This window comes from Pinus tabuliformis, chromosome 1_1 (genome assembly GCF_031772625.1).
Source record: "Pinus tabuliformis cultivar Carrire ecotype Pingquan chromosome 1_1, CPIR1, whole genome shotgun sequence".
Taxonomy (NCBI): Eukaryota; Viridiplantae; Streptophyta; class Pinopsida; order Pinales; family Pinaceae; genus Pinus; species Pinus tabuliformis.
The window spans coordinates 566,423,125-566,495,213 of NC_142297.1; the positions used below are offsets into that span (position 1 = coordinate 566,423,125).

Sequence of the window (72,089 nt, forward strand, 5' to 3'; positions counted from 1 at the left end):
TAGTTCCACTTGACATTTCTGGAATTATCTTGGGAAGTCCATATTTGTATGACAAGAAAGCAATGTTTCATCGATATGATCACAAATATCATTTGATTAAAGATGGGGTGAAGTATATTGTGAGAGCTCATCACAAGAAACTGAACATTTATTTAGTTAATGCAGGGCAAATGAAGAGGCTAGTGAATGCAAGTCAGAACTTAACATTGTTGATGATCAAACAAAGAGATGTTTTGAATCATACTTTTCATAAAGATGCTTATATTTGTAATGAGTTGTTTTAGAATGATAACAAGTTGCCTTTGAAAGAATATGAAAGACATTTGCAGCAGCCAACATTGGTGTTAAGTGATGCTGAAAACAAGGTGTCGGTGCAAGAAGTTGCAAAGGTCAAAGAGAAGAGGAGAAAGAAGCTTGGCAAAGAAGGCATGGGTTTTATAAATGTTCATTTCTGGTTTCCAAAAGGCACATTACAATGGCGAAGAAACTTGGGCAAGAGTCGACTCAAGTACAAGGCAAAAACAACAAAAAATCGCCATAGAGACAAAGTGCAAGGTGAGAAAGATTCCAAGTTTCCTTTGATTGTTGACCAAGGTAGGAACAAGATGTTTTCTGCAAAATTAGATTGTTGTTCTGCAAATTTAGAAATATTGCAGCATGACGGTGTCAAAGACAACAATAGATGGTCGTCGAAATCAAGGAAAATTTTGACTTTTTATGAAAAACTCCAAATGATGAAATTACGAAAATTTCAATGGATAAAGACTAGAAGGATGAGGGAACAGTCCCCTCATCAACATAATCAATGATCAAGATAGATTTTGGGGTCCAAAAGGCTTCTAGTGGGGAGGAATGGTTATGTGCTCAGTATTTCGCTCAAAATTCAAAATTCTCATATTGGCTCGAAAACTATGTGGTTTTGTTCGTCTTGTCAAGACGATCACAACGCAATTTGTTTCGTAAAAAATGGATTCTGGATGAAGGAGAAAAGGCCTTCTATTCATTTTCCTTAACAACTAAAAAAATTGCAGAATGGGACCAAATGATGACATGGCAGTCCAGTGAACAGTCCAGTTAGCAAGGGGAATATTTAGTTTTCGCCCAATGGGGTTAATGCACAATTGAAAGGAGGGCCGCCGCACGTGGTTTTACACTGCAGGTTGATGCCTACGGTAGGGTGGTGGGAGCCAGCCCCCACCCCATGTGACCTTAAACACGTGACCAAGGGCCAGCGCCAGCATTAAGCGCGATTAGTGCTATAATCAAGATTAGCAGTTAATTAATCCGTTGATTAAGTTGGCGGAATTTATGGCCGAGCCACCAAATCCAGAACTGCAACCAAACTTGGCAGACTTCACTGGAGTCTCTCTAGATTTAGCAGAGGTTTTCTCGGAAAAAATGGTTTTGCCATAACTGAGGAAATTCTCAGCCAAATTTCGAAAATGAATAGTCATTTTTGGCTAATTGGTAGGCTAGGAATTCATTGGAGCAGGTTTCAGAGCTAGAAGAGGTCATATACAGGTGTTTTTGGTCACTTGAATACTTTTGAAGCCTGGGGCCACCAGGTGTTAGAGGTCATTCCCAGAGCATCTGGTAACCAAATTGAGTAAAAAAATAGTCGTTTATGATAGATTTGAATGTTTTAAACTCATTGGGAAAATTTCCAAGAGAAATGGATGCATGTAACAACAATTTTAGCACTATTGAAGCTAATACAAAAGCCCACACTATGAAGTTGGACCAAGGAGATGTAGCCAAGGAGGGGTGAACTCCTTCAACAAAAAATTATGTATTGAGCTTTGTTATTTGTGCTTGCTGTGTTTTTATATTCTTCTGTTCAGCCATTTAAATCCATGCTTTTAAGTTCACGCAAAACACTAATTTTCACCAAGTTAGATGAATTGACAATCACATGCTCATGGATAAACTCTTCATGGATAAGAAAACCAAATCAAAGAAAAATTTATATCTGGAAATGATACTAGCACAACATTAACTAGCAATCAATTTCGATCAAACTCTGACCAACATCCCCAACAGTCTATGCCTCCTGTGCACTGTATATCTGAAGCCTACCACCCTGATTCTATGGACAATCTCTCCTATGGTGATCTTCGCCACAAGTCCAACACTCTATAAGCTTCCAACCTGCATCCCTATTCTGTTCCTCAAATCGAAATCCTTGTCCTCTGTTTGATGCATTGAACTTCTTAGATGGCACTACTATCTCTTTACTATCTATACCTTGAGGACTTGCTCACTTCTTGTCCCATTTTCCTTTGTTCTTTACATTACCTTTCTAGTCCACCTTAGTCTTAGATTTGCATTTCGATTGTTCATAGCAATGCTTTAGCTTTCGGATGGCCTCTTCGAATGATCTAGGCTCATTGAACTCAATCCTGTCTTTGAATGCAATCAACAATCCACTAATGAATCTCTGAATCTTGGCCTTCTCCTCCTTGAGGTAAGGCACATACCTCAGTAGCTCCAAGAACCTGCTAGTGTACTCCTCATCTGTCATCGATCCCATCTTTAGCTCATAGAACTCTTTTTCCCTGTCATCAAAGTATCTCTCTGATAGGTACTTCTTCTTGAATAGTCTCTCGAACTCACTCCAATTCAAGTCCTCCTCATGAATACATATGAAATTCTTCACGTCTTCCCACCAAATGTCTACTTTACCTTTGAGACTGAATGTAGCTATTCTGGCTTTCATGTTCTTTGAATAATCATGTAACTTGAAGAACTTCCTCATACCAAGCAACCATGCGTCTACATGTTGTGATTTTTTCATCTCTCCATCAGAGGTAGGTGGCTTCGCTTTCTTAAACTCGTACGACAAATATCCTCTGTCACTCCTGTAAGGATGATAATGATGACGATCATAGTGCCTATCTGAACTAGAACTAGAACTAGAATAGTGCCTGTGTCCATCCCCTCTCCTATCCGGAGTGTCCAATGACCTGCCATCTCCCACTGTGTCATCTCTATCTGACCTATGACCACCACGAGACCTACTACCATATGCCCCATTAGTTTCGTTCTCCTGCTCATGGATGACTCGAAGTGGTCCCTGTTGGTGCAAATCTGGAAAACTCTGAAGTATCACTACATTTACCTCTACTTGTTTCTCCTGTGCCTGTATGATTTTATCATTGTCTACCTTACAACTCCTTATTTCTGCCTTTAAGCTTCTCAATGTGTCTTCCAAATCAGAAGAGTTCCCAACACCATGCTACTCATCTGATCCATAGGGAGACTCTCGGGAACTGTAATCTACCATCTTGCTAGTCATATTTGATATTTCTTTCTACAAGGTATACGTGTCAGCTAAGCCAAATCACAATAAACTAGCGTACCTTAGTATATTTCGTAGAGGATATCTCGTCTGCAAGATCAACAAATCAACGTGATACATGTCTAACATAATCATGACAACATATAGAAACATAACACATAAGCATATAACCATGTGCCCATCATTCTAGCTAGAGTTCAGTCATCAATGCATGACCATATCAACTACACATACCATGACCTCATGCATGACAACAACCACCAAATCATTGTACACTTGACCACATGTGAACATTAACATGCATAAGAAATGCATAATCAACCACACACATAACGACACATTCAACAACAATACCATCAACTTTCCATGGCAACATCACTACAACCATGACTCATACCATACAAACGCAACAAGCATATGGTCTTGCAACACAAGAGACACACATGCAACCGACATGAATGCATGACCAAAACACAACCCATCCAGTCTGAGGGGTGAAAAAAGAGAGAGAGCTCCAAAATTGAATTGACAAAAGTTTGTGAACTAATCCTCAGAAGCCTTTTTATTAATGACGCCTCTATTTTCTTCATTTTCCATTATTTTCCTTCATTTTTCTCCTCACATGCAACTTGTGACCTTTCACCTCCTTTTTCTCCTAATTTCCATTATTTTCATAAATAAATGTGCTAAAATTCCATTTTGCCTTTTCCAAAGCATTAGTCATTGCCTTTGCCAATTTTCTTAGCCATATTAACCGAAATGAACATCCACACTAGGATGTATTGCTCAACATTAAGCTTGGAATAAGTGTCCCATCAATCGTGGTTATTATTTTTCCTTTATTAACTTTTATTACATGGAATTTTCACCAGGGATGTTATAGTTTGGATCCTATGAGGCATGATTTGCTCATTAATGAGCTTTCCTTCAATGTTAGTCTATGAGGCAGGGACATCCAATCCTCCTGGAGCCATACAATCCATCTTCAAGCCAACAGTGCGAAAAGAGTGTGCCGACTTCATACCACATGCACTAGGTAATACACCATGTCGTGGGAATTTATGATGCATCGAGAGGCGAAGGATAATTTATTCATGCAAATCGTCTTCTTGCCATGCATATGGTTGATTTTTCCAACTGTTTTACTCTGCTTCCTTCTCAAGGACTGCCACCTTAGTGGCCATCCACAATTTGCGCATGTCCATTATTATCTCCCCAACCGAAAAGAATTAACGTCGACGTTTGTGCGCTGCAATTGAAATCAATGTTAGTCGGTTTTCAATAGGCACCCCCATTGGGGAAGAAACTATGCTATATATCTAAACATAAAATTTTTGCTTTGGAAATTTAACATTTTCTCTTCCAACTTAGAGTTCCTCTATTGAAGCTCATTGGCCTTCATTTCAACTTGTTTAAACCAACATAGATCCATCTTAAATATGGATCTAACATGAGCTGAGAGGGATCTAATTTCTTCACGTGCAAATTTTTTTATGAGCAAACATTATTTAAATGTTTGCTTTTTTTTTTTTTTTTAGATTTTTAAATTTTTTTATTTTGGTCCACGTGAGAAAAAATTCAACTTTGATGATGGACGAACAGGGTTACACATCATACTGGGCTGTAGAATGAGCCTTCTTCTTCCTCTTCCTCACTTGTTAAGAAAACACTCTATTTCTCATCCATTTAGAACTATTTTCCCAACTCAAAAAACCATAAACAAAAATCCCCAAAACATCCAAAAAAGCTAAAATCATAGTGATCAATCACTGGTACGATTTTATTAAAACACTACATGAAAAAACGTTAATTTGAAACGTGTTTAAATTCACGTGTAATTACACCGAAGGTGTCCCTTTATGGAATTGGCTGGGAAAAACTATTCATCCCAACCAATCTTGGAGCTCTATTTTCGTCTTCCTGTCGAGTGAAAAATTGACACGTGGAAAGGGTTTTACGAACTTGCCAACAATTTTATGTTTAGTTTTTCACATTTATTTGGTGAGCGACTTCCACAATTATTCATCTACATTGCCCATGATTGGCGAGCGGTTTCCACAATTAGTCATCTCCATTGTCCGCTTCATGGACCACCAGTGGCTCGGGCAGTGCGGGCCATGAATTTCATTGTGGGAGTTCCTGTAACTTGAATTCTTTGGAAACCTTGCAATATTTTTCTGTGGTTTCAGGAATGTGCTCCTCAAGTTAGTAGAGATAATGCTCCATATTGTTTTTGGCTCTGATTGTGGCAGCGAAGCCCTCCCTGGGGTTATGCCAGAGTGGGAGTTCTCCATCCAGAACCCTACGATCGTCTTGAAGGAGATGGTTACGTCTTGCGGCACTAGCTTTGATTTTTTAATCCAGTCAAACCCAATGTCATGCCTCGTCATTCCATAATTATAATTCATGGAACAATTCAATAGCCATTGATTCTTCCATTAGTCGAAATTTCTAGATCTAGAGACCAAATAAGGAGTTGTGATTAGTAACTGTAGAGTTGTGTGAAATTGCATACTGGCTTAACTGAAGAGGCCCACGCTTATGGTAGATCTTCCCACTCTCACACGGCCACATGCTCGAAGAATCACAGTAAATTGAGAGGGTTTATCTCATTGATGTAACACAATCTTGACAATGAAAACAATCCTCCCAATGAAAATGATTAGTTCATATTAACGTCAATCATGAATGAGTAAATGAGAGAGATATATCAAATAGATAGATTCAGGGGGTATTATGCCTAACAAAATAGATAAATTAATGAGCAGATTATACACCTACAGTTTCGTACATTATATTAGCAAAGAAGTTGAAGGAGGCAGCAAGCGAGGTCATTTTTTGTCATCGCTGGAACCAATGATGCCAAATACATAATATGCATCGACAACTGCGATAAAGGTTGTGTAAGTGTAGAATATTTTTCCCTCACAGGAGCTGGTAGTGGAGGAAAGGCTATTTCAGATTTGTCGAGCCTGAGAGGCCATTTTTCTTCCTTTGGCTCATTCGATCCTCTAGCAAGATCCCAACCCTACAATCAATTTCATTTCCTACACTTCCAATTTCATTTTTCCAGTTCGTCTTGCATTCACATATTTGCTAGAGAAATTCTCAGCTCCCCCCAGCTTATAGACCACACTGAGGCACTCCTTGACAACAACCAAATCGCTGGTATGTAACATCCCAGTTATTAAATTCCATATTGGGCGAGCATTTATACATTCTCAGATCTTTGATGCCATGGGAGTCTAACCTCAGAAAGGACAGAGACTTTTTAAATATGGGGGTGTTGAAACCATAGAGAGTCGTGGTGGTTTCTTCAGAGATGAAGTTGTAAAGTTCTGGTGCCCTTAACTCTGGCACCACAATGAAGTTGGCCTGATGATACCCAGTTTCTCGGCTTCGAAATCGCTCGGGAATGTTATGCTACTCACCGAATTCTTGTAGGTGTGCGAGATGACATAGATGTCCTTGACACTTGCGTCGTAGAAGGTGGGAGTCCAGTAAGGTAGAGGGTCGGGAAATTTGGCATACAGAGCGAATCCTACGACTTCCATTACAAGACTGTAAGGGCCCTCAGATTCGTCCTTGTCTGAAACGCAGCTCACCATTTTCTTCACCCTCCTAATGTTCCCCACTAAGAGACTGTCGGTCGGGTGATCGAAACTCTACCACACCGTTTTATTATTTTAGTCATAGAGCACCAGGTTGCCGTTGTTCTGGAGTTTGATTCCCACAATGCCCTTGTTGGAAGTGTCTATGGATCAAACCACGCGGTCGTCTGCGTCGGAGAGGAGGAGGTTCTTATCAGTGGCGTAATTGGCATTCTCTCAGACGAGATCGTTCCTCTTAGCAATCCAAACAAACCTCATGGTTTCTGATTTTCCATAGTAGCTCATCTGAATGGCGACGCTGTAGGCATTGGGCGTGGTGTTGAAGAAACAATCTAATATTTGAGCATTGTATTTGACAATCTAATCTCCCAACTCCCCTGAGTTCACAAAAGAGAAGGCTCCATTCACACTATAAACTTTAAAGACCTTGAATTTTAGGCTTTAATATTTAAAGACTTTAAGTTTTAGCATTTAATGATAAAAATTTCAACCTTGATGGTAAATAAAAAAAATACATACTAAAATTTATAATAGGGAAAAATATAAGTGGTAAATAAAAGAATGGACAAATGCAATGTCTAACAAGGACAAATACAATGTCAAACAATTTTTATTATATGTAAATTGTTTGGTAGATTCTCTTTTCATTTTTTTCCCAACAAACCTGTTTTTCTATCTTGCATTTTCAATCTTTATTTATCTATATATATATATATATATATATATATATATATATATATATATATATATATATATATATATATATATCCTTTTCAAAATAATTTTTATTAGTATTATATTTTATTAATTTTTACTTTCTAAATTAAAATTAAGTTTGTTATTTTTTTAAATGTTTTTTAAAAAGAATAATAATAATAATAATAATAATAATAATAATAATTTAATTTTAAGATTATCGTTAAATTAGATATTAAATTGATATATGAGCATTTAAAGTTTATAAAGTTCTATATATTTTAATCCTCTTTGTATTTGAACCTATAACATTTTACCAAAGAAACACACTCTTAAATATTTTTTAAATATACTAAATTTCTCTCATTTATATTTATACTTTGTTAATATGAATTTGAAATTTATAATTTCTCTATTCCACATACAAAACAAATATATGTAAAATAAACAATTCAATAATATGAAAAATTTCCAAACTATAAATGCATATCATATACTTAGTAGATATTCCTTCATATCAAGAGTGATGAGTGTTTACTTATTATTTCAAATTAAAAATGGGGAAAATGTTTACTCACTCACTATTAAATAAAAGTAAAGCATCATAAAAAAATTATTAACAATATTAACATTAAAACGATGAAAAAATTATCACATCAATTAAATAACTCACTTTCATTTAAATTAAATATTTTCATTTAAAAGAATATATTATAATTATTTTATTTTTTAAATATAATTATTTTTTAAGTTATTTATAAAAGTTTCCCATTAATCAAATTCACTTTTAATTAGCATTATTTAAAAAAAATATAGATTTAAATCTTTATATTAATAAAAACTTAATAACCTTATGTTTTACAATTATATCACGTATTTAAATTACTAAGAAATAAGAAGTAAATATGCATCACTGTAATATGATATTGAAAATAAAACACTACACAATATGACATTGAAAATAAAATATAAATAAGCGGGATCATGCAACAAGTCGATTATAGAAATCATAATTTTTTTACAACAAAATAGTTCCTATTTTATTAAAAGATAATGAGTTATCTTCATCGTGGAACTAAGAAAGGTACATGGGTTTTACATAGGTTGATTCCGAGTCGTGTATTCTTGATGCTAGCATATTAATAAATATGATAAGATTTACAATAAATTATATAATTTTAAAGATTTCCTTTAGGTGCTTAGGGGATTTTTAGGTAGAATGATATAAAATGTTTATTTGAAAAATTAAATGGGCTTAATTTTGATTTTTTAAAACCAATTTACAGCTAGATCATAACTTAACCAATTTTTTTATACCACAGAAAATATCTAAATTTTTGGTCATGTTCCTATCGAAATGCTTCGACCATTCTTAAGATAACTCCCACACAAAATTGATTTAACTAATTATGATGAACTCCACCTTAAAGATAACTCCCACACAAAATTTCTTTAACTAATTATGATAAATTCCCACCTTAAATCAACCGAGGATTCTTAAGAGAACTCCTACAAAAAATTGCTTTAACTAATTATGATAAAGTCTCACCTTAAATCGTGTTCAACCTAAGAGGTTATTGGGTATTTTTTGGTTTAGGAATGACCATCCCTGACATAAAGACTTCTTAATTACAGTTAACTTACATGGTCACTAGTTATTCTGGGACCCGCACGTGCAAAGGCAAAAGTACTTCCGGAAATATGAGAAATAAAGAAAACAATCAATTATTTTAATGTCCATGATGCTAAAGATAGCCTATGGGACGTCACTAGTTATTCTGGGACTCGCACTAGCTGTGCAAAGACAAAAGTACTTTCGGAAATATGAGAAAGAAAGAAAACAATCAATTATTTTAACATCCATGAGATTAAAGATAGCATATGTGACAAACCCCTCACTGAATATATTATCCCAAGAGCTAGTTGCCAAAATATCTGCATAACTGTCTGTGTTGTCTTTAAAGGCCTCATATTCTAAAATGAAATGTTTTCTTGTTTCCACTTTCAGGAAGAGCAAAAAATACATACTCTTTCCTCCCAAGGTTCTTTTTTTGAAAGCCTTGTTTCACCACAGAGTTGATGAGAATTAGTCCTTAGCTAAGCAATAAGAATATTGGCCCCTATGTACGCTTTTTGTTGATGATTATTAGTGGGATTAAACTCTTCAATATAGTAATTTTTCTTTCTCCCTAGCTCCTTATCCCAAGTACGCTTGTGGAACTTATCCATAAATTGTGATTTTATGTTGTTTTAAATATATTTTTAATTATAAATAAATTTAATTTAAAAACATGTTCTATTATTTAGTCAAATTGTAATTTTATGTTTTTTAAAATGTTTTTTTTATGTATAAATAAATTCAACTCACTTATAACATTAAAATTATGTAAATTTAATAAATACAATTATTAAAGAAAAAAACAAAAACTAAAATGTAGAAGATTTAAAGAACAACGTTTCGGTTTAGATCTATTTTAACCACAAAATTACCAAGCATATGATCCATTCTCTTGATATGTGAATCTCTTTTAGAGTGCAAAACTTGAAAAAAAAGCATGCACTTCAAGAGATTTAATTCTCTTCAAAATGTATCTATATTGGTTCTATATATGCATATAGCATGTATAACTTTTCATTATTAAAACTGTATTTTTGAATGCATAAATGGAGACAATGTCTCCAAACTTTATTTGGACACTTGGATTGTGTAAACTACACCACATAAATTTGCAATTCCGACAAATCTTTGCTAAACAAAATTTAAATTTAAATTTAAATTTAAAAGTGGAATTAATGGCTCCCAATTAATTTAAATTTTTTAAAAAGAGATAGCTAAAATTCTAAAACAAACCTCCCTTCTTTAGTCTATTACAGAATATCTTGGAATTTGAAGGTCACTTGAGTGAAAGAAACTCTTTATTTAATCACATTATCAACACATACTGACTTAGTCATCTACTTTGTGTAATTACATTTTTTGTGGGCCAGTACCCACCAGGACCTATGGTAATGTTTCTCCTCATTGCCCTGCATGTTATAGCTTGGATATAATATGTACATAAGATTTTGACATAGTGGTATGATTGGGAAAAAATGATTTAGTGAGGAATGGTTGTTCAAGCATCAAACAACATTGGCACAATTGTGACGTTGAACAACATCTATCAAACAACATCGGCACAAGTGTGAGACTCTTGCAAGCCTAAACACGTTTCCTCCCCTCCATCCTCCATCCTTTAAATTGTTATCTTTTTTTTATTGCAACATTTTTGCAATAACATCATAGACATATTCTATTTCTTTAATGTATCTTTACACTTTTAAAAATAATTATTAATTTATGCTATAATTTAAAATAACATCATAGACATATTCTATTTCTTTAATGTATCTTTACACTTTTAAAAATAATTATTAATTTATGCTATAATTTAAAATGGTGTGACTTTGTATAATGTGTAAAACAATCTATAAATATAAATATTATTATGTAGACGAGAAAACTACACTATCACTAAAGCCATATTTTTCGGAGATACCTTTGAAAAAGAAAATCATCAATAAAAATCTGGAGATCACTAGAAGAAATCGAAATGATAAGTTGAATGCTTATGGGATTATTTAAAGATCGCTTTCAACAATGAGAAAAAAGGCAAAATATATATGGTAACTCAATGTCCATCATGACGTTCAGCGTTATTCATACTTTACATCCTCCTCGTCTTTTGAAGGTAAAATTTATTTGGAAATTTTCTATTAAATATATATATTTTTAAATTTTATAAAGGTGGTAAAAGGAATTTAGTTTAAATGGTATAGTTTTGTTCAAGTTTTTGAAAATATGTTGGTTTTTTTTGGTATTTATAGAATGTTGGTTTTATTTAGTGAAATAGTAGATTTTTGCAGTATTCATGAAATATTGGTTTTATTAGTAAATATATAAGTTTTATTAACAAATTTGCCGCATAGATCGTGGAAATCTCGTTAACTTTTCTCAAAAAAAAAAAACTAGTATCAAAAATTCTTGAAATTTGTTTTTGATGATAAAAATAAATTTTGCACAAACAAAAACTTTTGATGCATTAAAAATTTTTGAAACTTAATAACTATAACCAAAATTTCCCAAAATTTACATATTTTTTATTTAAATTTATAAACTCTCTCATTTCAATTTATAATTTAAAATAATTCATCAGTCAAGTCCATCAATATAATAATTGTCGCATGTCAAAAAATAATTAATATAGTATCGTGGTTAATATTTACCATTACTCTGAAAATTAAAATTAAACTGTATCACGGTATAAAAAAAAAATAAAAATAAACAAATAAATTTAAATTAAACTGATAGTCTTTAAAAGTCCGCAGCCTCGGCCTGGAGTATGCCGTAAAACTGCTTCTGCTTGGCTAAGAGCTCGTCTTCCTCGGACGTAAGGAAACAGGTTAACGGCCCAAGACCCAGAGGCATTTGGCAGGAGTGAAAGCCTGCTCCCTTACGGACCACCAGCGGGTTATTACAGGTGGCGTGGTTTTCCTTGATAACGGTGATGAGTCAAACCGATATTCGTGGATAGCAGCCAGAAATGGTTGTCCTCACTATTGGTTTGACAACTGAGTTTGATAGGTTTTGCCACCTTCGGGAAAAAAGTCCGCAGCCGACGACCCTAACTAAACCGTCCCACGTTACACGCACATGTAACCTACTCAAAAAATTCTTTAGCAAGTGGCCGACCAAGGTGGGGCCGGAAGTGCAGGCCTGCGTGACGTTCCGGACTCTAGCGTCTGACTGAGTGAAGGATGTTGGCTTAATCCCTTTCACTTTGGGGTAGATGAGGATTACAGAAACTTTTTAACTGTCGGCCACATGAATTTAATTATTATTCCAATTTAGCCATATCTCCGGGGTCCACTCTTAGCTGTGCTCAGACCGACTGACGGGATCGAAATCTTATCTTTTGGACTTTGGGCTCCTCTTTAAATCTCGGGATCCTTCCTCTAATCATCTTTTTCTTTTTGACTTTGGGGCACATGATAGTGATTTCACGCGGATGGCATCTAATAATCTTATCTTTTTCTTTGGTTGGTTTTCCCACTGACGGGATCAAAATCTTATCTTTTTGACCTGGGATGTTAACATTTGTTGTATCAGCGAGAGAAAAATTAATTGGCGACCATTTGTTGATCAGTGAGGAAGAGAACAGCATTTCCCTTGTCAATCTGACCCAGCGTTTTCCTTCATCTTTATCGTCGCTCGTCAATCTGCCATCTTATTTCTCTGTGGATCACTGCACTGCATTCATAATAATGGCTCTCACAGTCGCTTCCGCCTCCCCCTTCATCTGTAACATGATATTATCAGTAATGGCTCTCACAGTGGCTTTCGCCTTCCCCTCCATGTCTAATATCACATTAATTCTGTGTATCGTTGCATCCATAATAATAATGGCTCTCACACTCGCTTCCGCGTCCACTTCCAGCTCTGCATCTGCCCCTAGCAATTCCGCGTCCACTTCCAGCTCTGCATCTGCGCCTTGCAATTCCGCGTCCACTTCCAGCTCTGCATCTGCGCCTAGCAATTCCGCGTCCACTTCCAGCTCTGCATCTGCCCCTAGCAATTCCGCGTCCACTTCCAGCTCTGCATCTGCGCCTAGCAATTCCGCGTCCACTTCCAGCTCTGCATATGCGCCTAGCAATTCCGCGTCCACTTCCAGCTCTGCATCTGCCCCTACCAATTCCGCGTCCAATTCCAGCTCTGCATCTGCGCCTAGCAATTCCGCGTCCACTTCCAGCTCTGCATCTGCGCCTAGCAATTCCGCGTCCACTTCCAGCTCTGCATCTGCCCCTAGCAATTGCAGGTATGATGTTTTTTTAAATCATTACGGCGATGATGTTAAAAATACCTTCGCCAGCCATCTATACAGACGGCTTCATTCCCACGGAATGCAAGTGTTTCTCGACCAGCCGGAAATGGAGCGCGGAGAAAAAATAGTTCCTCAAATAGAAGGAGCTATAGCAACCGCATCCGTCCAAGTCGCTATTTTCTCCCCTGGATACGCAAAGTCAAGATGGTGTCTTGACGAACTCGTCAGCATGTTGAGGTCCATGGAGTCGGGTGCCGCCACCGTCATTCCAGTTTTTTTCAAAGTTGAACCTTCTGCAGTACGATGGACAGATGCCGGAGCAGAGGGGTTGTATGCTGAAGCAATTGCTCAGCATGAAGAGGACAAAAGATACACTCCGGAAAGAATTGCGCTTTGGAGGGACGTACTGAAGAGAGCTTCACACATAAGCGGTTACGAGCTGAAGAGATGTCAAGGGTTGGTACTATTCTCTCATTCTCTGTATTAGCATAACTGTACTAATAAACAAAGCAAAGCTTCAAATACTAATGCAGTTCTTACTCTCTTGCCAATAACCAGTGACGAAGGCAAGCTCGTCGACGAGGTAGTGCGACAGGTGCTGAAAAAGGCTAGACTGGCACCATTGCATGTAGCAACACATCCAATTGGATTGGATGAAGAGCTACAAGACTTTGAAAGGACGGTGTTATTGGAGAAGCAGCAAAACAGAGGGCCACCCATTATTTTGATTACGGGTTCTGGTGGGGTGGGGAAAACCACCCTGGTAAAAGAGTTTTTTAACAAATACAGATCAGATTACGAGCGGTGCTGTTTTTTGGCTGAGGTAAGGGACTCTGCAGTGAGAAACAATTTAACTTCCCTGCAAGGTCAACTCTGTAAGGACTTAAGTGGAGAGACTTTGGAAATGCGCAACATTCCTGAAGGTATAGGCAAGTTAGAGCATTATTGCTCCCGTTCTCAATCTCTTGTCATTTTAGATGACGTGGATAGTAATGACCAGTTGGATGCACTGTTATCACCCTTGAAGAACCGCCTTCCTTCTAGTAGTCTAATTTTAGTAACGTCTCGTGATAAGAGTGTTCTTAGTAAACATGCAGGGATAGAAGAGTGCCCCATTTACCATATGAAAGGCCTGGGTCCTGACCATTCTCAACAGCTTTTTTGCTGGCATTCCTTTAACCGCCCTCATCCTGCTGAGGGTTACGAAGAATTAGTTGGAAGGTTTTTGGATGTTTCCAACGGATTGCCATTATCTCTCAAAGTGATTGGGTCGCTACTTCGCTTTGAAAGCCCTGAGTTTTGGGAAGCCCGGCTGCGCAAACTAACCCAAGTGCTTCCCCTGGAAATACAAAATACACTTATGATTAGCTATGACAGTCTTGATGACCAGGAAAAGGAAATATTCATAGATAGTGCCTGTTTGTTTATTGGAATAAAGGCAGAGACAGCCATAAGAGTATGGTTCGGATCTGGCTGGGAAGGATCTTTGGGACTTCAGACTCTACAAAACAAATGTCTTGTGGAGGTAGACAGTAAAGGCTGTATAAAGCTGCACGACCACCTGAGAGATTTGGGCAGAAATTTGGCGGACAAAGGGCCTCTAGAGTGTGGGTCTCGTATGTGGTGCGCAACAGACAACTGTTTCCGTAATGTGCGGCCCCAATCAACTGTAGGTGTTTCAATCTCTAGGCATGATGTTGTGTACTCGAATTTTTTTTTTGTCTTGCTTTTAAGTTTTGTGTTCTCACATTGTTAGAGAATCGTGTCAGGGCATAGAAGTGTTCAAATCTACGGTTAGAGAATCGTGTCATTGCATACAGGTGTTGTTTCTAACTCACTTTGCTTTACCAATTTAGGTGCGAGGAATAAGCATGGTTCCACAATGGTCAGACGAGTCGTTCCAAAGTCTTGGAGAGTTGACCAATGACATCGATGCTGATGTGAACCGGTTGCAGCTGCTAAGTCTTGGAGAGTTGAGCAATGACATCGATGTTGATGTGAACGGGTTGCAGCTGCTCAGAGCTCCGGTTGATTGTTTGGAAAGCTTGTTCAAGAGGATGAGGCAGCCAAAACTTGTATGGCTTCGCTGTGAGATATATTCACATGTCTCCCTACCTAGGTGGAGTTTATTAAATAATTCAGAGTCCTCGCTACCCTCCTGGATCCCATTAAAGGATCTAAGAGTCTTAGAAGTGGTAGACCGGATAGCCTGGGACCGCTTTAACCAAGACCCGATACCGGTATTGGGAACTTTGTGGCCCGAAAATAAGGTACGTTTAGTTTTTTTTGGTGGTTTATTTCTGGGTTGTCTATTTTAATAGAAGTGTAATATGCTGCAGCAGCAAGTGTTTTGTTTTATTTTATTTTATTTTTATTTTTATCGGGTTTAAATAAGTTAAAAACTTCCAAAATTACATGTATTTAAAGTATGATACATAAGAATCATAAATTTTAATTTAAGATATTTTAATTTTTAATTTTTTTTTATTTTTATTTTGTTTAAATAAGTTAAAAACTTCCAAAATCATTTATATATAAAGTATGTTACATAAAAATCATAAATTTTAATTTAAGATATAAATTTTTTCTCAATTTAAAATATTATAGTTTTTCTTATGCTTAAATTGTTATATATTAATTTGTTATATATTAATTGTATAAAATATGTTACAAGATAATTATAAATTATAGTTTAAAGTATTTATTATATCTATGCTATATAGTAATCATAAACTTCAATTTAAGATAGTTTTGGGATTTATAACTCTTGTTATGGTTAAATTGTTATAAATTAATTATACATTATATTTTACATGGTAAAAGGTAGACTTAGGAATTTATAACTTTTCTAATCAATATTGAGTAATGATTGAATTGAGACTTTTGTAATCCATATCAAATTTTTGAGACAAGGTTTTCGGGGATAATCACATCAAAATTTATTTGTCTAGGCGTTTCGAACCACACTTGTTGAAATTGACAAATGAATTTTGATGCGCCGAAAACCTTGTCTCAAAAATATTGAGTAAATTAAAAATATGAAGTTTTTGATTCACTCATTAAGATTTAGATTAATTTAAATTGTTATAAAGACCTCCAAAAGCATGTAAAAGTGGAAACTTGTTCATTACCTTTGTATATATTATGAAAAGTTTAGGTTGAATGATGCTAGGTCTGAACTAGCTAAAATACTATAAGGGTGAAGCTTATTCATTACCTTTGTATATATTATGAAAAGTTTAGGTTGAATAATTCCAAGTCTAAACTAGCTAAAATACTATAAGGTGGAGCTTATTCATTACCTTTGTATATATTATGAAAAGTTTAGGTTGAATAATGCCATGCCTGAATTAGCTAAAATACTACAAGGGTGAGTCAAGTATGCACTTTGCAAAGATTTCATTGGTACAACTTCCAAGCTAGAGTTAGACTAATAGGGTCGAGACAAGTATGCACTTTGTAAAGATTTCATTGGCATAATTTCTAATTAAGTATGAAGATAATGTGATATATATATATAGAGAGAGATATATATAGCTATTTAATTTCTGTATGTAATTGATTACAATTTTATTTCATTTGAATTTGAATTGTTAAATATTTTTAAACCATTCAATAAGAGTGAAAATTTACTCCAATTTCATTAACGCAAAACCTTATTATGAAATAATAAATAGATTTTAAGTAATTGAAATAGATTTACAAATAAATATCCAAATTAACATTTATCTAATAATCTATTTGTTAACAAAAGTTCCTCCTTCTCAAGTAAGTAATTTTGGTAGAATCCACAAATATTAGGATTTTGATAATATAATTTTATCATTTTGCAAACTCTAAATAGATTCACTCATTTTCCTTATAAAACAAATATTTAGGATATTATATAATCAAAATCTATAACAATCCATAAAAAATTCCTACAAAATTTATAAATAAAGCCAAAAGAAAATTAGTATTCTTTTAAAAGCATCCTCCTCTTCCTCTTCACATCATTAAGTACTTCAAATCATTAATTAGTAATGCGACTAGGCTAAAAATAGATTCTTGAACCATGTCTATTGAGGGTGAGGCTTATTTATGAGGCTATCTAGTCATTAATACGCGGGGTAGTATATATCCACCCTTAGATTGGATAATGTACATGTTTTGATCTAACAGTGGGCATATGTTACCCCCACTTCCTCTTCAAATCATTAAGTAGTAATGAGACTAGACTAAAAATAGATTCTTAAACCATGTCTCTTGAAGGCGAGGCTTATTTATGAGACTATCAAGTCATTAATAAGTAGAGTAATATATATCCACCCCTAGATAGCTTATTTATGAGGTTATCAAGTTATTAATATACAGGATAGTATATAAATAGCTTATTTATAAGACTATCAAGTCATTAATATACAGGATAATATATATCCACCCTGAATAATATACATATTTTAATCCAAGGATGAACATATATTACCCCATATTTATAAGTCAAAAAAATTAGAAATATTAATTACCTCTCTTAAAAACATTGAATGAAAAAATACAATTGAAAATTTATTCATTACTATTTATTTGTAAGATAAAGGCTCGGAGAAGAAAATATGATCAACCGCGGGCAAGAAAATATGACCAACCGCTTATTCATTAAGATTTACAAGGTGTGGCATTATATATGGAAGTGAATGACGTACTGTTGAATAGACTCGGGAATATGGTATATTTTAAAAATATGTAGAGATAATTCATTTAATCAATTAATTAACTTATTGCGTTATATATATGTATTACAATTGAAATGCCACTGGGAGTTAAAATAATTAATTATTTTTTTTATTCTGAGAAATGCATATAAAATTAGGCATGTCATTGTCATTGTCAATTTATATATATATATATATATTTATTTATTTTTCATTGTTATTAGCCAATTTAAAAACTAGAATATATATATTAATTATTAAATATTTCAAAATTAAAGTCATACAGAATTTGACAAATTGATTGCAATATAACTTGTTTTAGGTAGGTATAAAAAGTATGTGGTTCGAGCATGTTAGGTTGATTGGCATCTATATTGTTTTTAGCTTGATAGTAGTAGGGTTTTGAATTTTAATCCAATTTTTTAATTATTATGGATATGTAGATAGTAAAGTAATTATTATGTGGATGTTAAAGATATGTTTGGATAATTATGTAATGTAATCAAGTAATATTTAGTGATAGATTGTTGAATAAAGGGTTAAAGAGTTGAGATTTATTTCAATTGTAATTATATAGTAATTGAATAGAGAGATTGATTGATTTTAATGACATCCATAAGTCTGAAAATCCCAAGGGACCAAGAGAATAACAACTCTAGCTCATCTTCATACTCCTTTCAATGTTGGATTTTTTTGGGATGGATTTTGACTAAAAGGATAGCAATCTGGTTGATCTGATCCTCATCAAATGGATGGCGTATGTTGTCTACCTTTAAACTGTTTTCATGCTAAATGCGTATATCCTTGTAGGTTGTACATTCCATCACAAAATGTCATTTCGTCTCCACCACACCATTATTGTAAAACATGCTAATCCTCTTTTCCCAAACTTCCTTGGGTATTGTCCACCTAAAAGCCTCACATCTCAAGTGATGTGATCCAACCTTAGCTTTGCACTAACAACCTTGCATTTCCTTTAATAGATGCCCCTAAATATGCCTTCTTACCATGGTCACAACTTGGGTTAATCTTTTTGATATGATGTGCTTTTTTATTCTCATTGTGTTGGGTCCATATGGCAGCCCTAAATTTTTCAAACACTAAATTTATCCATAAAAAGAAATAGGTTGTTTCACCTTGTTTGTTTGAAATTTTCTCTATAATTTTCTCTCATTTTTGCCGAGTTGTTGATTCTTTGCTCTATCATGCTCCCAAAAAGCTTTCCCTTGAGGGGGTTGACCATAATAGTGTAGTAGTTATAAGGGTTATTGATATCTCCATTCTTAAAGAGAAGAATGACCATATCGGTAGTCCATTGTCTCAGGAATATGTTTTGGATAACCTCATTGAAAATTCCTTTTATGTGAGTGGCAAGAAGATGGACACTGCATTTTGGAAAGACAACTTGAAGCCCATCTACGTCCTCTGCCTTGTTGCTTGCTAAATTCTTTATTCTTTGCTTGATATCATCCATTGTGAAGAGTTCCATTCATGTGTTTACTATGGGAGGAGTGTCTTTTCTCATGTACTTGCTCAAAGAAAAGCCTCACATATTCTAACCATTGAACATTTGTAATATTATTTTTAGTTTGCTTTATCCTTTGTTGTAGTTCTCTCCAAAATCCTAGGGGGTTATGCTTTCCAAGAGAGATTAACTCATTTCTTCTTGCACTTACATTTTTTGGGTTATACTAAGTTTTTGGTTTTTAGTTTTCTTTATTGAATGTTTTCTCTTTTAACGATTTCTTGGCTTCCTTGCATTCTTGATCATACCATGGATTTGATGGAAAAGTACTTGTAGCCCTCTTCTTGGTATGAGGCCTTTTGCATGCACTTAAGGCCTTGTGGATTGTTGGGATCAACAGATTACTATGAACATGACCAGTCACATCCTTGGTTGTTATGTCCACTATGCTATACTCTATAACCGAGCAACACTAAATATTTCCCTATTTTATTGATTCATGAGGACTTTACCTTTGGAAAGAGCTTTCTTTTGATTGCCAAGAATTTGATTATTATGTGGACTAGGAGGAGCAAAGTCTAGTTTAACAAATAGGGCTGCATGATCATATTTCATTTCAATAGGACAATCCCTAATGTCAAACAAGTAAATGTGTATTACTTAATCTACCACACTTTGACTATTGTAAGGTTTGCATGCAATACCGCCTTAAGTTGGGCCACCCCTTTCATTCCATTGCAAATAACCATGCCAAAAAAACTACATAGTCCTAGTAATTCTATTGGGCCACCCTTTCATTCCATTGCAAATAACCGTGCCAAACAAACTACATAGTCCCAGTAATTCTGCAGGAAAGAGTGCCACACCCCCATTTCCATCCTGTGAATCTCTTTCTCATGATTGACCTTCACCCTCTTCCAACCATAAGGTATTGTTTTCTTCTTTGTTTTTCATTGCTCAACTAAAGAGATTGGTTGTTAGTTGTTTTTGCATTAAAGTCACCCATTAACATTATTCATCCAAAAAAACTAAATAAAGAGATATCTCCTCTCAACCAAGGAAAATGGTTTTTTTGTTTGTTTGGAAAAATAACAAGCAAACATCCTAAAAGTAACCTCTTCTATTATTTATAATGTGTTGTTTGTTTAGGTCTTCTTTTTTCAATTTTTACAGTTCCAACCAAATGTATTGTTTGTTTGGGTCTTCTTTTTCCACTTTTACAATTCCAGTCAAATATATGATTTGTTTGGGTCTTCTTTTTCCACTTTTACAATTCCACACCATTTTTCATTTTTTAAAACCACTACCTATGTCTTTTGAGTATTTCCTTTCCTTTATTCCAAACTAAAATGTTTTTGTAATTCTCCAAATTTGGACCTTTACATTAATCATGATCATGTTTTTTATAAGAATGGTAGTATCTTTCCCCTTTGAGAAAACTAGTTAAAGAATTCATATTTGATATTCTCGACCTGTTTTTTATATTTATTAATTACAAAAGTTTTGAGATTCTCAACTTATTTATGTTTTTAAGATTTTTCATTTTACTTAAAAAAATATTTTCAAGTCCGGTTTGCTTTTGTGATAAAGGTCATGTCTATAAATATTTAATTTAATTAAATAAATTATTGGCTTATTTTTATTATTAAAATATTTTTATTTTTATTTTTCATTTTAATTCAATCTTTTTTTTTTCTAATTAAATAAATCACATTTTTATTTTTATTATTAAATTATTTTTTAAATAAATTAATTGCTTATTTTTGTTATTAAATTATTTTTTCTTTTTCTTTTTCTTTTTAATTCAATCTTTGCTTTTTTCTAATTAAATAAATCACATTTTTATTTTTATTATTAAATTATTTTTTTATTGCTTTATAATTTGTCTATGTTGCACAGGGATCTGTCTCCCTCAAAAATACTCATGTACCCTGCGTCCTCAGCTTCTGGGACTTTTGACTTTTGGACCCTTAGAAACACCCCCAAACTATTGGGGATTCCATTGGGGACTTGGGGACATGCTAACCCTCCCCAAGACGTTTTGGATAGATTTCGAAGTTGTTCCATTCATATTTCAGGGATGTTTTTGACAGATTTCAAGGGTTTTCTAGCCAGATTTCAGGGATGTTTTGGGAAGGTTTTATGGATAATCCAAGCACAAAGCTTCAATTTTGACAATCATGGACATTGATGATTGAACAATATGATTATTTTTCTCATTCATCTTTTTTGGAATGCATTGAATCTAAATTTTCTATACAAATTGCAGCTCAAAACATGGGTTTAACATGGTGAATGCATTAAAGCTAAATTTTTTGTGCAAGTTGCAGCTCAAAACATGGGTTTTGTATGATGGGTTTCATTTTGGATTTCTAGTGATTTTGATATTAGATTTTCAATGGTAAAATTACAAAACACACCCTTCATGTCAAGAAAATAGAAAATACAATGATCCTTGTGGTTATTTTTCTTGTTCTTTCTTAAGATCATCTCAGCTTTTACATATTGTATGTGGGTTTTGAAGTTCAGTGCTTCTTTCATCCCAAACTCAACCATTGTGAAAACAATCAGATAGCTGTGAATTGGATTGAGTACTAAATGTTTAAATAAATTCATATTCAATCCTCTTCTTAATCTGAAATATGAATTTAATACGATTAGAAAATCAAATTATTTTATTGTGGGGTTTTCAACACAACATAAAAGTTTGCAAAACCTATTGAAAAAGGAATGCCTTTTGTGTTTAATATAGTCATCATTAACAAGAAATATGAAGAAAAAGACCAATATAAAGGCAGTTCTCCTTGATAGATTGTTCATGGACCTTATTACAAATTGAAAGTAGTTACACTTAGCTTTCCTAAAACTTATGTCTAGTGGCTAATAATGGAATGTCACTCAACCCCTTTTCAAATTATTTGAGATTTTAATTTGCATAATACTACTCTTAAACAACGATATATATATAACCATCCCTAACCCTGTCTTTTGAAAATTTGGAGTGAGCTCTAACCATTTCGGGGACTTGTATCAGTCTCCCTGGCTTTTGAAAATTTGGAGTGAGCTCTAACCGTGTCGGGGACTCGTATCAGTCTCCCTGGAATTTATTATTATATTTATGATGAATATATATTTAAATCATATATTAATTTTTTTATAATTAACAATATTGATTTATAGTAAATTTATAATTTAATTAATTTTAATGATTTTAAAAATTTTGGTAATTTGAGATATATATAGGCTTTTTTTAATTATTTTTATCAATTTTTATTAGCTATATTAATTTTTAGTAGCAAGTTAAATAACCATTTTAATTTCAAGGTTTAGTTTCAGTTAAGGGGGTTGAGTATATATATTTAAATCATATAATGATTTTAAAAATCTTGGTAGTTTGAGATGTATATAAGATTTTTTTTAATTCTTTTTTATCCGTTTTTATTAGCTATATAATTTTCTGGTAGCAGTTTTACTGTTTAAATAATCATTTTAATTTCAAAGTTTATTGCAGGCACAACTTCCTCTTCAGTTGAGGGAGTTGAATATTAGTGCGGAACTTTGGCAGCTACCAGAGTCCATAGGGTTGTTGAAGTACCTGGAAAAAATTGAACTGCACAACTTCCAAGGAACACTGCCCAAGGGATTCTTTTATCTTCGTTCATTGAAATACTTAAAACTCAGGGCCCGAAACCGAAGCATGAACCATTTGCCAGAGTCTTTTGGGAACTTGAAAAGCCTCCTGCATCTTGACCTGTCTGAAAGCGAGTATTTGCAAATGCTGCCGTCTTCCCTTCGTAATTTAACTCAGCTCCAACATATGAACCTGTCTAGGTGCAAGGGTTTGCAAATGTTGCCGCCTTCCCTTGGAGATTTAAGGGAGCTCCAACATTTGGACCTGTCTTGGTGCGGGGGTTTGCAAATGTTGCCGCCTTCCCTTGGAGATTTAAGGGAGCTCCAACATATGGACCTGAAGGGGTGTGTGAATTTGAAAACGCTGCCAGAGTCCTTCATGAACTTAATTCGACTCAAATATCTCGATTTGAGTTACTGCTGCGCCTTGACTCTCTCTGGCGAAATATTTGGGAATATCGGCACGCTCATACGGTTGAATTTTAGTTATTGTCACAAACTTGAAGAATTGCCCCACCAAGTCACACATCAGCAGTACCTCAAAGAACTAATTTTGGATGGTTCCAATTTAAAAGAATTGCCGAGTACCATTGGAAACCTGGGCAACTTGGAAATACTGTCTCTCTCTCACACTCTGTTGCAAACCTTGCCGCATTCATTCGGTAAGCTAAAGAACTTGAAGGTATTGAAACTTTGCGTCTGGGAATTGGATAATTTTCTCGACTTCGCTGGCCAGTTGAAACAGTTGACATCCTTTTCATTAAGTGAGTCTCCGATTAGTGAAGTGCCATTTGCCAGTGTGGACATGGTTCAAGCTGGAGGCCGTAGATTGTTGGACAATTGCATGCTTCGACTTAAATCCTTGGACCTGTCGCGGACAAGAATAACTGAAATCTCGTTTGGTGGAGGTGTTTGCCCAGCCCTTGAACGGCTCGATCTCAGTTCTTGTAATAATCTAGTGAAGGTTGGAGCATTGCCTACATCACTAACATCACTGAGATTGTGGGGGTGTCGTGCATTAAGGAATATTACGGGGCTTCGTGACCTTAAAGAGCTTCGAGTTCTGAGCATGGGCGACTGTAGAGAAGTAGAGGAGCTGTCAATTCTGGGTGTGTGGGAGTTGAACAATCTTGAAGATTTGAATTTAGATCATTGCCCGATTAGTGTGGTGCCATTTGCCAGTGTGGAAGAGGTTCAAGGAGCCCGCGGATTGTCGGACTCTTGTATTCACAACTGTATGCCTAGACTCAAATTCTTAGACCTGGAAGAGACGAGAATCACTGAAATATCATTTGATGAAGGTGATTGCCCAGTCCTTCAATATCTCAATCTCAATGTTTGTTTTGATCTAGTGGAGGTTGGAGCATTGCCGACATCACTGAAGTCGCTGTGCTTGACGAATTGTGGTGCATTAAAGAGAATAACGGGCCTTAGTGGCCTTGAACAGTTGGAAAGGCTGGAGATTTCTGGTTGTGGATCAATAGAGGAGCTGCCAGGTCTGGAAACGTTGATATCACTGAAGGAGCTGGACATAGATAAATCTATGGAGACAATACGGGCGTTGGCTGAGGCGGCAAATCACAGGGTGAAAATCCTGCTTTAAAAAGGTTATTCGCATCATGGAAAGCAGAGGGCGGGGAGATCCGGATGAGCAGCATGTTTTTCTTTAACAAGCTACATTTTACAGACAGTTCCCAATCTGTATGTTCTTTAGCGGCTCGATTTCACATATTGTCAGAATCTAGTGGAAGCTGGAGCAATGCCGACATCACTAACATCACTGACTTGCATTTTTGTCGTGCATTAAGGAATATTACCGCAAAGCTTCGTGGCCTTGCAAAGCTTCGAAATCTGCACATGGAGGGGTGTCAACTTAAACATTTTTCCTAAGGTTTTCTCAGTTGTGAAAAAAAGTTTAAGCTGATATAATTAACTAACTTAATTAAAAAAATTATAATAAATCATCGCATTACATGTTTAATCTTTGTAAAATTAAATTATAGGTTTGGATTCCAATTTTTTTTCCAATTAGAAACTTTTCACTATTGTAGAATTAAAATATAGGTTTTGATTCAATTTTTTTTTTGCAATTGGAAACTTTCACATGTTTAATCTTTGTAAAATTAAATTATAGGTTTTGATTCAAACTTTCTTTTACAATGGAAACTTTCACATGTTTAATCTTTGTAAAATTAAATTATAGGTTTGGAATCTAATTTTCTTTTGCAATTAGAAACTTTTCACTATTTTCTATATAATGATTAGGGATCTCACATCTAAAATTAAATTATAGGTTTTGATTTTATTTTTTTAGCAATTGGAAACTTTTCACATGTTTAATCTTTATAAAATTAAATTATAGGTTTGGATTCCAATTTTCTTTTGCAATTAAAAACTCTTCACTATTTTCTATATAATGATTTGGGATCTCACATATAGAATTAAATTATAGGTTTTGATTTATACTTTAATTTAAATTTTTAAGATTTTAAATTTTCTGGTGGTTTGTTTAGTTTTTTGTAAAATTAAATTATAGGTGTGGATTACAATTTTGTTTTGCAATGAGAAACCTTTCACTATTTTTTTTTTAATGTTAGTAGAATTAAATTATAGGTTTTGATTCAAATTTTCTTTTACAATTAAAAACTTTTCACTATTTTCTATGTAATGATTTGGGGTTTTAAGAATTTTTATATTATACTTTAATTTAATTGGTTAAGTATTTTAAATTTGCTAGTGGTTTGTGGTTTATAAGTTAATTTAAATAATCAATTTACTAATGGGATGTTTTTTCCCTAGTTTTTGTTAATAGTGTTTTTGGTTTATAAGTTAATTTAAATAATCAATTTACTAATTGAATGATTTTTTCCCTAGTTTTTGTTAATAGTGTTTTTCTATTTAAATATGGTTAGTTCAAATTCATCAAATTTATTATATAAATTAATTATTTGTCTATTCAAATTTATTCAAGTTTATTCAAGGATAACAACTTATTAAACAATATTGTTGCGTTTACTTATAACTAATTTGATACTCTTTTCCTTTAACACATTTGTGTTTAGACAACGTTTGCACTTACCGGAGTGTTGGGGAGAGCTCTGAGGCGAAAAATGGCAAAACCCTAACCCTAGTGGCGCCCCTTGTTCGCATAGTTTCCATGGCGGTCATCAGACAGGCTGCAGGCATCACGGACCTTTGACCGGCTTAGCGCACCAACCATTCCCGGTTTTCTTGGCACCTGGGACTCCCTGCGGTTTTTACTCATCTCCGTCGAACCCCGTGAACAGGTATTCCTTTATCTCCGCCGGTCGGTTCTCTGGTCGGTATCTGGGGCATCACTATTTTTGGCAGGTAATATGGTCGAAGAGGACCTCGTGGACTACGAGGAGGACCCCATGCCTCAACAGGACATTTGGGCATATAATAATCGCCCTGCCATGAAACCCTGGGGAAAAGAACATGTTTCCGAGACAGCTGCCTCCTCCATACATTCCCAACTGCCGCTCTCGGGGAAAAAGAAGCAGACCGATGTTAACCTGGCTGACCTCCCGGCTCTCGAATGTCCGCCCCTCTCTCCGGCTACACTCCATCTGCTGGGTACCTGCCTGCAGTCTTCTCCATCCTTTGATACGCCTCTCCAGAACCCTACTCCGCCCTCTTTGCCTACTCCCCCTCCGCCTCCACTGACCTCAAACCCTTCATCCGTTTCGTTGATGCCGTCAACCTCCCTGGGTACCCAGCGTCCCCCCCTTTCACTGCCTCCGGGCACCAGCAATATTGACCCCCGTTCTCCTATTCGCTCGGGTTGCTTTAACACGCCGCCGCTTCCTGCCCGCTCAGCCGGCTCTGCACAGCATAGCACCTCTGATCCGTGCCGCAGACTTCTAAAGGATTTCCCTATTGGAAAGCGATCGGAGAAACTGAAAAAAGGCAAGTGCCTTCGGGCTATTGACTCAGATATCAATCTTACATTTGGTGAAGACGTTCAGATGGCGGATGCTTTGGAAAATGCCCGAAAGGTTCTGGTCGGCAGGGTAAGAGGGCGCACCTATTCGGTCGAAAGATTAAAACAATGGACTGAGGAGATTTGGGGCTCTCTCCTAAAGGAGCTACCAGTGATCAGGGTCCTCGCGAGGGGCTGGTTTGCATTGCATTTTCACAGGCCTGAATATACCCAATGGATACTTTCCCAATACTGGCATATTGAATTGGCACCTGTCCTGCTGAAGCGCTGGGATCCTCTCTTCGACCCGGAGCGTGAACAATTGGGGGCCGGACCTATATGGGTTCGACTTCCTGGTTTGCCCATGCAATTCTGGACTCCGCAAGTATTCAAGAGAATAGGTGACGCGCTGGGCACCTACCTGGAGCACGACAAATCCTATGAGCAGACTGGAATCATGACCATGGCCCGCATCCTGGTTCACCTCGACACTAGGCCGGGACTGGAGGAGAAAATCACCCTGCATCGCAGACACTTTTCACGCAAGCAACTGCTGGACTATGAAGGTGTCCCGTTTCGTTGCCGTAGATGCCACAAAATTGGACATCTGTACAAAGATTGCCCTCTGCTTTCAGGGGTGACATCCGAGGAAACAAAAGGACCCAGACAGCAGCCTACAGTGGATCAAAACAAAGGAGTAAACAACCCTACGGAAGGGGATCAGACTCATATTGAGTCTCCTGCAATTGTGGTATCAGAAGGCGCCAAGAAGACCAACAACCGAAGGAAGGCTACATCCACTCCTGCTCCGCCGCGCACCCGGTCCAAGACAGCGGAGACTGCATCATCTCATCCGGGTAATGCATCTACTCCCACCTGTTCTCATAATTTATCTGATGTATTGCATTCTGTTATGCATTCCCCTTTGCGGTCCCCTCTTATTGACCAGGTGCCATTTCCTTCCATCCTCTGCACTATTGCTCCCCCCCCCCTACCTTCTCCACCACTCCCTCCTCTCACAAGTTGGAGCAGGGCCTCCCCGATCCCTCAACCTCCCCGGCCGGCTCCGGATCGCATCCCTACCATCTCAGACCTCGAGCCCGTGCCAGAATGCTTGGCCTGGGTTCTTCCCCTGGCAGATACCGCAAGCCTAAGAGGGGCCGTCCATCTCGAATCAACTCGGCTATTCAAAGCGCTGTAGCTGATGTCGCCCAAGGGCGACAATACACCATAGAACGGGCACTTAGAGCAATTGAGCCCCTGGCATGTGGTTCCCCATGATTTGGCTCTCCTTCAACTGTAGGGGATTAGCCAACCCCAAAAAGCGTTTGGCTCTAAAGTGCCTGATTCAGGAATCCATATGTGACATACTTTTCTTACAGGAGACCCTTTGCACCTCGGAGGTGGCGGTGCAAACCCTACAGGTCCTTCTCCCTGGTTGGATATTTCAAGGTCTAGATGCAATTGGACAGTCAGGAGGTCTGGCCATTGGCATAAATCCTAGAAAAGGAAAGCTTCTCTCCTCTTGGGGGGGCAGAGGTTTCCTCGGAATGGACATCTTCATGGGGGAGCTGGGCTTCCCTATTCGTATTATCAACATCTATGGTCCTAACCTGAATAGGCTGTCCTTCTGGCAAAACTTTCTGGAAAGCAACCTCATTACTGGGGTCACTGTTCTGGGCGGTGATTTCAACTTCTCCCTGGGAGTTGGAGAATCTTGGGGACATCACGCACAGATTGATCCCATCTCTGAACAGATGAGTTTACTAATTGATGCAAATAGGCTTGTTGATATTCCTATGAATAAGAAAGTACCAACTTGGCACAATCAGAGAACTGGGGAGGCAGCTTTGGGAAGACGGCTAGACAGATTTCTGGTGCATGAGGATCTGATTCCATTATTCCCCCTGTATAGACAATAGGTCAGCTCAGGAGGACTCTCGGATCACCTACCAATCCTTCTTCAAGTCAGTGATGCAAAAATCAAGCCCCGCTCCCCTTTTAAATTTTTTGCTGGATACCTACAAGACCAGGAATTCATTAAAATGGTCTCGGACTACTGGGGATCTCAACCGCCTCTACGAGAGCAGAGAAAAGCTGCGGATTTTTGTGACAGATTGAATGAGCTAAGAAAAATGACTGAGACCTGGGCAAGGAGGAAGCGACTCAGAGATGAACAGCTGCTTATTGATACAGAAGCCCAGATAGCGCAATTGACGGATGAAAAGGGGACTGGCTACCTATCTGTGGCTTCGAAATCTTTACTGAACCAACTGGTTGCACAAAAATCTAAGATCTTACAAGAAAAAGAGGAGCTGTGGAGGTTAAAAAGTAGAGCCATTTGGCTCAAAGCAGGGGACAATAATACCAAATACTTCCACAATCTTGCAAATCGTAGAAAGGCTTCAAACACTATCTGGCAATTGCCCTGTGAACCTGAAGGATGGGCTACCACACACCATCAACTGGCCAAAATGGGAGTTTCACACTTCAAACGGCAATTCACTGCATCGACTGCCATCAATCTTCCAGAGATCATCAATCTTGCAGGTCACTTCCCTAGTTTTGTTGGTCAGGAGGATATTGAGGATCTCATTCAACCTGTTACTAAACAGGAATTGTAAAGCACCCTCAAATGGTTCAAGAGAGATAAAAGCCCGGGGCCGGACGGATGGCCAGTGGAGTTCTACCTGACTTTCTACGATCTACTGGGCGGGGACTTATTGGAGGTCATTGAAGAAAGTCGAATCACAGGGCACATACACCCACCTATGAACTACACCTTCATAGCCCTGATTCCTAAATCAGATGACCCTACATCCTTTAATGACTTCCGTCCTATTTCATTATGCAATTGCCTCTACAAAATCATTTCCAAGATCATAGCAAACCGCATCAAGCCCATTCTGTCTTCACATATCTCTGCTGAACAATTTGCATTCCTCCAAAATCGACACATTCAAGAGGCCATTGGCACCGCTCAGGAAGCTCTACACTCCATAAAGCATAAGAATCTCAAAGGCATATCCCTTAAGATTGATCTTGCTAAGGCCTTTGATAAAGTTAACTGGCTCTATCTGAAGATGATCCTCACCCATTTGGGCTTCCCACTCATACTTATAAACTGGATTATGGGCTGCATCTCTTCTACATCCTTTGCTATCCTCATCAATGGCTCGGCCTCTGCTCGGTTCAATATCAACAGAGGCATCAGACAAGGATGTCCTCTATCCCCACTCCTCTTTCTAATTGTCATGGAAGGGCTAAGCAGGCTCATTGCAACTGCAAAAAGGAACGACGATATCAGTGGATTCAAAATCATGGAGCATTACTACCTTACTCATCTACTCTTTCTAGATGATATACTTATATTCATAAATGGGAGTGTTAGGGACACCACTGCCCTAAATGACATCCTCCAGATTTTCTGTCAGGCCACGGGAATGGAGATCAACAGAGGGAAATCGACTATGTCCATGGCGGGGTGTACAAATCAGGACTCTCCGCTGGTGACTCAGAAATTCCCGTTCCTGGAAATAAATCTGCTGGATGGAATCAAATATCTGGGCTTTAGACTAAAACCAGATGGATACAAAATAGAGAACTGGTCTTGGCTCATCTCCAAAATAGAAAAGAGGATCAACTGTTGGCATCACTGTTTCCTATCCAAAGCAGGCAGACTTCTGCTGATAAAATCTGTCCTTGAGGCTACCCCAGTATATTGGATGTCACTCACATGGATCCCAAAGGGCATTCTTAATAGAATTCAACAAACATGAAACAGATTCCTTTGGAATGGAAACAAAAAAGGGAAGATTTTTGCCTGGACGAGATGGTCATTGGTCACTACTCCAAAGAAATGGGGGGGGCGGGTGGGGCCTTAAAGCTCTCCCGGAATTTGCGCAAGCTTTGGCTGCCAAGCAGGGCTGGATACTACTTAAACAGAATACTCTCTGGGCTGAAGTAATACACCAGAAGTATATATGGCCCTTGAACATCATCGACTGGATCCGAAGACTTCATTGGAATCGACAGGGCATATCGGCGATATGGAAGGCCACACTAGACGCTATGCCTCTTATCAGAGATAATCTTTTATGGCGCATTGGTAATGGCACTTCAGTCCGCATTGGTTATGATCCATGGCCTAGTTCCGGAAATGCGCACATATTACCAGAAGGGTTGGTTCTACATCTAAACAACAGGGGCATCAAATATCTCTCACAGATAGGCGATCAACAACATACCACCATATTTTCACAAGCTTGGATAACAAAGCAGCAATGGCAACTGACAGAAGAGTGGCGCACAAACTGGAAAGACTACATACTAGCTTTAATAGAATCACATATCAGACTCAGGGAGGAAGAGGATGAGCTAATCTGGGCTGTATCCAAATCTGGGCAATATGTGCCGAAGATCGGATACTACAATCTGATTGAAGCTAAAAATCCGGGCAATCACAAAAGCTGGTGGACCGCTCTCTGGCACCTGCAAGCACAACCACGAACAAGACTTCTCATGTGGAACATTCTTGCAGACAAAATACCTACGGGATCTAACCTAAGGAAAAGGACTTTTGCTGGACCTACATGGTGCATTCTATGCAGAAATGAGGAAGAAACCACCAACCATTTATTTCTCACATGTGCGGTCACTAAGGATTTATGGACACAGACCACCCGGGCTCTCAATATCAATGTGGTATGGCAGGGGGAAGACATACCTACGGCATGGGATTGGTGGTGGACTGCTGTGACAACAGAGAAGCCTAGGAATTTGCCACTTTTGGTGGCCTGGAATATCTGGAATAGGAGGAATGCAATCATTTTTGAGGATTGCAATGTTAATTGGAGCCTACTCCCCTCTTCCATATGCGCTGCATACAATGAGATCCCAATTGAAATCAAACAAAAAAATCCCAAGATCATTACCCCAGAAATCATAAACAAAGATATGTCGTGGGCATATTTTGATGGGGCAGCTCCGAGACAAGGCTGTGGGGGAGGCATTCTACTACATCTTTCTGATTCACACTACTTTCAAATGAGATTGGGACTCGGTCCGGGTACAAACAACCATGCTGAACTCATGACCCTGCGACACCTTCTATATTTTGCCTTGTCCAAAAACTGTCATCAATTACAAATTTTTGGGGACTCAAAGACTGTGGTTGATTGGGTTAACAACAAAACCATCTGTCATGCATACTCTTTGAAGCATATCTTGGAAGAAATTGTTTTTTTCAAAACACATTTTGACCAGATATCTGTTTCTCACATTTACAGGGAAAGAAATGAAACTGCTGACCGGCTCCCGAAAGAAGCGGCGGATCGTCCTCTAGGAGAATGGCTGATCGAGGAACACAGTCCAGAGGGGATACACAGTTACTATCATAGACCATATATTGATGGTCTCCTCCGGGGAGGCGATGGCCTCATCTAATTTTTGCACTATTTGATAAACTATTGTACATTCCTGCAGCATTTCTAGATTATGAACTGTTATCTGTACAACGAGCATACTTGATGGATCTGTTTTTGTATAGTGATCATGCACTTCAAAGATAGACATATCCTATTACTGTATCCTTGGGGATACCTACATGTAATTATTTGCTTTTTGAACAGTGGTGATCAACCACACTACAGCATATGCCTATGGGCATTAACAACATGTAATTTCTCTTAATAGAAATTATGAATTTTCTTCTTCGGAAAAAAAAAAAAATAACTAATTTGATGAAAAATAATAATTTGGAATTATGTTTTGCTCATATTTGAAAGTTTACATTGAGGTTGTTATATAGATGATTAATTCCGTTTCCTCTACATTTCAAGGTTTTGATGTTGTATAGAAGATTACCTAATTATAAGTTGTGATATTGTGTTTGAAGGTTAATTTAATGTTTTGTTGAATTGAGTATCTGTTTTATATTTTTAATCTATTTTATGTTATTGCATATTTATAATTGCTACTTAAAATCTATGTAAATATACATTTTCCTCTTAAGGTAATTGCCATTATTAGCAAGCACAAAGACTTGTTTAACTTTGTAATTTCTTATTTTAATTATGGGATAAATTAAACTTTTTACATTTCACACTAACCTTATCTCTTTATAGTTGTGGGATAAATTAAATTTTTACATTTCAAACTAACCCTATCACTAATTTCAAGGGGTTTGTTATTTATTTACTATTATTTTGTTAGGCGACTTTAGATATTTTTTTTGCTACCAGAATCTGCATATTTCAATCACATAGATGGCCAGTCAAAGAATGTTTTTTGTTTTATTTTTGTTTAAAAAAAAAAAAAAAAACATATCATGTAGAGTGTCTAAATAGCAAAGTCATACATATATCTAAATTCGAAGGTACACCTAACGTTTTTTGGAAAATCATGTCGCTAATGAATTGTTGAATTTTTTTTGTTACGAGAGTCTACATATTTCAATCACATAAATGGCCAGTCAAAGAATGTCTTTTTGTTTAAAAAAAAAAAAAACAAACAAACTTAAACTTATCACGTAGAGTGTCTAAATAGCAAAGTCATGCATATATCTAAATTCGAAGGTACACCTAACGTTTTTGTGGAAAATTATGGCGCTAACGAATTGTTGAAAAAAATCAATATTCTTTTTTTAAAAAAGAAAGTTCTCTAATGCGCTCTCACATTTTTATCTTGGTTGTTAATAAATGGCTAGAAATTTTTTGTTTGCTAAATGTTTTTATGGTTGTTAATAAATGGTTTGAAATTTTTGGTTTGTTAAATGTTTTTAATGTATTATGTATTTATATGTGAAATTTTAATTTTTCTTTATTTTTTATTTTTTATTTTTATTGTAAGTATTAAGGGGTCTTAACAGTGCATGTATTAGATATTATTTTTAGGATTCAATTGTTTTAAGTAGGTCATTCATTTATGACCATTTATTTTCATGAGAGTCTATGATCATTTCTATGAGAGATGTTTTTATGTATTGATATTTGAGATTTTTTGTTTAATAATTTTTAGATAAGTATTGAGGGGTTTTCGCAGTGCATGTATTAGATATCATTTTTGGGATTCAACTACTTTAAGTAATTCATTCATCTATGACCATTTATTTCCATGAGAGTCTATGACCATTTCCATAAGAGATAGTCGTCACTGACTAATTTCTCATGATTTTTGAATAGTTGATTGAAATTAGTGAAATGAATCACATAGTGTCAATCATCACTTATGGGGCTAAGTATTGAGGGGTTTTCGCAGTGCATGTATTAGATATCATTTTTGGGATTCAATTGCTTTAAGTTTTTCATTCATTTATGACCATTTATTTCCATGAGAGTCTATGACCATTTCCATTTCCATGTTTTTGGGATTCAACTGCTTTAAGTAAGTCATTCATCTATGACCATTTATTTCCATGAGAGTCTATGACTTCCATGAGAGGTATTCGTATCTGACTAATTTCCTCACGATTTTTGAATATTCGATTGAAACTAGTGAAATGATTCACATAGCATCAATCATCACTTATGGGGCTTGCACCCGGTATGCTCACACGGGTGAAGAAGTGGGATTGAAACTAGTGAAATGAATCACATAGCATCAATCATCACTTCTGGGGCTTGCACCTGGTAACCAGGACCTCCCAGGAGGTCACCCATCTCAGAATGCCTTTGGCTCAAGCGTGCTTAACTGTGGAGTTTTCCCCCACAATCAAGACCACTTGGTTTGCTACCCCATTTGCAAAACCTTAGCAAGTATTGTGCCGCATGAACCATTCAAGTAGAGTTTCCTTCACTCTTTTGATTTTAAGTATTGAGGGGTCTTCGCAATGCATATATTAGACATCATTTTTGGGATTCAATTGTGTTAAGTAAGTCATTCATCTATGACCATTTCCATGAAAGGTAGTCGTAATTGACTAATTTTTCATGATTTTTGAATAGTCCAATTAGCACTCATTGCATCGGGTGATGCTCACAGGGGTGAAGAAGTGGTATTGAAACTAGTGAAATGAATCACATAGCGTCAATCATCACTTTCGGGGCTTGAACCTGGTAACCAGGACTCCTTGGGACGGAGCTTGTACTCGGTAACCAGGACTTCCCGAGAGGTCACCTATCCCAGAACGCCTCTGGCTCAAGCGTGCTTAACTATGGAGTTTTCCCCACAATCAAGCCCACTTAGCTTGCTACCCCATTTGCAAAACTTTAGCAAGTATTGTGTGTCATGAACCATTCAAGTAGAGTTCCCTTCACTCTTTTGAATTTAAGTATTGAGGGGTTTTCGAAATGCATATATTAGATATCATTTTTGGGATACAATTGCGTTAAGTAAGTCATTCATCTATGACCATTTCCATGAGAGGTAGTCGTAACTCACTAATTTCTCATGATTTTTGAATAGTCCACTTAGCACTCATTGCATCGAGTGATGCTCACACGAGTGAATAAGTGGGATTGAAACTAGTGAAATGAATCACATAGCGTCAATAATCACTTCTTGGGCTTGCACTCGATAACCAGGACTTCCCGGGAGGTCACCCATCCCAGAACGCCTCTGGCTCAAGCACGCTTAACTGTGGAGTTTTCCCCACAATCAAGCCAACTTAGCTTGCTACCCCATTTGCAAAACATTAGCAAGTATTGTGCCTCATGAACCATTCAAGTAGAGTTCCCTTCACTCTTTTGAATTTAAGTATTGAGGGGTTTTCGCGGTGCATATATTAGATATCATTTTTGGGATTCAACTAGGTTAAGTAAGTCATTCATCTATGACCATTTCCATGAGAGGTAGTCGTAAGTGACTAATTTCTCATGATTTTTGAGTAGTCCACTTAACACTCATTGCATCGGATGATGTTCACAGGGGTGCAGAAGTGGGATTGAAACTAGTGAAATGAATCACATAGCATCAATCATCACTTTCGGGGCTTGCACCGGGTAACCAAGGCTTCCCAGGAGGTCACCCATCCCAAAATGCCTCTGGCTCAAGCGTGCTTAACTGTGGAGTTTTCCCCACAACCACGTGCTTAACTGTGATTATCACCTGATGTAATGAGTGCTAAGTGGACTATTCAAAAATCATGAGAAGTTGGTCAGTTACGACTACCTCTCATGGAAATGGTCATAGATGAATGACTTAACGTAGTTGAATCCCAAAAATGATATCCAATATATGCACTACGAAAACCCCTCAATACGTAAATTCAAAATAGTGAAGGGAACTTTACTTGAATGGTTCATGAGGCACAATACTTGCTAAGGTTTTGCAAATGGGGTAGCAAAATAAGTGGGCTTGATTGTGGGGAAAAATTCACAGTTAAGCGTGCTTGAGCCAGAGGCGTTCTGGGATGGGTGACCTCCTGGGAAGTCCTGGTTACTAGGTGCAAGCCCCAGAAGTGATGATTGACGCTATGTGATTCATTTCACTAGTTCCAATACCACTTCTTCACCCCTTTGAGCATCACCCAATGCAATGAGTGCTAAGTGGACTATTCAAAAATACTGAGAAGTTAGTCAGTTACAACTACCTCTCATGGAAATGGTCATAGATGAATGACTTACTTAACGTAGTTGAATCCAAAAAATGATATCTAATATATGCACTGCGAAAACCCCTCAATACTTAAATTCAAAAGAGTGAACAAGACTCTCCTTGAATGGATCATGAGGCACAATACTTGCTAAGGTTTTGCAAATGGGGTAGCAAGCTAAGTGTGCTTCATTGTGGGGAAAACTCCACAGTTAAGCGCACTTGAGCCAGAGGCGTTTTGGGATGGGTGACCTCCTAGGAAGTCCTGGTTACCGGGTGCAAGCCCAAGAAGTGATGATTGATGCTATGTGATTCATTTCACTAGTTTCAATCCCACTTCTTCACCCTTGTGAGCATCACCCGATGCAATGAGCGTAAGTGAACTATTCAAAAATCATGAGAAATTAGTCAGTTATGACTACCAATCATGGAAATGGTCATAGATGAATGACTTACTTAACGCAGTTGAATCCCAAAAATGATATCTAATTTTTAGCTAATTTGTATGATTAGAAAATATACAATTTTTTAATAACTTATTAGTCTTTTTAATAAAAAAGAGTATTAACATTTTTTTTATTATATTTGAAATATCAAAAGAGTTAGAGTTCATATTTATGTGATATTGGGTTAATTCTGTTTATTTTGTTTAAAGCATTAGAGAAATTGAAGCTTATATTTGTGTGATAGGTGGTTGATTCCAATCACCACCATTATAACTTTTCTAACTACCCCACTCTCTAAAATCACACATGGAACTTTAATTTCTTGAATAACCTTACATAAATTGACCTTGTCAATTGAATTGCCCAAGTTTACATTGCATAGGGACAAAATGAATAACACTAACAAATTTGATGATAACAAATTTTGCTCTCACTTGTCTTATGATAAAATGATATATTAATTTTATTTGATATTTATAATGTCATGTAATTTTTTTTCCTCGTAAATTGATTCATTAGTTTTATTTGAGATTTATAATGTTAATGTAATTTTTTTAACTGGTTACATTCCAAAATTAGAATTTTATTAAAAGTATATTTTATTAAAAATATTAGTTTTTTCAGGAAAGATTAGGGAATTTATAAATGTTGAATATGATAATGGGCACAATTTGTATTTTATGTTTTTGACTTTATGGTGGTTTGATGTTAGGGTGATAGCATGGAGTTGGGTTATACTTTTTGGTGAAATGAGGGCATGTTTTGGTGAAAAAAGGATGCTCAATCGAGCAATTTTAAGTGCTTGATCAAGAAATTATCAAGTGCTTGATCAAGAAATTTTTAAGCGCTTGATCAAGCAATTTTTAGGTGCTCGATCGAGTTGTTGAAGCGCTTAAAAATAATTTGATCAAGCATTTAAACAAACTCTCGATCGAGCCATTTTATAACCCAAGTTAAAGTCTCAATTGAGAGGTATGGCTCGATCGAGCTATATTTTTCAATCGAGCCTATGACTCGATTGAGTGCTTTGGCTCGATTGAGTGTTATTTCTTATTAAAAATCCTAGTCGCGACTTGCGCAAGTCATTTTTTTCAAATTGCGAGATGAAACGGAGTTCGATGGAAGATTTCTAAGCTCGATTGATATGGATAACTCAATCTAGCTTCCCATCAACTTTGTCAACTGTAGAAACTACACTGTAGATTTGCAACTGCTCATGAAGTTTTAATCAAAATCACAAGACAAAAATCTACTCTACTTCTATGCAGAAGTTATTCACAATTTAGAACAAAAATCTCAGATATGCAATAAGAAATTTCACACGTGAAAATAGTATTTTTCCCATGGAAAATAAATTTCTAAAAAACCCAATTCTTGCTTGCATTAATATGATGAATAGAGATGTATTACAATTGCTTTGCTCAACTGAGCACAACACACAAGTGCATAACATGTATCTTTGCTCACTAAGAAGCTCTAGCCCAGACTTAGTCAATGTTAGCCTTTGCTTGAGCCCCTATTTGCTTGCACAATTCTTGAGGAAATAAACCCCTATTAATTAGGAATTTCCTCCAAAATGCTCGGGTAATTCCTCAGGGTTGATCACCTAATGTCGTGCAACACCTGTACACTCAACTAGTTTACAACTAGTTAACTGCCTTGAAAACTCCACCACAACTGGGCAGCTCGTATTCTTTTCATGCATGAGCTAATTATTAGTTGATTGATCAGTTAACTAGATTATCTCTGAGTTAGAATGATGTCCCACTACTTAACAGGCCACCAACTAGTTCTATTAACAATTAGAATTAGTTTAACTGATTACAACTGAAATTAACTCAACCTAGGCTCCTAAAATTTAGGAATCACTACATACAACTGAACTTCATGCCGCTAACTCAAACTAATTGAACTAAATGAGTGACAAGAGCCATGTCACTTCAGTTAACTCCAATTTGTCTGCTGACATGGAATTTCAAATTTTCTCAATTTAATCTAGGCAAAATCAAATTGAGAATTTATTGCTGCCTTTTTTAACACTCCCTCTCAGCAAGAAAGAGATTATCAACCACCCCTATCATGCACCTATGGAATGTACTACATACAACACCTCTCGCTGTTGTTGCTGCTACTGCAACATCAACAACTAAGAAGCATAAAAAAAACACTTAATCAACTGTGTCTACAACTATCTATTAAGAAAATTGTGTTGTTGCTAACTCTATTACTAAGCCTCTTGCTCTACTCTCAACACTCCTCTATTCTCCTCAATGTCTAACTGACATTGATCCTCCTGCTACGAAATATTGTGGTCCCCTGTAGCAAGGTAATGATCCATGACGAGAACACCTCAATGGACCTTGCCCAAATTTATGCAATTTTGAGACTAGGGCTTCACATCACACCACCTCACACCTGGAGGTATGGTTGCATGTGCTCCTTCTTCCCACTTAGCTCGAACTTTCCCTCCACCGAAGGTATCTGGTTAAGTGGATGTCTCCACTCTACCTCCTATCTGTCTCTTCATTTGTGGCCACTCCACAACTTCGTGAGGCTCCTTGTGAGGCTTCATTTTGAGAGGTAAATCATGCTCCCTCTCAATCACCATATCTCTAATCCCTGCCTTGCTCCTCAAGGACATTCATGCATCTTCTATCTCAAGTGCATACATGTTCTTGACTCGAACCTCGATCTACTTCACTTGTTCTGTGGCTATGTGTCTCAAGAATGTATTTCCTCTACTGAAGATCACATCATAACCACAATATTCTAAACCTTCAGCAGAGATAAGATTTTTCTTTAGGCCTGGAATGAGCATGACATCCTTGAGTCCGAGGGGGGAGTTCGACTCCCTTTGAAAGGTGATTGTACCATTTCCGGTCGCGCTATTCCTTCCGACGTCCCCAAACTCAATATTCATCTGGAGATCTTTCTCCTCCAAGTCAATGGAAAACTATCTACACCCAGTCATGTGGAACAAGGCACCCGAATCTAAGTACCACACACTCCCTATCACACTGCTGGCCATGCATGTGATAAGGGTGAAATCTATCTCAAACAACGAATCCAAAGCTTCACCTGCTGTTGCTACTGAAAACTCCGTATTGCTAGACTTTTTTTTGTGGACACTTAGTAGCATATTGCCCAAATTCATGACAATTGAAGCATTTAATTTTGGACAAGTCTTTCTTCTTGCCCTCTTGGCTGGATTTAGCCTTACATTGGGACTTCTTTCACTTGGCTTTCATTCCTTTTTTGACTAGAGAAAATTCCTCTTCCTCTTCCTTGGATGAGGTCCCATCTCTGATATTCCCCCTAATTTCCTCTTGTACCAAATCAAACCATAAGCATTCCCAATTTGGTAGCTTCTCCCTCCCATTCATCGAATCTTGATAACTATGCCAACTCTTGGGAAGGCCCAAAAGGGCTAGGCTTACCAAATTGATCCGGACTTATACATGAATGAAATAGAATATAGATATAAAAATAAACACAAAGATGCAGCAGAAATAAAACTTTGTTTCATTAATATCAAAGAACTAAAATATGTTTACATACAAAATGGAAATAAACTAACCCGATTGATGGTAGCTTATCTCTGAGACGAGTTGTGGCAACTACATGCCTTTGAACTGTGTCACAATGCGGTTCAAAGATTTATTTATTATTGAGAAAAAATGGAAAACCCTAAACATCCATAAACTTAACCCTAGGAGAATAATCACCAAAATTGTGGGCCACGTTGGGGTAAATTGGTACATCAAATTCCCGGGGTCGTAACTTTGGCATACGATCTCCATTTGACGTGCACAATACCTCATTAGAAAGATCTATCTAAAGAATACAACTTTCGACTGCAAACATTAATTGATAAAACATATTTTCCCGTTTTCCAAAAAAACGTCGTTTAGGGCCTCATAAAAGCTCCCAAAGTTCAAGACCCGAAAAACTACCAAAAATAGTAAATTGTGCTACAATTAAGGAAATTGAAAAGCTAAAAGAAACAATGGTGGGGGTTAACGTGGAATAGGCGGGTGGCCACCAATATCCACCTGGATCAGCCCTACCCCCTTAGGAAGAAATGATCCCCATTGCATTGAGTGCCTCCATGAGATGGGGAAACTTTTGTTGAACTTGGTCCCTAGTGATCAACTTGCCTTGGTGCAGGAGTTGGCCAACTTTGACAATCCTATATAATTGGATCTTCTATTGGAGATTGTTCTTGATATCTCTGTCCATGATTTGATCAGTTGTGGCATGTTTCATGCAGTTGGGGTTTAGCCTTGTTTGGTGTGAATTGTTCTACAATGTCTTATTTGTCCAATAATGGTGGAAACATGGCCAAAGACGGTACACATTAAACACTAGATGCAGGCTAAGGAATGGGAGAATGCTGAACTCAAAAGAATTGTCTCCCACAACCTTGGTTATGGTGAAAGGCCCATATTGGAGTGGTATAACATTTTTATGGGCTCCAGTAAGGCGTTCTTTCGGAAAATGCAACCAAACTTTGTCGCCCACCTAAAACTTGCGTGATACCTAATGTTGATCATGTCTCTACTTGTACTTAGCATTGGAATTATCCAAGATTTCGTGAACCTACTGGCGGATGTGCTGGATGTGTTCAATAAATCTGGTTGATTTATCAGCCTTGGATAGTACATGTGTGAGTTATGTCTATGTAGTCACTTCAGGCATGACAACATCAATAAGACACAATGTTTGAAATCCTAGACCCACTTGAAAGGCACTATGACCAATCGAGCTATGGATAGCTCTGTTATAACTGTGTTGCACATGGGGATGGCTCTCATCCCAAGTTCGTGGATGCTCAAATTTTTACATGTAGAGTATGTGCACTATCATCCTGTTGACGACCTCTGTTTGGCCATCAACCTGGAGATGGAATGCAGTCGAGTTGGTGAGTTTGGTGTCCAATAGTGTCCAGAGGATTGACCAGAATGTGCTTAGGAACCTGTTATCCCAATATGATATAATGGTCCATGGTATCCCAAATGTACCCACACTTGTTCAAAAAAGAGTTTGGCAGTGTCATCTACTTTGATACTCTTCTTGCAGGCCTCCAATATACTCATCTTAGAAAATATGTCTATGACCACAAATACATAGTCATTACCATGCTTGGTAGAAGGGAGACCAGACATATAGTCCATGGAGATGGATTTCCAAGGCTGGTTGGGAGTAGGAAAAGGAGTGTACATGCCTTGCTTCTTGATGGTTGGCTTGGCAATGGTGTAAGAAGTGCATGATCTAATATATTTACTAACATCTTGTCAGAGTTTTAGCCAATAAAAGTACTTTTTTAGTACAACCACAATTTTCTCCACACCAAAGTGTCTTGCGACCCGACTGTAGTGAGTCTCCCAAATCAACTTGGCACGCTTGCTTGAAGGAACACAAAGTTGGCCTAGGTAGCATAATAATGCATCCTGAAGGTGGAAGGAACTTGCTTGCCATATACTAGCATCTTGTATGTGGAGGTGAACTTCGGATCATTTTTGTATAGTTTCATCCATTCAGAGGTCTTGTGGCCATAAGAGTTGAGAACGATGGTCAGTGCTGCAACTGGAGGTCGATTGAGGCAGTCTGCAACATGATTGGTGCTGCCATTTTTGTATTTAATATTCAAGTGGAATTGTTGCAGATATGTAGACCACTTCTTATGGTGATCATTTTGAAACTTCCCTTATGTCTGTATAAACTGGAGAGGTCAGTGACCGGCGTGGATGACCGTCTCCTTCCCCAAAATGTAATGCTTCCATTGTCGGCAAGCCTGAACGATGGAAAACATCTCTTTATCATAGGTGGGGTGTTTATTTTTGAGTAGATTGGGAGGTACTCCAAGCCTCATGGTTCATGGTTTGGAGGGAAAAACACCACAAGCGTCACTTGTGAGCTTGGAACCCAACGTTGAGGTTTTTCACCCATCGTGATTTGGGCCAAAACCATGAAGAATTTGAGCATGAGAAAATTTTAGGTGATAGAGGACAGAATGGTGAATCCAACACTTCGAAGATCACTCAAATTAGAGCTCTAGAACTTAAGAAATGAATTTTTGAAGTTGTCAATTAATTTTTGGACAATCAAGTCATGTAGGCTTAAGGAGAATTCATCCAATAGACATGACTCTTCACTAATTCAAGTAGCCATTGTATTTGGTATAAATATAAGGTGATGTGAGTGTTATTTATTCATCCAAATGTGCATCCATTCTTTTGATATACATGTCTGAGGCAACGTTGATTTTGGAGGACACGACGTGGAGGTTAAGGGCAATTCTAGGCTTTTTTTACCTTCATTACAAGTCCAAAATAATCATAGACGGAGCCACATTACTTAAGGGCAGTTTTGGGTGGTGTATAGGCCTAATATTTGTAGTATCTGTTATCACTCCAGGAAGCTCTCCTAGGTTGTAGCTCGGAGATGCCTGGTAACATATAATCTTCAATATTGTTCTCGAAACTATTGGAATGGATGAAGGTTTGGATCAAGACAGATAACCGTTTCAACTCTGTTTTCAGTCCAGACATGCATGAACATCCTTAGCTTGACAAGGCTTTAGACCACTAATGCTCAATAGTTTATAGATTCAATTGATATATGGAGAATACTGACTGTACCGACAGATGCATACATAAACATATATGAATGGCTAGCTACAGGAAGTAAATGAAGCTTGCAAATATAATTTATCAACGCAAAGATAAGATAACAGTTATCTGGCATTAAACACAAAAGAAAACATAAATAACCTATTCAATTGCAAATCCAATTTATCAATGTAGAGATAAGAAGACAGTTATCTGGCATTAGACACAAAAGAAAACATGAATAGACTATCCAAGTGCAAGCTTAGAACAGAAGAGAAATGGATATTAAACATGTAACAGTAAAAGAAGCTTGTATTACTAGAATGAAGATGAGACGCTTCAAGGAACAAAGTATAAACAGTCTCCAGAAGTTGAACATTTGTTACTCTTATCTTACAAATATTTGTAGGCCTGTTTACAATGCTCTCGAGCCTCCGAGAGGTATTAATCTATCCCTCTGTCTTGTTAACCGTTTGATGCCTTGACTAGGCAAGCATGGCTCAAAGGTTTCTTCTTCTAATAGAAGAGTAACCGCATTCGAGTATTTTGTTGCGCTGGCAGGGAGTTCTCTCATGCCAGAGATGCCCCATAATCTCTTTTGTTGTTTTGGATGAGTTGTGCTGTCTGTTCCATGATCGTTTGTTTGTTTTGGACGTATTGCACTGTTGATGCTTCATGATTGCTTTCTGGCCTCTGTCTCCCAGTAACTATTTCCCGGCCTCTGTTATGTGGTGGAATGGGTCTTAGGGCCTGTGTAATCCCTTTAAAATACGAATAGTGACTACTTTTTGTTTAATATAGAAACAAACTGCAACTGTAAAATCCCGCCCATCTCAATTTATTTCAGACTTCAAAATTCCTCAGATATGGCCTATTCATCTATGGGGTCCGCCCTTAGGTTCATTATCGCAAGTCGCACACAACCTATTCCCTTGCTTCTCTTCGTATTCTGGATATGTTAAAAAACGCTGAAAACCATGAAAAGTTGGCTTTGGTGTACTTGAAATATTATCTATTTCATTTATGAACCCCTTCGGGTCCGAGTTTTATTGCATCGTCGCCACCCCTTTGTATTTCATTAAATAACGAAAATGCACAAAATGCATTAAAAATGGCCTCTCCTGCAAACCTGAAATATTATGAAGCAATACTTATAATGTCGTCGGGTCCGGTTCATCGGGTCGCACACATATATGTGTAAAGGCATTGGTCCATGGTGTTGCCCTGATTGTGATCCGTCGATGCGATTGATCCAATCGCATATCGCTAGTGCCCCGGGCCCATGCTAGCGCGCTTTGTATTTTCCAATGGTGATCTTGCGACGTGATGTGGCCCGTCGATCTGTGCGCTTAATCATGGTCCACGTTGCATCACCGATCGTTGTCGCAAGTTCCATATTGTCTGTGCCGATACCAGCCGATTGCGACCCACCGATCAGATCTAGATCGTTGATCGGCCAGATCGGACGGCTGCTATGCATTTCTCAGTTTAAGCCTCTAATATGTGGTTTTTCACTGTTTTCTAAGTGTTTTTGCCTCCCGATAGTGCTTTTCCGCCCTTCCAAGGGCTCTTGGCATGCGATGGTTTTGATCTTTGAATGATCCTTAAGAAGATTTTGAAGACTTCAAGAGCATATTTGGATCCATTGGCATGATTTTGCTAGCTTATGGAGACTTTAAAGAGCATATTTGGATCCATTTTTGGGCCATTTGCCATCAAGGCTAACACTGGCTCCTTCTGGGGATGAAAGCCTCCCTATGAGGTTTCAAGAACTATAGAACAATGCCTTTCCTGTAAAAACAATATCAAATCTTCCTCTTAGTGTTCCATTGGACATGGAGTCTATTTTGCAACAAAATAAAAACTGAAAAACATATTTACAATACCAAGGCTTTAAAGCCTTAAATGAAATAAAGTTTCAAAAACCGCCCATTGACTGGGCTACCAAAAACATCTCCTCCTTCCAAACTGTGCAGAATAAAAATGTTTCTCATCTGAACTTGAGCGATGACAAACAGACCTGTCCCTGAGGAGTAAAACTCACCATGATTACCTTTCTTTTCATTAAATGAATCCCATTTGAGAACCCAGTCACCAAACTGAAAATTTCCCTTTTTCGCCTTTCTATCAAAGGTTTCTTTTTCTTGGTCAAGGTGCATTTAAGAAAATTCATCAAAGACTTGTAAAAGCCTATTAATTTCATCATCCTTTTCAAAAAATTTCCAGTATTCGACATTGTCAGGTAGTGATGGTCTGTGTTTTACCTCATCTCTATATGCTTTTAGCCTTGGATGCTTTTCTTGGAAATTTTTGTTGACTTGCAAAGTTAATATGAAAGATAAATGAATGCATTCCTGTGTGGGGGACACAAGGACTACACCTGCCCCTGCAGCTTCCTTAGAGCAAGCTCCATCAAAGAACATGTTCCAAATCTGTGGGCCTTCTTCCTCTGTGATCTGGCAAATTGGTTTTTTAAGCTGCGTGGAGGTCAACTGAGATTCTTCAATCTGAAGAAAACAAGATCCAAAATAAATGTCTACAACATAGATGGGATGATTAATGGGATTCCTTTCATCATTGATGATATAAGCCAACTGAGTTTTTCTGTACAATCTCCTATTTTCACCTCCAAAAACTGGGACAGTAGCATAAGACAAATCATTTTGCAATGTTCCACCTAATCTCTTGATCCAACCTCTGGAAAGTAACATGCTAAACTTGGGGGGTACATCTGCTACCACAATATCCACCATCATGCTCTTCATGGGCAGCTGAGACAAAGTGATGGCTAGGTCTTTGATTAGTCCCAGACATTTCACCTTTCTAGAGTCAAAGGAAAACAGGTCATGATAAGGTTTGGTAATGTCAAGACCCAATTTATCCATGACAGCTTTGGGCATTAGATTATGGCTGGCTCCAGTGTCCAGAAGGCAATTGTGAAGGATTTTATCATGGATAGTCAGAGAGACATAGAATGATGGGGAGATGTCTTCACAATTTTCAATCATTGGGCTGAGAATAACAACTGGTTTGTCATCTTACAGATTCACATAATCGGTGGAGGCTTGGATGGCTTTAGGCTCAAGGGCCTCGAGGATGGATTTCTTGAAGGACTCATTCTTCACTAGTTAAGTCAGAGGTATAGGTATTCTTAGCTTTTGGATTTCTGATTGAAAACTGAAGGGAGAAGGAGACTTGTCAAGGCCTCTTACCTCGTGAGCTGGAGCTTTGAGGATGATGGGATCAACTGTCAGTTGCTTCTGCTTATTAGCTTGCTATACTGCAGGGACAACGACTCTTTGAAAAAGAGTTTCCTTGGCATTATTCATCTTTGACCTCAGATTATATCTATGCCGATCTTCAATTTGTAGAACACCTTCACCGTCCCACTCTTGGCTGATCTAGTCATTGAATAATGACTTTTCATAGGCAGCTAAGGTCAAAAAGGGGGCACTGCCTATGTCTTCAAATCAATGGATCACATCATCTTCTTCAAACTGCTCTTCCTCCATGATTTCGTTCTGAAAAGGGGTCTTTAGCCTTTGGTCTTCATGGGCATCTTTGCTTCTTTGCAGAATCCACAACTACTCATCGATTCTTCTATATGGATTTGGATTTGGAGGAGAAAATGTGTTAAGAACTCTTCCTTTCCCATGGTGCTGCTCAACTTTTAATTTGGAGATTTTAGAGGCTAATGACTCTATCATCTTAGTCATTTTATCTATCTTGGGATCTGAAGATGATGAAGACTCGCCCCTCTGTCTTCTTCTATCAATATTTCCCTTGAGCTTCTCTGCAGCCATGATGTTTGATTCTACTTCCAAGGCTGCATCCTGCATATCAGCCAAAGTAGCACATCGTCTCTCCCTCAACAGTAGGTAGAAGTCAGAATCAAAAGCACTGGCATAGGTGAGTTTAGTAGAAGTAGTTGTGGGTTTTACTTCAGCTAGTATTTTGTTGTACATGCGGTTAAATCTCTTATTAAAATCAAACAACAACTCACCATTTTCCCTCTTTAAGTTCCCAAACTTAGTGTGGTGGTAGAGGAGATCCTTTTTATCCCCCCAATGCTTTAGGAATGCATCATCTAAAGCCTCAATATCTGCTATAGATCTTGGGGTCAGTTCTCTGAACCATTTTCTAGCCTCTCCATCTAGGCTTTGGACAAAGACTCTCATCCACACATCATCTTCACTAATGTCCAGGTTATTAGCATAGCTATAGAATGATTCAAGATGTTCTTCAGCTGTAACACCTTCAGTCCTAGTGAACTTAGGTCTATATTTTTGATATTCTCCAGCAGGCATGGCATTCAAAGGAGTGGGCAGTACTAGTGGACCATACCTAGTAGCTATGATTCTTTCCATTTTGGTGGGTGCTTGTGGTCCTGCCATAACTATAGTGGCTATAAGGGTACTGGAAGTCTGAATAATAGAGGGTTGAGGAGTGACTACTAAGACTAAAGGAGTATGATGGATAGGAGGTGAGGTTTCCTTTTGGCTTACAGCAAAAGGAGAACCTAAAGAATAAGGAGCTTTATGAAACTCTGTGAGTTTTTCTTCACTGCTAGTATTAGATGCTATACTCTCAACATGTGTTTGTTCTATTGCATGGTTTTCTTGAAGAGATATGGAATATTGTTTAGGTTTACCTGAACCTGATGCTCCTTTCTGCAATGGTTTTCTTTCTTTGATGATTTTTTCAGGATCAGATATTGGGTCAGCTTGTGGCTTCTGAGGATTTCTCCTAGTATGCCTCACAAACTAAGCCAGAACTATGAAGTGGAGTCACCAAGAGGTTCGTCCTTCAGTAGAGTCGCCAGATAGATGATTTCTCCTAGTATGCCTCACAAACTAAGCCAGACCTATGAAGTGGAGTCACCAAGAGGTTTGTCCTTTTTTGTTGGTTGTAATGACCATCGCACCTGTTATGGACTATTTTGTTGGATGTTAGACTGGTCCTTCTGGTTCATGTGTGTCTCTTCCTGGGTGGTACTATTACCTCTCATTTAGAGGCTCATTTTTCTCTCCCACTTTGCAGTAGAAGAACCTCGATACAGTTGCACTGCACACTCACCAGGAACACTCCCCTTGGTTTTCAAAGAAACCATTGCCACACTCTCTTGTGTTGACAGCTAGAGCCAAGGCACATATTTAAGGATTTGGCAACCGGGCCTTTATACCGGATGGGACTCCTGCACCAAATGGTGTGAGGTATGATTGGGACTTAATATCGGGGAGATCCCATAAATGTTGGTGGGTCCATCACCATCAACATCTTCTTATAATTGAGATATATTCACGACTTAGTCACCGGAGAATCCACAGTAAGAACCATTTTCTGCCAACGTTTCAAATCCCAACCGGGATCCATCATCAGGACAACTTGAATGCTTGATAGAAGAAGAGCTTATTTGAGGGTTTAAATAGTAATGAGGAGATAAAAAGAGATGAATGTCGGCTCTCAATTTTTGAAAAATAATTTTTGATGAGAAGTCGGCTGTCTCTGATTAATTTAATTAATTAATTATTATTATTATTATTTTTTAAATTAAATCGAGGTACATCATGATGCTGCTATGATGAGACATCATATATGAGGCACATACTGTTGATGGAAATTCCTCCCTAGTTGAGAGGGAGTGTTAATTTTTGGCAGCTAAGGAGAAATTCCCTAGTCCTCACATGTCTTCAAAATAGTATTGAAATGAATCTGTTTGTTTGGTTGTGTTATATTCTTTCCACGACTAGCCCACATAGTTAACTAAGGGGTTAGAGCAGGGGCGAAGCCCCCCCTTTGTTGCGCCGATTGTGTAGAGGGGGGCTCATAGGGGGTTTGAGGGGTGCAAGCAACCCCACTCTATGGAGTCCGGGGTAGCGCCCCGGAAAATTTTGTTTTTGAACTCTATATTAGGTTGGGTTGACATACCTATGGTTTTGTGCATGATTTTTCGCACATGATTTTGGACGCAATGGTTTTTGGTCCATGGTTTTGGACACGATGGTTTCGGTCCATGGTATTGGATGCTTCGGCATGTATAAACATGTATAAATATGTATTGTAACATTGAAAGGAAAATAATGAAAAATCAAGCTGGTAGTCCTAGTTTTGGGATCCAGGGGAAAATCTCTGTGTATATGTGTTTTATGTGCTATACTCTCGCATTGTTTATCTTCTGTATTATAGAATTCGTATGCAAGTAATTTCTATACAGGGTTAAAACCTACACTATTTGTGATCTGTAAGTTGGCCCGAATCATCAGAGGGAAATCATTTAGATTTGAAATTCAAATCTAAAATTGAAGGCTAGTTTCAAGGTCGACTCACCCAAGGGACATGAACCTTCATAAATATCAAACAACTATAAATATGTTATTGAGTTGGTCTCCAAAACGAGATTTGATAACAAACATCTGCCTAAGGCTTGTTATTTTTTTTTCTGAGGCTTAGTTTTCTCCTGCTCTTCGAGTGATATAGTTTGGACTGCAAGTCTTTATGTTATAAGATCTCACTCAATGTAATCAATCTCACACAACTATTGCATCCCTAATGCTCTCGCTCTTGGTATAATTCTCTCGCTCTCTCACATGGCATAGGATTCGGCTCGAATATGTGACTCGTCCATTTTTTTATGTTTCTCACTTAGCACTCACAATATCTATCTTTGAAGCGTGTGGACATTTTTTCTATGACTCTTGCTCTCACTGTAATCATTCTCTATGTCTCATCGCATATAATTATAGGCGTCATTGTGTTATTTTATATGGGTTTTGCATTCATTCATATGATTGCATTAATGGATGTAACAAGATTGACATTGCAGTGACATCGTGGTGACTTTGCCACGCTAGACACGCTCGAAGTATGCAAATTACACAGTGATTGATTTATACATATTCGACTCATTATAGGCACTACAATGTATGCACATTACATAATGTATTATGAATAGGATTTTAGATGGCTCAGTATTATGGACATGGTCTCAATGGCCCAGTGGTATGGATAAGGTCCCACTACTCTTGACATATTGTAGCAGTTCTACAGTGCGCTATGGTCTCTACATGCTCTGCAATCTATGAATCGCTAAAGTTGTATAGTCTTGCTCCAATGTTGTGTCAGTTATGGTATTGTTCCTTTACAGTGTTCCACTATAGTATATTTCTACTTTACAATCTATTTATTATTGGCATCACCTTATGTATGACGGAGTATGTATGGTATGGTACAGAGGACTATATGTCACAGATATGATATTATGTGGCATCTCCAAGATATATGCAGAGATGAGACAATGTTGGTATGATAAATCATACTGCCTTGGAATTATGATTGATTCTATAGGAGTAGGGTTTAATGACTCATGATTTGTAAGGCATTATGATTGGTTATGTAGGAGTAGGGTTGAATGGTTACACTAGTAGTATAGGGACCTAACACGAACGAAGGAATACCTTTCAATTGGTCCGACATGTTGGCTTTCTAGCTGAAGGGGCAAGCAACAAATGTTCAACATCCGCCCAAGGGTCAGTAAGCAAAGCTCTTCATGTCTACCTACATTCTTGATGCAATCCGTTCCCATTAGAAATTCCCTGGCTTGGGTTGGGCATGGACACCTTTAGAAACCTTTGTGCACATCTATTGCAGGTTGTTCTCCGAGTCCAGTTTCTGTGGAGTTATACTACATCTATCAAACCACTTCGTCACCCCGGTGTACAAGATGATCTTTGAACAGGATCCACCTTGCATATCACAAGCAACAATGGAGCCATTGGTAAACATAGTAGATTCATATGCCTCACCCCTTGGCACCTTTTTCCGATTGTATAGTGCAGAGAAGGCTCTACATGTTTTACCAAAGTTTTCCATGGACAAGTTGGTCATGAAATAGGTTGCATACCACATCTCGACAGGGTTGTCAGAGAGACTGCACAGGAAGAAGAAGGCACCTGGGCCCATGCTTCCTTTGTGGATCAAATTGTATGAGATCCATAATCTCAAGCATTCTTAGGCCAAGACGGAGGAATTCAAGAGATTCACCTTCAGGACCAGAAGTTTCAACCCATATGACCTGCATCACTAAGTGGAGGACCATTGTGCGATAGTGTATCGTCCTTGGATCGACGGGGTGTGTAATGGTTAGCAATGCACAAGGCAACAACATCTTAGAGAGCAGAAACATCAGCAGTAGCAGAGGGCACCAGACCTACGCATGACAAAGGCAAGAGGAAAGTTGTCGACAGTGCAGAGGCGAAGAAAAGTTGTAAGTTCAAAGTAGATCCACTTGTATTAAGAGTAGCTTTCGAGATTGAGGCAAAGATGTGAGAGCGCAACAGAAGGATTACGCAAAGACAAAGCGAGAAGCAAAAACTGGAGGAGGCAGAGAAGAAGTTGCAGGAGGTAAAGCAACAACTAAGGGAAGAACAAGCGTTGCATAGAAGGGAGAAGGACGCACAGTAGGAATAGGAACAACATGAGGCACAACATTTACACATTAATGAAACTGTGCCAATGCAAGTTGTTGATTCATTAGAATAGTTGGCATATAGAAAATAGGGTGACTAGTCGTAGGAGAAGGACTTTGCTCAGGAGATTGAACAGATGTTGGAGCAAATGGACACGGATGTGGTTAAGCCAAAGAAAGATTAGAATATAGGCCTCATGCCTAAAGACCAAGAGGTCACTCCACCGGCTTCACTAGATTTGGGAGCAGAGCAAGTCCCAAGCAATCAAGGTGACACTGAAATCCTTGAGGACAATCCAGAAGCAGATGTGCACAACATATCCTTTGACGAGTCACAACACATATTTGTGAAGTCAAATAGAGTGCCCACTCCAGATGTCCATGTATCTCCTACGCATTTTCAATAAAGAGTGATCATGTTCAATGTGTGCAGCCATCCAGCTGCAATGGCCGCCGCTACAAAGGCATATGCCGAAGCCACCAACTCAAGTGTGAGATTCTTGATAGCTGAAAATGAGCACATGACTAAGGAGTTGCAGGTGGACAAGAAGGGAGAAGAGAAAGCTACAACATCTGCTAGAGAAGAGTCGAAGAAAGCGATACTTGATGAAGTATCGTCTCTCAAGACAATCATGTGGAAATTATACTTCAAGTTCGTCACCGTGCATAAGTCCATTGTCCATCTTAACGTTTGGTAGCAACGCTGTGTTAGGAGAGCATGCATCTTGAAAAACATACACACTGTTTTCGATCACATGCATATATGGACAATGAGGTACAAGGGAGCCCCATTGTACTTGCTAAATATGATGAAGCCAAAGACAGTGGAATTGAAGGCACGCATCTGGAGTCAGATTTGGAACTAAGAGGAACCCTCATAGCTCATTGCCAGCTTACCTGATTCACATGAATGAGTGTTTAGGAACATGGATGGCATTGTGCACACGCACACGATCCCATCCATTGGCACACTCACTGAAGTGAAAGAAAAGAACCAAGTCTGGCAGGAGCTGGACATGTACTTCAAGCAGTTGATGCACATAGCCACCAGCGCATACTTGCAGATGAGCATAGAAACTATGCACCAATATGTCGCTTGTCTGACTACAGCCAAGACCATGATGCACATGATATCTGACGAGTTGGAAAGAGGTTCCAAATCAGTGTACTTGGATGCAACGGAGGCAAGAATTTTCTTTCAGAAGGATGTCACCACGGAGTATGCGAACACCATAATAGGCTACCAAGCTTGGCATCATTTGGCTACCATCGATCACCAAGAGGATGTCGATGAGTTAGTCTTCCCTTAGCGATGTCTTGCATGGCTTACTCAAGCCCTTTTTTTGTCTCACATGGGTACATGTGCAGATTGTATTGTAAACATGTTCTAAAGTGAAAGACCAAGTGTCAATAGTAGTGTTAACACCCAGGTTGTTCCCTTTGACTCCCAAGGGAATACGGCCGGGGTAACCACTAACCAATCTTTGGATTACAGTTTCTAGCCCAACTGTAATCAGAGAGGGCTCTCTCTTTAAGGTTTGTCTCTGTTTTGTGAAGATTTTAGGCTAGTTATGAGTTCAGGGTTTGGTTTTATGTTTTGGTTGAGGGATGTCTCTCTGTACCTAAGGTGGAAATCTTCAGATATTTCTAATCCATTGGGCTATGGAGTCTGTGGCTATAGGTTGTTTGAAATATTGAGTTGAGTTGCTGAAACTACAGGGCCATTTAAATACCTCATGGAACAAACTTGAAATTGTGATTATGAAGTGTGTTTAACCAGTGAAAAGCAATTAAGAATTTTCCACTAAGCTGGGGGTGTGAGAAAGAGATATATTGCACAGGAGCAAACTTGAATTCCTGAAACAATAATCACTGTGAAAGATATAGTGTGAAGGTGCAGCAATTAAGAATTACACTCTTATAACTATAACTGAGGAAAACATACATAATAGCTCAGATTGAGTTCAGGGTATTCTATGAAATAAGTCCTGAAACTATTCTTTTTCTTTGCTATAAAACTGTGAAACAGAACATGAATGGATTATGAAGAAAACAACAAACATAAGGAACAGGTGAAAGAAACTTATTGTTCCATGAAATACGCAGGAATCCTGTAGCATTCAGCAATCATACACAACGCTTCAGACCACATGGAACTTTGGAAATTCCATCAGCTTTTGTATTAATACTCTGAAAATTTACAGCATAAGTTCTCTAGAAGAGATAATCAACAACCCCCTCAAGCTTATGCGAGGGGGAATATATACAATCGGTTACACAAAAATATCTGAACCGCTGAGTCACTTGAGAAGTAAATACGTTTACCAACTTTACAAAATAGCAGATAAGGAAGTTATTGCTGCTCTTTAATACAAAATGAATGCTCTTTAATGTTGTCAGAAATCTTTTTGACCTTTGGAGGCCACTGAGTCGGTTGAGTGTTCTGAATAAATGTTGAATGATGTGTCTTTATGCTCTGTCATGCTGTAGCTTTCTCGGCCCTGTCATTTGCAGCTGTCAGTATTGCTTTAGTGGCCGAATCTTTCTGCTGAGTTGGCTCAGTCCACTCTTCTTCATACATACTGAATGCATCAAATTTTCCTGTATATGATAACTTATGTTTTTTAATGAATAAACTTGATGAGAGCCTCTTGTTCACAGTATCATCTGTATCATTTTGGTCCACCATTCCTGTGTGGGAAATTGATGTCTCAATATTGCATCTAAAGTCTCATCTGCCTCTGTATATTTGTAAAAGTTTGGAGGCATTTCAAACAAATGTTTGATCTCATTCATAATAAAAAATAAGTTCTCTACTTTGTTGTAGAGACTTTGCCCAGATGCTGGCCCTGTTTCTTCTGAGGTACTTGGTCTTTCAGTGATCTGATTGGTAGAAAATGTATTGACCCTTTTAGCATAATTCTCATGTGAAAGTAGTCTCCCTGCGCTGTTCAGTAAGCCAGGAAGACCTCTGCCTTGTAGTACTGTAAATTTGTCCATGAACTTGTTAACCTCTGTCTGCATGTCCTGGCTTCTTCTTTCCAGTGTTTGTACCAGGCTTCTTAGTGTAAGGACCCTCTTTATTAGCAAAATGGTTTTGGTCCTGTTGGGAACTCCCATTGCTGCCAGCTGAGGGCTCGTTCTGTTATTGAGCACATTAATCATTCTATTGGCAACCTCAAGCATATTGCCTAGAGATGCTCTTGCTCTCTGGATTTCCCTGTGTGCCTTTCCTATGAGCTCTATTTGCTCATGAATGGTCTCAATATACTGCCATTGATCGGTGATTGATTGGCAAATGTTGGCCCATAAAACTGTCTTGAGCTCAGCTGTCACTTTGTCGAGGGTGAGCTCCTTCTCCAGCTCCTTTATCTTCTCCTTAAGGGCCTTTATTTCCCTTCCTTTTTCTGCTACATTCTGCTTGGATTTGTCATACTTTTCATTGAGCTTAGCCAAATTCTCCCTGGCTTCATTTAACTCTGCCATTTGGGCTTCTAAGGCCTGAATTTCATTCTTGAGCTTCTGCATATCCAGGCTTGGAGCCTGCTCTGTTGTTGGTGCTGGTGCTGATGTAGACGGTGCCGTCTGTGCTGTCTGTTCAGTAGGAGGAGCAGTAGTCTGAGGAGGTTCCTCCAGATTGATTATTTCTGGAGGGGGCTGAGAAGTTTGGCCTCCTTCCTTCTGTTGTAGTGCTGCCTGCAGTGCAGCCTCTGATTCTCCCAATTTTTCTTGTGTCTGGATCAGCTGTTTGTATAACGATACCAGCATAGCTGCTGCATCTTGGTCATGTCTCAGCTGAGCAACTTCTTCCGTTTGTGGGTGAATAGTTGCTGGGACCTTAACCATTTTTCTTAGTGCTGCCATATCTGCATCTCTTAGCTTCAGCAGCGCTTGTACAGCCTTGATGTCCTTGGGATCATGCCCAAGTTCTATGATTATATCCTCTAAAGCTTTGATTCGGTTGTCCTTTGCTTGAGAGGATGCTTTCTCCAACTCAAGTTGGGCAGCTGTATTGTTTAGGCTATTTTCCAGCCTAAGATTTACCAATGTTTTGTCTGCAAGAGTGGCATACACCATCTCACCCGTTTGCTTATGCAATTCAATCTGATCCATAGGGTGGATGTCTTTTGCAAGGACCTCAAGGTTGGTCCTTATGTAGTCTGCAGCTGACTGTGGCTGCAACATAGTTGGCATGAAATGACTCATTACCATTTTGCCCTCATGTACATCATAGGCAGACATTAACCTCTGTTGGTTTGTAGGAGCCATCTTTAACAGGTGGTTGTAGAGCTGTATCTTGAGTGGCTCATTCCTCTTTTTGATATCTATAAATTGTTGTTTGATGCCTGCTTCAGCTCCCCTTTGCTGGCTTGAGGAGCTGACTTCTCCTCCAACTGTTCTTTCCTGTTCCTGCTGAAAGGAACTTGCAGATGCCTCCATACTTGGTGGGCCCATGCCCAAAGATTGCCCAACAGGCATTTCTTCCTCAGAGAGGGGATTCATTCTGTGCCTTTTCTCCCCATAACTTATAGATGTGGTGAGGGGAGTTTCCTGCTCTCTATCCCTCTTTTTTCCCTTTTCTTCTTTTTGTGGAGTCTGTAGTACTGAGGCCTCCACTGTCTTTTCTTGCCTAGGAGGCACATTCTCTTGAGCCTATTGCCCAGTGGACATTGGAGCTTCAGATGTTTGCTCTTGCTACCCTGGTTGCTCTTGTTCTTGCTGTTTTTTCTGCTGTACCTCTTGCTGTTGTACTTCCTGCTGCTGTTCTGTAGGAGCTAGCTGTTCTGGCTCCATCTGTTTCTCTTTGCCTTTGCTGGAAGTTTGATGAGTAGTTTTGGCTGCTTGCTGATGTGCTGTTGAAGATGATGCAGCTGCTCCAAGATGCCTTTGGTATGAAGAGGAAACCTGCCCACAAGTTTCCAAGTCATCCTCTTTCTCAATATTTTTTGCTTCTCTTTGTAGCATTTGCTCTCTAGTGATTGGCTCTTCTAGAGTGCCTTCTTCCCAACTTAGTAGATTGGCATATTTCTCAATATGAGGCAATTTAATATGAGCATAGCCACCCAATTTATGTTTTATCCTTCTGAGAGAAATGAAATGATTAGGGTCATAAGGTACCCATTTGAAACTAGTTTCTAATCAGAGGCCCTGTAGGATCATATCTGCTTCCTTCCATCCCTCCTCCCTTACGTTGTAAAGGAAAGGGCCTAGCTGGTTCCTGACTTTTAACTGCACTTTCTTGTTTTTACTATGGAAATGGATTTGGTCTGCAATTCCAAACTGCCTGAAATATTCCAAGGCAGATAATCTCATAGGGACATATCTGGGCAGCCTATAAGGGTCCAACTCACAACCATATACTCTGATTACTGTGTGGTGTTGGTAAAAGTACCAATCACCAATGCTGTAGGACTTAGAGAGATGGAGAATTCCCTGCATTTCCTCGGTTAATCTCGGAGGAGGAACACCATATAACAAGGTCAAAGCTGGATGAATGAAAAGGTCTATGAATTCACAGTATGTGTATGGTGAGCAAGAGGTGAAATGAAAAACTGAAGTCCAAAACACAACCGACCTTGGATTTCCCTGGGCATCAAGTTTCTTGAGAGGAATAGGGAAACTGTCAGGTTGATAGAATAAGAACAGATGATATATGTATGAGGTGTATCTAAACACCTTTTCCCTTTCTAGATTCATCAGTTGCTCATGAATCTTGTTTGCAATATATGTAGCATAATCATAGTGCACAGCAGGAGGCTTTCCAGGAGAAAATATGGACAGCATAGCCATAATGGTGTAATCAACATCCTCAATTCCCTTGTAGCCCAAGACATAGCTGATCAAATCTACAAGCATTTTGCCCAAGTCATTGAGATATGGATATCCTATAGGAGGGGTCCTCACAGCCTCAGAGCTTGGCTGAATGAATAACTGATTGATTTTGATGATCTGAGCACTGGACAGGTTGCCACCCTTCTTTAGTAAGTCCAACATGGAGAGAGGAGTCAATGATCTTGCAGTGTGAAAGTGCAGCATCTCATTTATGGCTTCAGGGGTGATGTGGAACAAGACTGAGCCTGTGGGACTGAGAACAGCCCTCTGGCATGGATCATAGCATTCAAAGCATCTATGGATCAAGTCTGGAAGGGAATTGACTTGAGGAAGGTTAAAAATGGGCAAATTGGAGTCCCAAATCCCTAAAATATCAGCTCCACTGAGGTATTGAGCCTTTAACTCATTTAGCATATGAATGTTAAATTTGGCATTCATTGGAAATAAGTCTATCATCTGATAATCTTTGTCACCCAGAGCCTTCCATTCTAACTCTCTTTGTGGGTCATTCAGAGGTTGAATGTTCAGGGCTACTGGTGTTTCCATGGCTAATAAGACCTTTGATTTGTATGTGAACTGGTGTTAATGAACAGAGCAACACCGAGGGGTATCTTTACAATAGAGAGGTGAATTGCAAGGAACAGAGGGTAAATTGTAATAGCAGCAATTGAAATACTGCACAGGGGACTGATAGAGCTGATATCAGGACTGAAAAAACTTTCTTCACAGTGAATTAGTGCAGCTCGGGTACTTAGTTCACGAATGCGCGAACTAATAGTGAATTTCGAGAAATTTGGTTAAATGCAGGTTCTGCAGGCGAATTTCGACTTAACAATTGAAAATGGAGGCTGGTCACCGGGATTTGCTGGTGGGTACTGTGTTTTCAATCTTTTAAGCTAGCTTCGGACAATTTTGGATACAAAACCAGGCGCAGAGGAATGCTTTGGATAAATACCTGGTAAACTGCCGGCAATGGCTTCAAATGCAAGTGTAATGGACGCGCCCACGGTCTCTGTAGCGATTTCTGCAGGTTGGCGCTTGTTTGGTCGTAAAATGCATGCAGGGGAGCAATAGTTGTTTTAACAAATGTGATGAAAAACACGGCTTTTTGGCCAAAATATGGATTTTTGGAACATTGGCGCCTTTTTTGCATGACATCAGCATGACGTCATTAGGTGGGGTCAAGATCGGATGACGTCAGCATGACATCATCAAGTGACATGGCGGCCTGTGAGTGGTCCACGGGGATGGTGAGGTGGCGGATAGGTCAGAGCAATGGCACGCCGGGCAGCGATGCGGTGGTGCGGTGGCGATGACGTGGGCCTCTCGTGGCAATGACATGGGCATGGCGGGACCGGCATAAAACCACGAGCGGTAAGTGGGTTTTCTCGGACCGCCCTCGATATGGAAGTGGTTTTGTCAGAGGGCGACCCGAGAAAATCTGGGGGTGACGCATGGCGGAGGCCTGACGTCACCCTCTGACAGTTTCTCGGGACGTAAAGGTCGGACGTCGGGCCCGACCCGATATGCATGTGAGCCGTCCGATGAAAAGACCCGGATCCGACGGTCGACGGATCACTAAGGTGCCAGGACAATACGACAGCGGGCTGAGAATATTTTAATGTTTTCCTTGGAACGCGCGCCTGGTGGGGACTTAGGACTTGGGCAGATTATATGGGTTTTCAATGTATTTTTTATAAAACTGCGCATTTGCGCCAAACTTTGGACAAAGCCGAAAAGTGGGTTTTTTATGTATTTTTGCAAATAAAGCGGGTTAGGGGTGAAAGTGGGGTTTTTTACAAGGTTCTTTTGCAAATGAAGGGGTAAATGGTTTAATTGATTTCTGAAGGGGAAAGAGGAGTAGGGCTTAGGTTGTTAAGCTGACGAGAGGTCAATCTTAACCCCTTACTTTGGACATATGGCTATAATGCCAGGGGGAAGGGAATATTTATAGATTGCTTGGGATTTATACACCATAGTGTTTATAATAGTAAGGGAAAAGGGGAACATAGGGGATTTAGATAATAAGAAGTTAGGGGTTAATATGAGTGGAAGAGGTGAATGAGAAGGGATAACACTAAGTTTATATGAAAACAACTTAGCTTAGGGAGTAGATCAAAATGAAAAGAATTTTAGACAAGAAATGTGGCTTTTAAAGGAATAAGAACCAACATAAAACCTTGATTTCTTTTATGAACATAGTTGGTATAGGGATGTTAGCAATGAACGTGAGGGGGGGGGAAAAGGAAGTTAGACATGATGTTCCTTTATGTTAGACCAGCAAAATTCAATTGAAAGGAATGACATTTCTGCAACCCCATCTACCTACCCATCTACTTAGCCTAGCATTTTTTGTTTCTTCATGGAGGGTGCACTTAGACTTGCAGACCCTGATGTGCCTTTTCTTTTCCTTTGGCTTTTTCTTTTGATTTTCTATCTAAGGCTAGCCTTATTGCTTCCAAGGTCCCAGATTAAGCAGTTGGGAACCTTAATTCTCTACCTAACTACTGGTCAGCCAAGATTAAACAGTTTGGACAGACTTCTTTCTCTATTCTACAACAGGAAATTGAAACATGGCATGATCCAGATTAGGCTGTTGGACCATCCATCAAAATTGAGTCAACATCAAGCTATGTACACACATTTGTCTTCTCTTGGAAATATGGGATCTTTGCATCACCAAAGCAGAGCATATTTGGAATTTTATTTGCCAATCATGAAATATGAAACCTATTGGTATAGGTAGCTAACAGTGGCTCCACATGGGGATGGTTTTTCCATTTGAAAGACCAAGAACAGCAGGTCAGAATGCCTTGGCCCTTGACTTCTTGTACCAAACTTGGAATCTTCTTCTTTGAAACCTCAAAATTGTGCTCTTCCCACCTTGGTAGATCTCTGAACTTATTGGCCTTTTGCTGATAACTCACAAAACTTGGGAAGCTGCATTATTTATATGTTAACAGAAAGTAATATATACACCTGAAAGAAAGTAATATATACACCTGAGTATGTACAAGGAAGAATTAGGCTACACTCATGGATAGTAGTCAAAATAGTGCTTCAACATCCTGCCATTCACAGGACCTTCATCCAAATCAGTTTCATCAAGATTCTTAAGGAAGTAAGTGTTATTTCCTTGCACTGCTTGGATTGCAAATGGTCCTCTCCAAAGGGAATCAAATTTTCCATGTTTTCCCTTATCTTCCCTTCTTGAATCCCATTTGAGGACTTTGTCTCCCATGTTGAAATCTTCAGCCTTAGTCCTTCTATCAAAAGCTTTCTTTAACTTTTCTTGCAAAACTTGAACTCTGCTATAAACTTGGTCTCTAGTTTGCTGCAAACATATTATTTGATTGATCCTCCTTTGCATATCATTGGGCTCAGCTTGACTTTCTTGGAGTAGTTTCATAACAGGAACCCCTAGTGATGAAGGAAATTTGGCTTCTAATCCATAGACTAACTCATACAGGCTGACCCCAATTGATCTCTTAGTTGTTTGTCTATCTGCCCATAAGGCATTGACCAGCTTCTTGTGCCAATTTTTCTTATTTTCTTCCAACACCTTCTTTATGATGTTTACAAGGCTTTTATTTGATGATTCAGCTAGGCCATTTCCTTGGGGATAGTATGCAATAGAATGGCCCAAGGTAATATGAAATTTGTGGCAGAAATTCACCATCTTCTTGGATCTAAAAGCAGCAGCATTGTCTGTTATTATCTTATCAGGACAACCAAATCTAGCAAGGATATTGGTCTCAAGGAACTGAATGATAGTGGAATCATTTGCTTGTCTGCATGGGACAACTTCAATCCATTTAGTAAAGTAGTCTGTAGCTGTTAGAATCCATCTATGTTGGCCTGAAGATGAGGGATGAATTTCCCCAATGAAATCCAAGCCCCATTGTTGAAAAGGTCTCTCTGTTGCAATAGGCCTTAAAGGAAGTGGCAGTAACTTTCTCTTTCCCTCAAACACTTGGCACTTGTGACATGAAGTAGTAAATCTTTTAAGATCAGAGAAGACAGTGGGCCAATAGTAACCAGCCCTCAGTATTTTATCCACAGTGGACTTCCAATACAAGTGTCCACCACAATCACCTGCATGAAATTCTTTCATGATATTGTTAGTCTCATTCTCAATCAAGCAGTTTAACAGTATACCCTCATGGTTTTTCCAAAGTAAATTGCCATCCATGACACAAAATTTTGAAGCTTTCATTTTCAGGAACCTACATTTAGGTCTGGACAATCCTGGGGGAGCACATAGGTTTTGTAACACATAACAGATATCAGAATACCAAGGGGATTGTTCAAAGGCTACATTCATCTTTGGAGTCGCCAGCTCCGGTTCATTGTCCAGTTGGTTTATGTCTAAGGCTTGGAAGTTTGCTTCTGTCATTAATTTGGCCAAACCTTGCCCTTTTATCAGTTTTGTAGGTTTTATCTCAATATCAAATTCCAAGATGTTGGCAATCCACTTTCCTCTTCTGCCCTCTAAATTTTCTTGAGTGAGTATGTCTTTTACAATGGGACTTGGCACATAAGCTGTAACATGGGAATAAAGGATGTAAATCCTAAAGTCTTTAATGGCCTTGACCAAAGCATAGGCTTGCTTCTCCATGATCTGATATTTCAGAGGTGCATCTCTAAGGGCTCTACTAAAGAAAGCAATGGGTTTTTCATTTCCTTGGTCATCTTTCTGTAATAAAACAACAGCAATGGTATGTTGGGAGGCAAAAGAGAAAACGATAAATTCTCTGTCAAATTGAGGATTTGTTAAGACCGGTGTTTGGGTAAGGGCCACTTTTATACCTTCAAAATCTTGATTTGCTTCTACTGTCCATTTCACTTTTGAATCCTTCTTCAGCATGTTGTTTAGTAATCTGATCAATTCTGCTAAGTTTGGGATAAACCTCCTTAAGAAATTGATCTTCCCCAAGAAGGCTTGTAATTCTTTGATGTTTCTTGGGTGGGGCATTTGTAAGATAGCTTGTATCCTGTCTGGGTCAATTCTAATGCCATCCTTTGAAATGATATGACCTAATAGCTTTCCTTCTTCCAAACCAAATAGAGACTTCTTTGGATTCAAGGAAATTCCATATTTCCTACATGTTAAGAAGATCTGTCTCAAATGCTTCAAATGTTCTTGGTCTGATTTTGAGAAAGGTGTGAGGTCATCTAAATAAATGACAAGGAAGTCATGAATCTCTTTGGCAAAAGCAATATCCATTGCTCTTTGAAATGTAGCCCCTGCATTTTTCAATCCAAAAGGCATTTTCACATATTTGAATGTTCCCCATGGGGTAGTGAATGCGGTTTTGTCTTGATCGTCAGGATGTACTAGGATCTGATTAAAGCCTGAGAATCCATCAAGTAATGAGATCCTTGAAGCCCCTACCACTCTTTGGAGAATGTGATCCATCTTAGGTAAGGGATAATTGTCTTTGAGGGATACTTGGTTTAGATTTCTAAGATCAACACAAAGTCTTATCTCACCAGTTTTCTTTCTAGTGGGCACCAAATTTGAGATCCAGTCTGAAAACCTGATTGGTGCTATGATGCCAGCTTTAAACATTTTTTGTAGCTCTTTTTCAATTGAAGGGAGAAGCATGGGATTGATCCTTCTCAATTTCTGCTTAAATGGCTTTTGATTAGGCTTGAGAGGGATTGTATGTTGGATAACAGAGGTGTCATAGGATTTTAAATCCTCATAACTCCATGCAAAGACATCTTGAAACTCTTTGAAGAGGTCAATGTATTTAGGCTTCTGATCAGGAGGTAAGGATGCAGACAATTTTATTATCTTGGGCTTTTCAACCGTTCCAATGTTGCACTCTTCAATAGCAGCATTAAGAGGCTGCAATTTCGGTTTTCTGGGGACATCATTTGAGTCAAAAATGTCTTCTAATGGAGCTAGGCCTGTTGGAAGAAAATTATCTTTCAATTGTATAACTTCATCTTCAGCATCAGCTATTTCCTCAGAATGTAATTGTTCAAGTTCTTGTATTTTCTCCTGGTCAAAATTTGTTGGACAAAACATTCGATTTGCTGTTTCGAGTGAGATATTTGTTTGTTGCTGCTCACCTAGTATTTGTGAATCTCTTGCAGCCTCAGTATCAATGTTTAGTCCTGAAAATTCTTGCTGCAAGGTCAAGAAATTGTTTATTTGTGTATCATCCTCAAAAACTTGCCAATCCTTGACATTATTTGGGACAGAGGGTCTGTGTTTTATCTCAGCTGTGAAGCAATGGTGGGGTTCAAAAGGTAGTTTACAAGTGCTTGCAAATGTAGCCAAACTATGAGCATGAAGATTATGGGTCCTAGGAATTTTGGTAATTTGAAATTCAGTGAAAGTTTTAAGCATTTCAGTAGCAGCAGACCTATAAGATCTCAGTCTTTTGTCATTAGTGACAAAATTTCCCTTTACTTGTTGGATAATTAGGTCTGAGTCTCCTAGGATTGAAACTTTTATGGCTTGTAAGGATTTTACTAGTTTGAGGCCTAGTAGAAGGGCTTCATATTCTGCCATATTGTTGGTGCATCTGAAATTTAGTCTATAGGCTCGACCTTCTGCATGATTGTTTTGTTTGTTATGTATCCAAACCCCTGCTCCTGCCCCTAATTTGTTGACTGACCCATCAAATTCAAGAAACCATAGGATCTCTTGTTTTAAGGGAAACCTAATAGCTTCTCTGTAAGCTGGAATTGTGAGTTGAAGTTCTGGTTGTTCACCTGGTTTGTCTTCTAGGACAGTTTTATCAGTTGATTGCATCAGCTTGATTTCTAGAGCAGCAGTTTGTTCATTTATATCCTGATCTTGTTTGAGTGTCCTGATTTCATCATCATTTGTAGGACCTGTATTGTCATTGAAGAGAATATAGGAATCTATGTCAGAATGGACAGCATAAATGGGAAAGTTTTGAGGTTTCTCTTCACTGCTTACCATGTATTTCATGAGTGTTTCTCTGTATAGTCTCTTTGGTTGTCCAAAGGCAGATATGGTGGCATAGGACATGTCTAATTGAAGAGAACCTTGAAGTTTAGCCCCCCATGATCTTGATAACAACATCCCATACTTAGGTGGGATATCAGCAACTACAACATCCATCAAGATTGTCTTGTTGGGGTATTGGACAAGTGACACACAGAGATCCTTTATAAGACCTAAACACTTAACTTGGCTGGAGTCAAATGAAAATAGGTCCTTATATGGTCTTGTAATATCTAGATTTAATCTTTCCATGAGTTATTTGGGCATCAGGTTGTGAGAGGCACCTGAGTCAAACATTGCATTGTGTAATATCTTATCATGAACATGCAAGCTGACATAAAAAGGTAAGATCCCTGTAACTGCTGTCTTTCCATCAACCTCTGGACCGAAAAGTAGTTCTGGGGTATCATCCAACACATTAACATCATCTTTGTTATGAGTAAGCTGAAGGGATCTCTTAATTTGTTGTTTATAGATGTCATGTTTGGCCAACTCTGAGAGAGGAATGGCTATCTTCAATTTTCCAATTTCAGCTTCTAGGTCAAAAGGTTTTTCAGATTGGGTCTTAGTGTGTTGGTTAACAACCTTTTCCTTTTCAATAGAATCCTTAATGCCTTCCTCCTGATTCTCTTTTTGATTTTGAGGCTTGTCCTGTTTACTTGTCTTTTGAGAAATGTTGCTTGGCTTATGCTGCAAGGATGATGTAGCCCCTGGCTGTTGATTTGAGGGAGATACTTCAGTTATTTCTTCCACTGTTACTTCTTTTGAGATTGGACCAGTTTTGTCAATTGGCTCTATGACAATAGCTTTCTTAGGCTGTGGGGTGTCCTTTGTTTTGTCAGGCTGTGTCACATTTATTGTTCTACTCCTCAATCTATATTGCTTGTGAACTTCATAAACAGCTGTATCATATCCTTGTTTGAAGTCAAATGACTCACCTGATTTGGTTTGGAATTGCTTGATATCATCATCCTCATGATCTTCTTGTGTTAAAAAGACTTGATTTTCACCATCCAGACCCATCAGATTAATGTGAGGGTCTTCATTGGGTTCACCAGATGTGGAAGCCTCAGCATAATTCTCTTGGAAAGGGGGTCTGACATGTTGGTCAGGATCAGTCCTTCCAACATTGGGATTTTGATTCTTTCTAAAGTTTTGGTTTCTTACATTGCTTGTTTTCCCTTCCCATGATGACTTTCTTTCTATGGTTTCCACTCTGTCCCCAAGTCTATCCATACCTTTGATGATTGCATCTAACTTTTGCTCAAATGCTGAGGGTTCTTCCTTAAAGGTAGTTCTTCTTTCAGTTCTTGCCCTATTTCTCTTGGCAATCAAATTTTCCTCTACACTTACTGCTATGTCTTGCATGTCTGCCAAAGTTGCAGGGGCTCTTTCTCTTAGCTGATATGCCATATCAGCATCAAACCCATCAGGGAACTTAATTAGTGCTAAGTCAGGTGGTGGTCTGAGGTTTTGAGGAATGGCACTATAGACAGAATTGAATCTAATGCAATAGTCCGATACAGTTTCTTGTGGACCTCTCTTTATGGTGTCATACTCAGATAAAATGTGTAGAGGGTCCTTTTTCTTTTCCCATCTGTTTAGGAAGGACTGATAAAGGGCACCCGAATTAGCTATGGAATTTGCAGCCAGCGCCCTGAACCACGTTCCCACTTCTCCTGTCAGACTTTGTACAAAAATTTTCATCCTTACATCATCATCATCTATCTCATAGGTTTCAAAGTAGTCTTGCATTTTCTTAGTATGCTGTAAGGCAGTGTATGTACTGGTCCCATCGAAATAAGTTATTTTTCCTTGGTAATCCTGAGGCATGGCCCCCAGATTGTTAGGCAGCTGAATGGGTGCATAACGATTCGCCATATTTGGTGGGATAGGTGGGACAACTGGAACAACAGGAACAACGATAGCAGTTTGTGCGTTAGGTGTTGCCAATATATTTTGCGAAGTGGATGATGAAGAGGGGGAGGAATGAGTGGTATGGAGGTGAATAGTATGTTTAGCAGGGGTGGGGATAAAACTATGCTGAACTACCTCGGGGCTAGATTCAGGAGATTGCTCCCATTCCTCTTGGCTTTTATAAGTTGTATGGATCAAATTGGGGTTATTGAAAACAGGAGGAGGATTTGGGTCAGGATTTGACCTGGTGTGCCTAGTTTTCCTTTTAGGAGCGAGCTTCTGAACTTCTTTTTATGAGAATTTCTGAGGAGGTAGTTATCTTCTGGTAAGGGCTGGTCGGTTATAGCACAACTATATGAAAATTAATACTGAATAAAGATTGACTGAGGCAGCTTTTATATACTCCTGCAAATGCAAAGCAGAGGCAGTTTCTAAGGCTATCTCACTGTCACTCAGGCTTTATCTACAGCATTAAGAATCAGATAGGAGGTTGCAAAGTTTATCCAAGTCCCCAGTGGAGTCGCCATTTATGTTAACACCCAGGTTGTTCCCTTTGACTCCCAAGGGAATATGGCTGGGGTAACCACTAACCAATCTTTGGATTACAGTTTCTAGCCCAACTGTAATCAGAGAGGGCTCTCTCTTTAAGGTTTGTCTCTGTTTTGTGAAGATTTTAGGCTAGTTATGAGTTCAGGGTTTGGTTTTATGTTTTGGTTGAGGGATGTCTCTCTGTACCTAAGGTGGAAATCTTCAGATATTTCTAATCCATTGGGCTATGGAGTCTGTGGCTACAGGTTGTTTGAAATATTGAGTTGAGTTGCTGAAACTGCAGGGCCATTTAAATACCTCATGGAACAAACTTGAAATTGTGATTATGAAGTGTGTTTAACCAGTGAAAAGCAATTAAGAATTTTCCACTAAGCTGGGGGTGTGAGAAAGAGATATATTGCACAGGAGAAAACTTGAATTCCTGAAACAATAATCACTGTGAAAGATATAGTGTGAAGGTGCAGCAATTAAGAATTACACTCTTATAACTATAACTGAGGAAAACATACATAATAGCTCAGATTGAGTTCAGGGTATTCTATGAAATAAGTCCTGAAACTATTCTTTTTCTTTGCTATAAAACTGTGAAACAGAACATGAATGGATTATGAAGAAAACAACAAACATAAGGAACAAGTGAAAGAAACTTATTGTTCCATGAAATACGCAGGAATCCTGTAGCATTCAACAATCATACACAACGCTTCAGACCACACGAAACTTTGGAAATTCCATCAGCTTTTGTATTAATACTCTGAAAATTTATAGCATAAGTTCTCTAGAAGAGATAATCAACAACCCCCGCAAGCTTATGCGAGGGGGAATATATACAATCGGTTACACAAAAATATCTGAACCGCTGAGTCACTTGAGAAGTAAATACGTTTACCAACTTTACAAAATAGCAGATAAGGAAGTTATTGCTGCTCTTTAATACAAAATGAATGCTCTTTAATGTTGTCAGAAATCTTTTTGACCTTTGGAGGCCACTGAGTCGGTTGAGCGTTCTGAATAAATGCTGAATGATGTGTCTTTATGCTTTGTCATGTTGTAGCTTTCTCGGCCCTGTCATTTGCAGCTGTCAGTATTGCTTTAGTGGCCGAATCTTTCTGCTGAGTTGGCTCAGTCCATTCTTCTTCATACATACTGAATGCATCAAATTTTCCTGTATATGATAACTTATGTTTTTTAATGAATAAACTTGATGAGAGCCTCTTGTTCACAGTATCATCTGTATCATTTTGGTCCACCATTCCTGTGTGGGAAATTGATGTCTCAAAATTGCATCTAAAGTCTCATCTGCCTCTGTATATTTGTAAAAGTTTGGAGGCACTTCAAACAAATGTTTGATCTCATTCATAATAAAAAATAAGTTCTCTACTCTGTCGTAGAGACTTTGCCCAGATGCTGGCCCTGTTTCTTCTGAGGTACTTGGTCTTTCAGTGATCTGATTGGTAGCAAATGTATTGACCCTTTTAGCATAGTTCTCATGTGAAAGTAGTCTCCCTGCGCTGTTCAGTAAGCCAGGAAGACCTCTGCCTTGTAGTACTGTAAATTTGTCCATGAACTTGTTAACCTCTGTCTGCATGTCCTGGCTTCTTCTTTCCAGTGTTTGTACCAGGCTTCTTAGTGTAAGGACCCTCTTTATTAGCAAAATGGTTTCGGTCCTGTTGGGAATTCCCATTGCTGCCAGCTGAGGGCTCGTTCTGTTATTGAGCACATTAATCATTCTATTGGCAACCTCAGGCATATTGCCTAGAGATGCTCTTGCTCTCTGGATTTCCCTGTGTGCCTTTCCTATGAGCTCCATTTGCTCATGAATGGTCTCAATATACTGCCATTGATCGGTGATTGATTGGCCAATGTTGGCCCATAAGACTGTCTTGAGCTCAGCTGTCACTTTGTCGAGGGTGAGCTCCTTCTCCAGCTCCTTTATCTTCTCCTTAAGGGCCTTTATTTCCCTTCCTTTTTCTGCTACATTCTGCTTGGATTTGTCATACTTTTCATTGAGCTTAGCCAAATTCTCCCTGGCTTCATTTAACTCTGCCATTTGGGCTTCTAAGGCCTGAATTTCATTCTTGAGCTTCTGCATATCCAGGCTTGGAGCCTGCTCTGTTGTTGGTGCTGGTGCTGATGTAGATGGTGCTGTCTGTTCAGTAGGAGGAGCAGTAGTCTAAGGAGGTTCCTCCAGATTGATTATTTCTGGAGGGGGATGAGAAGTTTGGCCTCCTTCCTTCTGTTGTAGTGCTGCCTGCAGTGCAGCCTCTGATTCTCCCAATTTTTCTTGTGTCTGGATCAGCTGTTTATATAACGATACTAGCATAGCTGCTGCATCTTGGTCATGTCTCAGCTGAGCAACTTCTTCCGTTTGTGGGTGAATAGTTGCTGGGACCTTAACCATTTTTCTTAGTGCTGCCATATCTGCATCTCTTAGCTTCAACAACGCTTGTACAGCCTTGATGTCCTTGGGATCATGCCCAAGTTCTATGATTATATCCTCTAAAGCTTTGATTTGGTTGTCCTTTGCTTGAGAGGATGCTTTCTCCAACTCAAGTTGGGCAGCTGTATTGTTTAGGCTATTTTCCAGCCTAAGATTTACCAATGTTTTGTCTGCAAGAGTGGCATACACCATCTCACCCGTTTGCTTATGCAATTCAATCTGATCCATAGGGTGGATGTCTTTTGCAAGGACCTCAAGGTTGGTCCTTATGTAGTCTGCGGCTGACTGTGGCTGCAACATAGTTGGCATGAAATGACTCATTACCATTTTGCCCTCATGTACATCATAGGCAGACATTAACCTATGTTGATTTGTAGGAGCCATCTTTAACAAGTGGTTATAGAGCTGTATCTTGAGTGGCTCATTCCTCTTTTTGATATCTATAAACTGTTGTTTGATGCCTGCTTCAGCTCCCCTTTGCTGGCTTGAGGATCTGACTTCTCCTCCAACTGTTCTTTCATGTTCCTGCTGAAAGGAACTTGCAGATGCCTCCATACTTGGTGGGCCCATGCCCAAAGATTGCCCAACATGCATTTCTTCCTCAGAGAGGGGATTCATTCTGTGCCTTTTCTCCCCATAACTTATAGATGTGGTGAGGGGAGTTTCCTGCTCTCTATCCCTCTTTTTTCCCTTTTCTTCTTTTTGTGGAGTCTGTAGTACTGAGGCCTCCACTGTCTTTTCTTGCCTAGGAGGCACATTCTCTTGAGCCTGTTGCCCAGTGGATATTGGAGCTTCAGATGTTTGCTCTTGCTGCCCTGGTTGCTCTTGTTCTTGCTGTTTTTTCTACTGTACCTCTTGCTGTTGTACTTCCTGCTGCTGTTCTGTAGGAGCTAGCTGTTCTGGCTCCATCTGTTTCTCTTTGCCTTTGCTGGAAGTTTGATGAGTAGTTCTGGCTGCTTGCTGATGTGTTGTTGAAGATGATGCAGCTGCTCCAAGCTGCCTTTGGTATGAAGAGGAAACTTGCCCACAAGTTTCCAAGTCAGCCTCTTTCTCAATATTTTTTGCTTCTCTTTGTAGCATTTGCTCTCTAGTGATTGGCTCTTCTAGAGTGCCTTCTTCCCAACTTAGTAGATTGGCATATTTCTCAATATGAGGCAATTTAATATGAGCATAGCCACCCAATTTATGTTTTATCCTTCTGAGAGAAATGAAATGATTAGGGTCATAAGGTACCCATTTGAAACTAGTTTCTAATCGGAGGCCCTCTAGGATCATATCTGCTTCCTTCCATCCCTCCTCCCTTATGTTGTAAAGGAAAGGGCCTAGCTGGTTCCTGACTTTTAACTGCACTTTCTTGTTTTTACTATGGAAATGGATTTGGTCTGCATTTCCAAACTGCCTGAAATATTCCAAGGCAAATAGTCTCATAGGGACATATCTTGGCAGCCTATAAGGGTTCAACTCACAGCCATATACTCTGATTACTGTGTGGTGTTGGTAAAAGTACCAATCACCAATGCTGTAGGACTTAGAGAGATGGAGAATTCTTTGCATTTCCTCGGTTAATCTCGGAGGAGGAACACCATATAACAAGGTCAAAGCTGGATGAATGAAAAGGTCTATGAATTCACAGTATGTGTATGGTGAGCAAGAGGTGAAATGAAAAACTGAAGTCGAAAACACAACCGACCTTGGATTTCCCTGGGCATCAAGTTTCTTGAGAGGAATAGGGAAACTGTCAGGTTGATAGAATACGAACATATGATATATGTATGAGGTGTATCTAAACACCTTTTCCATTTCTAGATTCATCAGTTGCTCATGAATCTTGTTTGCAATATATGTAGCATAATCATAGTGCACAGCAGGAGGCTTTCCAGGAGAAAATATGGACAGCATAGCCATAATGGTGTCATCAACATCCTCAATTCCCTTGTAGCCCAAGACATAGCTGATCAAATCTACAAGCATTTTGCCCAAGTCATTGAGATATGGATATCCTATAGGAGGGGTCCTCACAGCCTCAGAGCTTGGCTGAATGAATAACTGATTGATTTTGATGATCTGAGCACTGGACAGGTTGCCACCCTTCTTTAGTAAGTCCAACATGGAGAGA

The 72,089-nt window shown here is 38.5% G+C and overlaps 1 protein-coding gene across 1 annotated transcript; it reads left to right on the top strand.

Moving 5' to 3' along the window:
• Positions 1-12,352: 12,352 nt before the first annotated feature.
• Positions 12,353-25,233, top strand: LOC149214425 (uncharacterized). Its single transcript, XM_089392304.1, is given in 5 exon segments — positions 12,353-13,922; positions 14,025-15,135; positions 15,323-15,736; positions 23,134-24,849; positions 24,851-25,233. Coding segments are annotated over 5 exon segments (4,503 nt in total). The 5' UTR covers positions 12,353-12,732; the 3' UTR covers positions 24,923-25,233.
• Positions 25,234-72,089: the final 46,856 nt, after the last annotated feature.